At 41.6% G+C, this 60948-nt stretch overlaps 1 protein-coding gene across 3 annotated transcripts; it reads right to left on the minus strand.

Annotated features, from left to right (window-relative positions):
- Nucleotides 1-5786: 5786 nt before the first annotated feature.
- SUSD6 (sushi domain containing 6) lies at nt 5787-60680 on the minus strand. Of its 3 annotated transcripts, none has more exons than XM_033146839.1 (6): nt 60336-60680; nt 29001-29196; nt 14598-14795; nt 13192-13330; nt 9300-9724; nt 5787-7610 (listed from the first exon to the last, which is right to left on the minus strand). In XM_033146839.1, exons 2-6 carry the CDS (start codon nt 29119-29121, stop codon nt 7585-7587), a joined length of 909 nt encoding a protein of 302 aa, XP_033002730.1. In that variant the 5' UTR covers nt 29122-29196; nt 60336-60680; the 3' UTR covers nt 5787-7584. The 3 variants fall into 3 exon arrangements, with proteins under 3 accessions (XP_033002730.1, XP_033002739.1, XP_033002746.1); XM_033146848.1 differs by having other exon boundaries at nt 29001-29199; nt 60353-60379; XM_033146855.1 differs by lacking the exon at nt 60336-60680 and adding an exon at nt 35427-35802.
- Nucleotides 60681-60948: the final 268 nt, after the last annotated feature.

The raw sequence follows: 60948 nt of genomic DNA on the forward strand, positions 1-60948 counted from the left end.
CCCTTGGTCTTGTTTCCCAATTCTTTTCCTCTGCTAAGAGCAGAACACTGATATTCCATTGACCTAATGTTGCATCAGAATGTTACAATTGTGCATCTTAACCAAATTCTTCAGCTTATGGGAAGCTATGTTAAGAGTACATTCCTATGATGTTCAGCAACTTAAGTATTTGTGTTCCTGCGTGGATGGGAGAGCAAGAATGAGCATAAGGGTGCTGTGAATCCTTCACTATTTGTCTTTTGGTGTAGTAGTGAATTTATAAGCACCTAAACTGTGAAACCAAAGATGTTTTGAACCTAGAGACCAATCCAACATTTTAAGCTTCCAGTAAACACTAATGTTTTGTAAGACTAAATCTTTGACTTTATTAACCACAAGTACACAGGAAATCTCAGCTTGAGTAGAGTGTGAATTTAATTCTTGCCTTTCCCTCTCAGAAAAGGCCTAGCAGGGGTCCTTTCCGTTTTCCTTATCTCTGCCTCTCAGCAAATAAAGTGGATACCCCGGCTAGTTCCTGAACTTTCTTGTTTAGGTCCCTCCAAACCTGAGTGTCCAAATATATAATGTTTCCTTTCATAGCTCAGTTCTCAGCCATCTGGCTTCTCACCCGTGGCCACCCACTCTCCACCAAAATGGAAAGAACAATCAGTTTTTAAACTATCACCAAGTAGCATGGGTTGGGGGGGGGGGGAAGAGACTGATTACTCCCAAACCAAAGTGGGGCTGTTTCAGACAAGTTTGGAACTTGTCAGAACGAAAGTAGGATCTCCCTGATGCAGAATGAACTGGTGAGGGGTTTTTTTTGGCCACTTTTGACTATTCAGATGTTTGTTTGTTTTTAACTGCACCATGTCTCCCAAAATGGAAATACTTTGCCTCAAGCTTGCCATGTAAGAAAAATGCCAGCCTGGAGAAACACAAAAGATCCTTAGTAACAGAGCAATCCAAACAGCACTTATGCTGGGCTGTTTGGGGGTAAGGGGTTAGAGATTGAATGGGGGTGTCCCTCTGCCCAGCTGAGCCAGTTGCTGAACAGCTGCTGAATAGCTCATTTGGTACAGCATGAGACTCTTAATCTCAGAGTTATGGGTTTGAGTCCCACATTGGGCAAAAGATTCCTGCATTGCAGGTGGTTTGACTAGATGACTCTTGTGGTCCCGTACAACTCTACAATTCTCTGGTTCTATGAAGGAGGCATGCTAGCAATTTCTCTGCCAGCAGAGCAATTTGCTTTCCAAATTGATGAGCCTTCTGTTCTATGAGCTTGATAAACGGGCAATTGTTCAGCTGTATGGTATCAGGAAGGAAGGAAGCAGGATCACATCAAAATACTTCTTGTACAGACAAAAAAGACCCTTAAGCAATTAACTTCAAAAGATTTTTTTAATTTAGAAATGCAGTTATATACATAGAATAATTGAAATTAAATTAAACTTTGTACAAATATTAAAATACTATCTTCACACCCACTTCAATGTACAGGATACCAGAAAAATATATATATATAAAATAAAGCAAAATGAAAACTGATTGACATCCTGCACAGCGTTATGGTATATATCCCACATATATACGAGTACCATTCTGCAAATAATTTCATAGTGGTGCAACTCAGATTACAAACAAATAAAAAGCACTGAAGGCAACCAGGTTCTCCCTGTGTGTTTGCATCTCCAACTACCTGCAGCCTGCCCACTGGGTAACAGAAGGTATGCAAGTGCTTGTTCTGATGGAACATTTGGTCTGAACTGTGTGAGCTTCCATGTGAAAGCAAATGCAGCAGTGCTATCTCCAGTAGAAATGGACAACCATTATTAGCAGAAGCCAGTATCTCAAGATATATATTAACATAGAAGTGTTCACCATTCAACACACAGCTCCTCTGGTGCAAGCATTGAAATCTTAATAAAGTGACAGAGGTGGTCAACTCCAAAAGCAATTTTTTAAAAATCTGCAGGAAAGAAGCCCAGGACTGAAGCATGAGAGAGAGAGAGAGAGAGAGAGAGAGAGAGAGAGAGAGGAGCCAATGGAAGGTTGCCTACAAAAAAACCCACCCCATACTCAATCCCTGGTTTGTATGCTCACTAAGCTACTATAAAAGCAGTAAGGTAAACAGAGGGCTGATTCACACATCAAAACAGCAGTTCTTTCTGCTGTGGGCACAACATCTATTGTAGATGCAGGGGAGGGAACACTCATCAGCCCCAACCAGGATGGATAATGGTCAGGAATAATTGGAGATAGAGTCCCACAACATCTGGAGGTCCACAGGTTTTCCCATACCAATAATAGAGTGTGACAGAAATGCACGTATTGACGTGTTTACAGACACTAGACAGTAGTCACTCCACAGATGTGTAAATTGTGAAGTGATCTTAACTCGCGGCCAACTTTGTTTTTTTGAACGTGTATAGGGGGACCATATCTGGAAATGATGGTAGAGCTGTAATACAATGCATCCAGTGCTACTGAAACCATCTGAAAACAATGTAGTAGGAAACCTCTGGTGGGCAGCAGGTTGGTCAAGGATGTCACAGACTTCCTCACGAGGATTAAGAAACAGTACACTATCAGTTTCAGTTGTGCATATGCTATATTACCCTAGTGCAGGTACCACGAGCATCTTGATTTTGGAAATGCTCTCCCCATGCGCCACAGAAGCCAACTACTGTGGTATTTACTCATTTATTTGGTAGACATGACTATGCATTCTCATGTACAAAAAGCCCCTGGCAGCCCCTGTGGTACCCGAAAGAAAATCTCTCAATGAGAAAGTGGTAAAGATTAAGTATGGAGTGTACAAAGAAGCCCTTTCAATCTCTACTTACTTCTAAAAGGCAATGAGGAGCTGGGCAGCACCTTTCTCTCTCAGAGTTAGTAACATGCATTTAACACTCTGCCTAAAAATGCTGCAAGGAAATATCATACAAAAGTGCTCCAGTGAGAAAAATGTGTACCAGAAGTGGCCCTAGAAAGAGTTGATGCAAGAGAAGCCTGCACCCAAGTGTCCAGCCCCTCCAGTTCCCCTTCATCCATTGTCCTGCTTGCTTTTTCCCAATCTGTAGGGTGCATCAAAGCCTACTGTATTCATGCCATTAAAAATGGAAAACCAATCCAATGTCTTACTTCACTTCTTGCTCCAACTTATTTTACGTGAGAGTAAGTTTCAAAGCTAAGCACTTGAGAAACCTGAATGCACAATCCTACAAGTGTTTGCTTAAAAGTAAGCCTCACTAAGTTAAGTGGGACTTACTTCCAGGTAAATGTGTATGGCATTGCAACCTAAATGGTAATCCTATTTGCCGCAACTTGCACGGGCTCTCAGGTTTCAAATTTTCCTACAAGAGGAGTGACACTATGGCAAGGACACCAGGCTTCCTGTAAATGCTAAAGCTTCTTGGGTCATCAGTCGTTAATGGGCCTCATCATACCTCAAACAGACAATCTTGACTCTTGCCCTCTCTCCAGCAGGTCTCCAATGTCAGCAGCAGCCGTTTTAAGAGACACTTGCTGTATGTGCCATACATAAAGTGGATGCACAAATATCATGGCAGCTTACCACAGTATGTATCTAACCACTGGAGAATTGCTGCATTTTAGTTTAAACAAGTGTAATCTTGCTTTTAGCACTAGGTGCATGGAAGTATAAGGGAAGAGCTATTGCTCAGTGGTAGAGTACATGCAGTGTACACAAGAGGTCCCACATGCAATTCCTCAGATCTTCACACACACACACACACACACACACACACACCACTTCAGCTGGGAAAGACCTCTGCCAATCAGACTAGACTTTTCTGGGCCAGCATTAACTCAGTATAAGGCAGTTTCATACGATCAACCAGTATTCTAAATGGAGGGTGACATGGCATGGGAACCACTCATTTATCAGAGGTGTTATGCTCCAGCAGTCAAAGGGCAATATGAGCCTGCAGAATCAAATTCTAGATGCCTACAATTTTCAAAAGCAAACAAATACAACCTTAGATGAGTTTTATTCTTGCCAGGCACAAAGTGTGTCCTTGCAGCATCTGGCATTTCGTACACAAGACTGGAAGAAGTTAATTAAATTAGTTGACTTGTTAGGCACCTAACAGCCACACAGCACTGGGCCAGTGGTTATTTCAACTGATGTCTCAGAATTCTTAAAAAATGTGTCATGGTTTTAAAACAGAGGACCCCTTCATTTCCAGCCTGAGCATTAGAATAGATGCCCTGAGCATTATAGATAATAGCTATTGCTATTCTTGCCCTTCATAAATTTGTATTTAAGAACCTGAGAATAGAAAATCTTAAAAAGGGGGGGGCACCTACATTCTTAGCCTGAAGACCGTAACATTTGTATTTCATTTTTCATAAACCAAATTTTATGAAAGAGAAAAACTGCTCTTCTGTTGTCTCCCATAAGATTTCAACCATAAAGTTCTTTTGTGTCCCTCATTTAAATTACTCAGGTGAAATGCCTATTCCAGATTTAAGACCCAAGTTGATATCTGACTCTTCATGTATCTGCACAAAAAATATGAACCATCCACAGGTGAATGGGGGATGGAAATTAAGAGTGGTGTTATTGCTTCATTCTATTGTTAAACAAAAATGAAGAAACCAGATACTTTTCTTTGGGCTAGGTGTCACCCAAAATTCTGCCACTCTTTCACACTGTCCAAAACATTTAGCAAGAGTTCTGTCACTGCAACTCAAGATGATAGATATGGGCACAGCTAAATCCTTCTGCATAAATGGTGCTCTTTAATTGCTTGATATACCCTCCCCATGCAACAACGCCCCAAATATATCAGGCAGGGTAGTGTGTAGGGGCTTTCTTTTATAAACAGCAGAGGAATCTAAGCCACAGCCTGGCTGTGTTGGCTGGGGCTGATGGGAACTGTACTCCAAATCATCTGGAGGGCATCCAGTTAGTGAAGGCTGATCTAAACACCACATTGAAGAAGAGCAGCACTCTCTGAACAAGGTGAGAGAGCCTGCTCTACCACTGGGGGTCTCAAAGAGCAAGCCAGGAAAGCCTAAGGTTAGGGCCATATATGTATTCTGTGATAACAGTCAATATTGGGCATCAAGGCAATCCACATTTCTGTGGCTTGTATACATTATAAAAAGCAAACTAATTGCCATCCATTGGATTACTCTTGGGCAATTTAGTTTGCTTCTGCTAATCAGGATGAAGCATGAGGAACTATGCAGAGCCCTGAGACTTTATTCTCTCTTCTGCTTAATTTTAAACTGTTACGTTAGCATGTGTATATTGTTTTCCACAGCATTGTACATTTTGATTTTTTAAATTTCTAATTATTCTAATTATTTTTTCTTATGTTCTTTGAATTGTGGTTGCCAGTCCCTAGATATGCTGTGAACCAATCTGAGCAAAATCCTGTGAGAAAGCAGCATACAAATAAGCCGGTGATGAAAAGATGACGGTCTGATTTCAATCAGATACATCATCCACAGATTTGCAAGGCAATTTTCACAAAGGAGCTAAACAACTTTGAATTAAAGCTGCAACCTGTAATTATCTGAATGCTTGGGTCTATATTCAGTACCAAACTGTGTGCTTTTGTGTGGAATGTGCACAGTGTGCAATGCCCATCTGATGCTGGAGAACACGGATAGTGGCCCAGGGAATCGTGCTGCTTCTCATTCCATTTTTTTGGTGGTAGGCAGGTGGGGGGGGAGGCAAAGTGCTGCCTTTTGCCACAGCTGTCACCCACGTCAGTGCATTGTCATGAGGCAGTGAACGGGGTTGACCTCTGCCACTTCCATTTTTAAAAAAAGAATGGCCTTTCTACTTCCCTTGATATTTTAAAGCACACTGTGGTTCTGTGTGCTCACCCTGGTTTTAAGACGGGGGCAAGTGTGAGAACTGGCAACCAAGCCATTCCACTTTTGTTGTAGGAATCTTTAGGAAAGATCAAAGAACTGTTTGATTAAGGAAGGCTCACTGGAGAAAAATCTGGGAATTTATACTTCCAAGATGCCATCAAACTGCAATGCACTGACCACAGAGGGCTAGATAAACAAGAGCAATAAGTATATTTATATGGAAAGAGGTGGAGGTAAGCGAACATATTCCCTGCATAGAAAGAAGCAGTGTGCAATGGGAGTGGGTGGAGGAAGAAACTGGGGCGGGGGATCTTCCAAAAGGGTAAAGACAGCAGTATGGCTCTTTCCATTCTATTTTGTTTTAAGGCAGACTATTACTGTTATTCATTCAAGGCAAATAGGACATGCCAGATACAAAAAGCTAGGTACTTGCTAATGGTGATCCATATTCCAATGACTAGTTTCTAACAGAACCAGGAGGAAGACATAAGCAATGTAGGCTAAACACTAAAAGCCCTGGCATTGCTTTCGCAAGGATGGGACCCAACAACAGCAACAAAAATAAAGTGGTGAGGCCAAAATTGCTCTCTGATTAAAGTGGGTCAAAGTAAAGGCATAGGTGATGAACCCTACTCGGGGAACAGCAAAATGTGCACACACACCAATATCCTACAGTCATTCCACAGAAAACGAGCTCAACACACTCCAAGACGAAAGGCTTTGGATCAACTATGGTACAGCTGTCCTATTGCTGGCAGGCTGGCTGTTCTAGGAAGAGGGCAGTCATTTTCCATGTGGGCTTCTCAATGCAAGTGCTCTTAAATCTGGCCATAGATTGAATTGCTCTAAGCTGTTTGTCTCAATACAACCCTAGACTTCAGCTCACACCAAGTTTAGAGAATCACCCTTGATGAACAAAGGTAGAGGGGGGACAGTTTTGTTTTGTTTAAATGGAAACTTGCAGAGGTACAGACACTTCACCCCAGCAAGTGCTCACTTCCTCCCTCTCTTTGGGAAACAAAGAAAAGCAAGTAACAGCCTAAGCTTGCCATTAATGATCTTGCTTTTCTTTAAAACAAAAAGAAAAAAGAAAGGTCGACAAGTTGCAGGGGCCTTTAACATAGCCAACACTGCCCAAGTTAAAGTGCAGCTACGCTAAGTAGTCTATGTTGTTGAAAACTCTGAGGGCTGCAATATGTGTATGTCACTACAACTGGACTCTGACCCACTTCTTCTCACAGCCCATCCACAGGTGTTCTGACTTGCTTGCCTTCATAAGACAGTGAATAAATGGAAGGAAACTCTCTGCACCCAGCAAAGCAAGCTTGGTTGTTGTTTTTTTGGCCCTGCTTTCTGAGCAGAAATCCAGAAGCTAGTAAAGCCCACGAGAAGCTGCAACAAGCTAGTGTGAGAAGGAGCAAGGCACAAGTAAATAGCAGCTCTCCAGAGACCACACTCAAACATTTGGTGGGGAAGGGGAGAGGTATGAGGAGCTTAAGTCCACTGATGTCACTGAAGCCCCTCCTTAATGTGGATAAAATGTGGGGAGGAACGGCTGGCACCCTGTACACCCCACTGATGCATCGAGGAGGCATCCTGGCGGCATCCTTTGGATCTTCAGCTATGGGGTATGTGTCTGGAGGTATTCAGGGCACAGCGCATGAGGGTGGGGAAAGTCTGCGAGGAGTGCTCACCATCCCGGAAGAAGGAAAATGGAGAGAAAAGGCTAGACAAACGCAGCAAGCCTCATGCTTCTTTCAACAATGGAATATCTGGATTGGGAGAGAGGAAGAGAGAAAAAAGACAAGTTAAACAATCTTTTGTGTTTACGTTCCATATCTGAAATACCACACAGCACAGTCTTGATATAAGTCTCGGCTGTCCATAAAGCCTTTTCCGTTTATCAAGTTCTTATTTGACCATGTCAAGCTTCTATAAAAATGAGCCACCCTTTAAAACCCTTGTCAGTCATGCTTCTTCAAGGGCTTTCCCCTAGCAAAGCCCCAAAGTCTCTTAACTATTGAGGATTTTCTTGGGACGAGAGACTAAGGCTTACTGACTAAAGCTGCTTTCTTCAGCAGGTGTCAAAGGACTGCAAAATAATCACAGCAGAAAGGATCAACTTCCCTCTTCCCCTCCACACACAACATCCTGCACTTTCTGTCATCCACATTAAAATACAAAGTCCAGAGCTCAGCAGCTGGAACCAATTATGCACATTTAGAACACTTTACTAATTTGGTAGAGTTTATTCAGATTACAAGATAAGGATGTGCTTTTGTTGTTGTTCTTGGCTTGTTTCAAACGTGGACAATATTATTCGTGATGGGAAGCAAAAATTGGGTCTCATAGAAGGCTTTTTGGTGGGCACTAGTTTTTGAAAGTTACAAATAAATAAATGTTCTTATTTATACCCCACCCATCTGGCTTGGTTTTCCCAGCCACTCTGGGCAGCTCACAGCATACATCAGAACATACTAAAGCATCAAACATTAAAAACTTCCCGATACAGGGCTGCCTTCAGGTGTCTTCTAAAAGTCAGATAGTTGTTTATTTCCTTGACATCTGATGGGAGGGCATTCCACAGGGAGGGCGCCACTACCGAGAAGGCCCCTCTTGCCTGGTTCCCTGTAACCTCACTTCTCGCAGTGAAGAAACCAGCAGAAGACCCTCGGAGGAGGACCTCAGTGTCCGGGCTGAACGATGGGGAAGGAGACGCTCCTTCAGGTATACTGGGCTGAGGCTGTTTAGGGCTTTAAAGGTCAGCACCAACACTTTGAATTGTGCTTGGAAACACACTGGGAACCAATGAAGCACAGGCAGAGCAAGGTGGGTGCAGCCCACCTTGGGTGTCATCCCTGAGGGGGGGTGACATTGCTGCCCCCTTGGGATGCTTGTGGCGGGCGGCGCATCCCCCAGGATGCTCATCATGGGCAGCGCTCCCCTCAGACGCTTGCCCCACCCCCTCCGGGAGCATGCTGCTCCGGGGTGCCAGACCAGCTATCTCTGCCTCTGCAATGAAGATCCTTTAGGACCGGTGTTAAATGGTCCCAGCGGCCACTCCCAGTCACCAGTCTAGCTGCTGCAAGTTAGCAGCTATGATCCACTTCTTTCCATGCACAAAGAAAAGACTGTAATGTGCAGGGTTTCCCCCCCCCCCAGAATGTGCAGTACAATTGTGATTGCCAGCTTTTATGACCAATGAATAGCCACCATTGTAGATCCACACCAGAAGCAACATCATTACTCATTACTGAATGACTTATACCAGAACGTTGTTAGGGATTGTGTGTGCATGTTGGAGAAAGGGAGGAGAATCCTAGTACTTTTAATAAAGTATTTCTCCTTGTAAATGTTCCACTGTAAGGTGAAAGGCACTTTAGAAATACTAGGATGTATGAACTTTTAAAATTCCAATTAGCAGGAGTTTAGGTGAAAGACTTATTTTTCAGTTTGCTTACCATCAGTGTATTCCTCTGAGGAAGCAAGTGATAGAAGGCTTTGTACATCACTGCTTTCTGAGTCTGGAGCTTCTTTGTGCCCAGGTCTGCTACAAGATGCACCAGCAACCCAAGAGGAGGTGGTCGCCTGATGAACTAGAACAGCCTCCGAGTGGCGAGAGCTGCTAGCTTCACACAGTCCAGAGCGTCCAGGGATTTCATCCTCCCCAGCAAAGCAGTTGTGACCCACTTGGTCTGGTGGCTGCTGCATCTCCCTCACTCCACTTTGCCCAGCTCCCTCCGAAAGGACAATCTGTACCCGTGAATCCGAAGGAGGTATGCAGTTCCCAGCACTGCCATAGACAGCTTCTTCATAGGATGGCAGAGCCACCTGGACTCCATCCACCACGATGGAAACCTGGTCCCCAGAAACACCTTGATCACGCCTGCATTTGAATTTTAGAGAAAGAATCCACATTATGTTCTGTGATACCCAAAATACAAAAGCATTTATGCAATACTGTATCTGCAGAACTCCTAGATTCAGCTCTTCTTGACATGCTGTTTCATTACACTTTATACTTGAAATCAGCCAGCATAACTGGACTTTCACTGGCAATGGCAAGCAAGAAGCATGATTCCTGGCCTTGGAGGTGCAGGGGTGGGTGGTGGTAGGCAGGGTTCATCCCAGCAACTGTTTGGCAATCTAATCCCCATCCCAGTTCCAAGCCTGGGAGGAAAGGAGGGGACAATTTAGCAAGTGGAATGCTGGAGCAGGAAAAGGAAACAAGGGGCTTCCTAGCCAGTCATGGCACCCATGCGGCAGCCAGACTCCATGCTTCCCTTTTGGGTTGAAAAAGGAAATACTCTTAAGGTTTCTAAGCTCTTTACACCTCAGCCCTTACAAGCATGTAAGGTAGGCAATACGACCATCCATCTATGCATTGCAGATGGGCAGGGAAGAGACTAAGAAAAAATGTTAAGACCACCCTGTGTGTTCATGGTTGAACTGAGATTTGAACTTGGACACTCCCAGTTCATAACTCAGCACTGGGCAATACTAGCTCTGTAAGTTATACACTGGGGGGGGGGGACGACGAAGACTCTCACACATGAAATATTGGACACAAATGAATGCAGAAGCTACTGAAGAGTGTTGGGACATGGTGTGACGATACACCTCATCAGCAAACAGTATCATATGAGTGTTAAGCAACAGAAAGAAAACTGAGGTGAATTTATTAACTAACACCTTATACCATAACCCCATAATTAGGGCAAGGAGCCACAGCTCTGGAATCTGGAATCTGCGCCCTGATAAAAAAAAAGTATGGCATTTAACATTTAAGTATGGTATTGCAATATTGCTGGGCTTCTGTGGAACAGCTCTCTGCCTCTGAAGCCAGAGAAATGGTCTACACAGCAGCAGTCTGTCAGGAGGATTAACTGCTTGATGAGACTCCTCAACCAGGAATGCTTCAGCACTGAACCCTATATCCAGGTTAAGAACAGCTGGACTGACCGGGAATATTGTGACTAGGAACAGCATGTGTCAGACCATAGCAGGAGGGAAAATTCTCATCATTTTCAGTGAACTGTCTGGGCTTCCTCCCACCACGTGGGTGTTTGTTTGTTTTGACAAACTCTCATCAAAGCTCCAGAACTGAGTAAGATTTCGAATGTCCAATTCAAGCAAGGGCTTCAACTTCTGAGACAATGGAATTGATAGCTATCCCAAGCAATGTCAGAATTCCTAGTAGAAAACCAAAATCTAAAGAATTAGAGGTGGCTCTTTACTTGAGGCAGATGGAGCTGCACCCTTCTTGCACCCACCAGCCAAAGCACACTCTTTCCCTGCTCTCCACCACTTATAACACACTTTTTAATTGCCCCCAATGAGTCACATGGCCTGGCTTCAGCAGCAGTTTCCTCCCTTGTTCTGGCCAGCCAAGGGAAATGTGCATGCATCTCTTCCTTCTTACTGTGGCTTCTGTTCTTGCCCCCATAACTGAGCTTCAGTAGCAGCAGCCCATTTTTCTGAGGTTTTTTTAAATGCGTAACGAGGTGGTCTAGTGTGTATTGGTGGTGGTTAATAGAGAAACAGCTAACATCACCACTCTCCCTACTGTGAAATAGGCTTTTGCTGAGTTTTACAACTGTGAAATGGACAAATATTATTGGTCTTTGTTCGCCCGCCCCCTAAAATGGGTGTTCCATTTCACAGCTGCTGCTGCAAAGAACAGCACACCTTAAAGAAGAATGCACAAATGTTTTCTTCTTTTGGGGGGAAGGGGAGTGTCCATTATCCTAGAGAGTGGTATAGGAAAGACAACATGTCTATATGGTTTGAGACTAAGCTTCAGATCTGTTTCCATGCAAAATTGGAGAGTGTAAAAGCAGAACAGCAGACAGGGCTGCCGCGGAAATTAGCCATGAAGCAACAAAGCAGTGCCTGTTACTGTGGGCCTACATACATTGCAAAAGAGCACCACAGATGTTTCTGGTGCTCTCCTCAATGAATAATTTCTGTGTTGTGTGATTGCTGCCCTGAGTTCATTATCTTGTTAAGAGGCAGACTTTCTCTCCCCAACCACCAAGCCTCCTACTACTTCAGATACTGGGCTTAGAAAGGAAAATTATGCCTCATTCTGCATCTGAGAAGCTCGCTGTTTGCTCCAATATAAAAACTAGAAAGATGGAAAGTCCCTTCTATCTCTCAAAAGAACATGCCTTTTTTCCACCTCGCTGCAAAATATGCTCTGTGTGAATAAGCCTGGTTCAGTTGGTTAGAGCATGGTGCTGATAATGTCAAAGTTGCAAGTTCAATCCCTGTATGGGGCAGCTGCATATTCCTGCATTGTAGGGGGCTGGACTAGATGATCCTCAGAGTCCCTTCTGACTCTACAATTCTATATGACCCAGAACCCACATACTAATGCCTGTATTACAGCAATAGCTACTTAAATGCTGCCACTTAACAGCCTCTGCAGCAGAGACTTGGAAGGCTAACTAAGCCTCTATATACTAAGCCCTCCCCTATCCCTCTAAGTGAAGACCAAAGCAAAGCTTTCACTGAGCAAGTGCATTGCCACCATCAGGTGAGCATGAGCAGCCCCCAACCTTCGAACTATGGTGGTGGGCAAGTATTCTGGTAGTTGCACTGCAATCCGTCCCCACAGCTCCAAAAGTGGGAGGCTGGATAGGGGTTGTTTAGCTACTGTGTTACTGTTAGTGCCAAGAGCACCTCAGCTGCACAAAGGTCAAGTCTGCAAGCCCCCCACTCTCCTTTTTCCTGCAGGTAAGGGTGAGAAGGCTCTTTGGGCCATGCAGTGGCCAAACCAGCAAGAGAAATTGTAGGATCTTGGCAGCCACAGCTTTTAGCAGGCTGTTTTGGACCCCTGCCAAAATTCATCAGTAAAAGCTGTGCCTAAGGAATGCTTCCCAAGGAACTACCAAGGCTGAATCTTCTCTACAGATGATGAGACTGCAGTCATTAGAGGCCTGCACAACTTGAGAACCAGCAAGCCCAATGCAGTCTTCACAGCCTCCACCCCCCCTTTTTACAATCCCCTGGAGGCAATAAGAACAAGAGGCTTATCAAGCCTTTGCAGGTAGCAACATGGAGCTGCTAGACTGCATTAAGCTTAGTGATCAGTCTTAGTTGTGCAGACTTGCAGCAGGATCAGCAGCCTGATAGCAACTTTTTGCCAAAGAATGTAGACACTCTGCCTACTAGAACTCAACCTAGAGAAGAAATCCACAAGAGTGAAAATAACAGCAAAAGAATAAGCATGGTTGTAGGCAGGACAACAGCAGCAGCAAGAGAGACACAATTTCTCTTCTCTAAGAATCTGCATGCACAAACACCTGTCCTCTAGTTACAGGTCATCTCCACCAACTCCCAGAAGCTTACCTGCTGTGATGAAAGGACTTCAGCTTTGGCTGCAGCAAAACAAACAACACAACTAAGAGGAGGATGAGAGCTACAGAGCTTGCTGTGGAAGCCACTATGGACAGGGTGGGCACTCCGACACTTGGAGGTGAACCTTTATCTGTAGAGCAAAAGAAAAAGTTGTTTTTTAATGGTTTCTTCTTAGGAAGCAGCTGTTTCCCATCACCAAATAAGAGTCCTAATAAACTGGGCTAGGAGAGAAAGTAGGATTATAAGGATGCTCTGGTCTTCACAAGGCCAGGTTTTTCCTAAAATCAGTACCATGTGGAATTGTCCTGGGGAGAGACCTGTCCCAAATAAATTCATTGGGTTGTCAAGTGACACATACTCCAACACAATTCCCAAGCAACCTTAACCATTTGACAGCCAGGGCCCCTTTCAAGTGTTGAGGCTATTTGGTTACATGAATGCAAGCTAACCCTACAAGCTAGCACACACACACACCTACCTCTCATATGAATTGCATTTTATATCAAGGGAACAAGGAGTTGAAATTTTCTCCTTATTTATGTCTGGATGACTAAGTCAACATCTCATCGAGCATATTGGTGAACTGTGGGACTGCTGCATCTTATCTGTTTAATAGCCTGTCTTCCTGTCATGGGGAAAGCACCAATCCTTCCTCCACTCACCCCAACAATCTTTAAAAACATGCATGCTTTTGAGCACATCATCCAGCTTGCAGGGAATTTCTCCTTTCCACAACATTTTATTCAATTACACACACTCCTCTCTCCCTCTGCTCCAATACCTCATGGTCAATTAAATGACAAACATTTTCCTGCAGACTTCTTGGCTTTCTGTCATGGGAAAGGAATTCCTATCCAACTGGTAAAAATCTTGCAAGACACAACTGTCAAGTTACTTTGGGAGAGTTCTTTTATTTTTGAGACAGCCAGGACTAGGCAGAGAGAACATTCTGTGCTGCAGCAGGGTACAATCAAGCAGTATCCAAATTAGACCCCTCTCCCTCAACTTGACCAGGTTCGCTGAAGCTAATGGGATTTGAAATCAAACAACCTCCACAGGGCTGCTCTTAAACCATAAACTTGCTATTTTAAAAGAAGATCAAGGGAAATCATTCAGAGTTATGCATGAAACCTTTTTACCAACCAAAACTGGTGTTTGAGAATGTCGTGAATTTGGGTGGGAATGGGCTAGAGATTTTTGGCAGAATTGTCTCTCACACGGCGACTTACACTTCAGGAAAGACATGATTACAAGTTTGCAGTGGCAATGTGCCCTTAGATAATAAGGTTAACCCAATGCATTTTCTGAGGTCTAGACAGGCACTGATTTATGTGCTAGTACTTGAAAGGCATTCAACAAAATGAGAGAGAGTATATTCACAGTGAAGCATTACTGACCTTGGCTGAGCCTACAGGTAACTTCCATGTCTGGGTTCCACTTTCCATTCTTGCAAGTCAAATATTTGTAGTCTCCCTTCAGCAGATAGCCTTCCTCACATAAATACTCTATGACACTGTCAGATGTCAATGGCTCTTTGCAGGGGGACGGGTGGCATATGTAGCCTCCATTCTCAGGTTCGGGTGGCTGTGGACAGACTGAAAAGGGAGGGGAAAGAGCAGTTATGATAACAAACTGAACAAGGAGAGCAAGAAAAGCAGCAGGAAACAACAGGAAATAAACTGGATGCCCTCCCTCTACCAGCTTAATTCTTATAAGTGCTATTGAGACATATAACACAAAGATTTTCTGAATTTCAACTGTTAATGAAAAATGCTGCATAATAGTGTCCATTTTTCGCTCTTGGCAGGCGAGAGGAACACATGCAATGGATGATGACTGAGCACCTCAACCCCCCCACTAGCACTCTGCCGCTGCGACAGGCACCATATTCTGTTGCTTCTAGGTTGGCAGCTGAAAAGCTAGGCAGCATCCCTAAAAGTTCTTCAGTTGCTTCTGATCATCACTTCCATAATCTCAACCTATTTTAATTCCAACATGAGGGGAGAAAGATTCTGTGTTGGCCAGCAGGTAATGGCTTTTTCCACCTGCCTTGCCTCACCCCCCCCCAACCGCAGAAACCTTCATAAGGGAACTTTTTCCAGAAGAAGAACTGTGGGGAGAGGGGGAGGGGAGAGAGAAAGAGACCCTGTCTGCTATCAGGGGGAGGTTGGTTTCACCTGTGCTACCCCACCTTCAGCCCAAGTGAGTTGCTGCCACGGGTATTATGAGTCTGTGTATTTTAATGAGCTGTAAAGAGTGAAAGAATATGAGTCATGGGGGTGTGAAGAGTGTATGTATGAACTTAATGTTGTTTATTTTGTTTTATGTATTATAAATGTTGTATTGTTTTGCTAGTAATATAATATGCCTTTTGCTTTAATCGTGATTTTTAGCTTATTTTTAGTTGTTGCTTTGCTAACAGTGTTTTACAAATTGTAACTGTTTCACTGATGATTTGTTAATTATCCTATACTATGTATGCTGCATTTGTGATGTTCTATTATGTTCTTTTGACTTCAGCCCCAAAAGTGCACTCCTCCATTGCCTCCCGAGACAGATGGATGCCAACAACAACAAATTATGTACTATTTGTGATGTTCTATTATGTTCCGTCATGTTATTTTTATTTATTGTTTGCAAATAGTTTTGGGATTTGTTTGAATGAAAAGCGGCATAGAGATATAATAAATCAAATCAAATCATTTGTTCCAATTACAACTTTTCAGTTTAAGGACTGGGGAAAACAATTTAACTTAGAAAAGCACTAGAATAAGAACAAAAAAGCCTGCTGGATCAGGCCAATGGCCCATCTAGTCCAGCTTCCTGTTCTCAGTGGTCAACCAGATACCTGTGGGAAACCCGCAAGCAGGAGCCAAACAAGAGCTTCCTGTGGCTTCCAGCAACTGGTATTCAGAAGCACTGATGATTCTGACTATGGATAATCTATTCACACAATTGCACTACTGATGACTTTCAGTGGGGGGGGGGAGAGACTAGGTCTATAAAAACATGCAATAATGATTCATGAATAGATTACTTTATGAGTGTCAGATCTTTCACTTTTCCAGAAGTGCAGATACAACAGCCTCAAATACCGGTAAATAAAAGATGCATGCACTAGTCTTCTGTCTAGGCTTTCCTTGCTATTTCCCTTGTAAATGTGCTCATCAAGGTAACTTGGTACTGGGGTGTAGAAAATAGATGGTGCCACTCTGTGTTCAAAACCATCTGTTATAAATTAGTGAACTCTCATTTTATTTCCCACAATATGTAAAACGTTAGCTGAAGCTGAAGTTCAGCACAGGAATGCAAGTTCAACAGCCCAAACCTTGAACAACATGGACTTTTTCTGACTAGACATCTTCATTTTTCGTCTTTGTAGTGTTGAAGATCAGGCATCTTCAGCATGAGAGCAGATGGTTATGTCAAGAGAAGGGCAAGTTCCAGAATGAGCGTCTCACAAAATCTGCCACAATAGTTGGGAGTTGCAGCTGACATCAAGCTCAGACTATGTTAATGGCTGTTCAAAAACCTCTCTCTATATCACATAAGATGTAATGTATAATGCAATAGGCACACAGTGCAAGATTTTTAAAATGAACATTTTGGTGTACTTCATACTCCCATCTAATAGTTTATTTTACTATGAACTTTACTGAATTCATATCAGAAAAACTTGAACGTTTGTTGCTCCTGGTTTCTTCATATCAAATCATTATTGGGAAATTACTGTTTCCCTGTCAAGCCTGTATTTTGAAGAAGAGTATACTTTTGTACGCTAATGTTGATAAATGAGAGCACGCTCAAGAGAAGGGATTTCTGTGTAATCATAGCTGTGCATTTATGTAATTAGACACAAACACTTATACAGTGTAAAATATGCCCAGTCATTTCAGACTTCACCAAAGCTTTTTAATAAAAGATCCCCAAAAGAGAAATAAAGACTAATTACAGTCTTATACCAATGCAGTCACCAGCTGGTGATTCACAAGCAGCAGAGTTGAATTCTTAATTAACATGCGGCAACACTACAAATACCGCATCCTCATTAACCCTCTACCATGATTAGCAAACCAGGGAGGAAACCTGCCAGAGTACAGCTTTCTATTAAAAATATCGGGTGGACTTTAATGCCGTGCCATGACAAACGCTCCATCCACACAAGCATTTCCGCTTCCCAGATGGAATGACCCCCCACCCTCCCCCTTCTGCACGCTGTTCTGGGGGTTCTCTGGACACCTCCGCAAGCCAATTTTGAGGGTTCATGCTGATGGGACTCATTTCGTTAATCCTGCCCTATGTCGTGTAGCGTGCTCTAACTTTGCAGTTAAAACCATCTCATCAGTAGGCCATGTTCCTAAGAACACTTGAGAAATTTAATGAGTCAAATAATGGTTTATCAAGTCTTAGCTGATGATTATGGAATGTAGTAACTATTTGTATCCCATAAGCTGCCTTAATTTGGTTTCTGTGTTAATAAAAAATTGGGCTTTAAAAATATTACACACCAGCAAAAGCATTACTTATGAACCAGATTTAGAGTGTGTTTGCTTATGTTGACAGACCTTCAAAAACACACATATCCCATAGTTTTCCAGACATTTCACTGGGGAAAAGGTGTACTTTATTCTTGTGACACTAAACATGTCAAATCTATATTCTAATTTGTAATTTATTCGTAACAAAAACAGCAACAAATGTAACAGGGGAAAATTGCAAAAAAAAGAAAATCCATTCCCAGGGTTAGTATAATTCATTACAGCATTCCAGAAGCAAGCAAACAAAGGCCTTTTATCATTTATCTGCTTTCCTTCAACAGAAACAACAACAACAACAACAAACCAACATTGTATGCAGTCTGTATACTAAGTGTCTGCTGGCTCTCCAAGTACTTCTGTCACAATTAATACATTTGTGTCCACTAATAGGACACCTAAAAGCTTCAGTGTTCCAAGTCAATCACAAGCTGAAAAGTCACTAGCAGATAGTATGAAGGCTTCAATTTCAATCACCCACAAGGCGAGATAAGCATCACTAAAATAGAACTCTAACCAGAAGTGATAGGTAGCCAAATGTTTTAATGGGTCTCTTAATAAGGCAAACAACGACTAGAGCTACTGAAGGGGTCATGAAGCAAGTTGGAGTGGATATCACAACCTCTGAAACCGAAGACTCAGAAGTGAGAGATTTAAATGTTGATGATTACAATGAAGTTGTGATCTAATAAATCGATGAGGTAGCAGAAGGAGAATAAGCTCAGTGGAGAAGCTGGAGGAGATACGGAATTTCTCCATGGAGACAGCTGGAAGAACAGAATGAAGTGATGAGTCACAGGTGGAACCCCAATAGACATGGGATCCCTCAGACAGAGAAGTGAATAAAGGGTGCACACCCTGAAATATTATGTCAAATAGCTTCCAAAGCACATTTGCACATTAATAGATGGGAACTGTTGCACCTGAGGTTCCCTAGCTTTCTCTGTAAGCCTTGGGCAACATTTGCAGGTCTCAACAACCCCCACGAAGACAAATGAGGCCATGATTATGACAGTCATATTCAGGGGTTTTGCTGCAACAGTACAGCGTAACAATTCTCGAAAAGTGCTCTACTCACCAAAATAGAGTGAAAGTACAAATATGAAAGTTCTCAGGTGGAAAACCCCTCAGAGAGTTCTTAAAGAGAGGCCCCTTCCTGGTCCCGCTAGATGCCAGTCAGAAAGAAACTGAATAAAATAGCACTGGTTCGACCTTCTTGCCCCTCGTGTTGGAAGCCAACCAAACCTGGGGATGGGGTTCAAAAATTTCCCAAATGCTCTATGGCTGGATGCAGGTACATCCCCAATAACAGACTGCACAGAATCCCCCAACCGCCTTCCACTTCGAAATCATTTTAAGGTATATTACCAATTTATGCAACACTAACATCAGTATATCTTCCTCAAAATCTGTGATTTCCCCCTGAAACCTGTCCCCAAAGTGAGCTAAGCCACTGAACAAAAAGACAAAGCATATTGTGTTCCAATTCTCAAGATGACACAAGAAACGAACTTTACGAAACCAGATCAATGCTGATACACTGTAGAAATGGAAGGTTTATACAACCTTTGTGTAACTTCTGACATTTATGAGTAATGGTTATACTGAAGTTTTAGTCTTGACAGAGCTTTGAGTGGATTCCCTATGATGCAAAGCACTGCTGAACTCACAGATCCATCACATTAAATCATAGTTTCCCCAATCAATAGAAATTTGTCTCAGAGCATTCTTGTTTAAGATTCAGTGAACTTCTTCACACTTTATTTTATGCTGCTCTTTGCAGGCATAAGAACTGGATGCTTTTCTAACTTAAATCATAGCTCAGATTCTCAGGATTCCACAGGGGCATTTTTAGATCGTATTTATTCATTAAGGGATCCCCATAGACTCTTGGCACAATAGAAACACAGAGGTTTTCAAGGTTCATGTCCCGATATGACTCCTATGAACTCCAGAGTTTAACCTTTTCCATTACATGACGAAACATGCCAAAATTGCTGCATCTTGCAATATAACAGTATACACAACCTGGTAGATCACCTCGCACACACTGAACTCTAAAAAGTGTAAATTGTTTAAAACTACCATTTGAGAACAAAAGCCAAGATCAGAAGCCATGGCTTGATTGATCCTGGTTTGCTCTGACAAGCCATAAACATCCATAGTAATCCATCTTCTCCAATGGAAAAAATTCTTGAACATTAGGTTTTCAGAGTTCATTTGACCATGTTTAAATCTCTTTGGTTTATTAAACAGATGCAGTTCATATTTCATCCTCTCTCTACATCCACAAGAGCTATAGAAAATTGCTTTAAAATGAAAAGTACATTTGACTATGTGTGGTTCTCTGTGCTAGTCATTTAGGCTTCTAAAAAATCAATGCCACATGAAAGTTTAGTCAAACCTACATGAATCATGTAGATCACAGGAAATAGAAGCTCTACCATTCTTTGTACATACATGTGTACAACATATGTACATTAGCCTTACAAATTGCACACCTCTCAGAACCTACTTTTCTGACCCTCCATGTGTCAGAGCACAGGATATACACAATTAAACCAACCCATTTGAAAAAACCAGAGCACAACAGAGTGACTCAGATTCACTGGTATGACTCTGGAGAAGTTTCTTTGTAAGTGTTGGAAATAATGCTATGGTCTGCTGTGCACTGGAGCTCAGATATTTTGGAAAGGTGGTTTAAGTCAGTCCAAACTGAAAGCAGTCTCGGGTTTATTATAGTATCCTTAGTAGTCTTTGAATGGAAAAACCCAACAATCTGATCAAGTTTTTAGATAACATGGAATATGCAAATAAATCTTAACATAAATGTACATCTGGAATTTGTCTGAACGCAAGATAAATGCAAGCCAATCTAGGGGAGCACAGTTTGTTACTCTTAATGAAAGCCCAATTTTTAAGAACTGGTATATTTTAATAGTTATGACCTTCTTCTTCTTTGGTGATCACTCGTAGCCAAGTAAGATTGTCTTCCATGAACATGGTCTTCCATGAACATGGTCTTAACAGTGACTGTGGAGGCCAATTCTGGATCCACACATCCTCCCACAGTGGGGACATAGGTTTCCGGGCAGGAGTTGATCATGCTGTATTGTACTACAACCTTACTGTACACTTGTGAAACATGGACCACTTATAAATGCCATCTCCAACTCCTCAAAAGTTGTGACCTTATGCTACCCGAATCTCCTTTAAAATAGTTATTGGAAACTCTTCTTCTATTTAATGGTGCTCTTGACAGTACCAAGTATTATCATAAAAGCAAAAGGCTTAATTGTGAAGTTTTTAGAATCTTTTTTTTAATACATAGAAAACATCCATTATTTCAGTGTATTATAAATATAATCCAAATAGTAAAAAATAAAGACAAAGGAAGAGCACACCTAATATTCTTTAGAACACTGTGATCATGATTAGTTTTTCTCAGTCTCTCCAATGATCCTCTATAGCAGATCATTCCTGTAGTTACATGAGCTACTGTTAAAATCCCTTGGACACGTTAAAAAGGATAGAAGTAGTGCCATTTGTAGACCCTTGAAATGTTAAGGTTTGTGGCAACCTTCACTTTTAAAGCCTCTCCAAGTCTCACTTTTATTATCTGCTATGCATGCCAATCACAAGTACAATAGCTACAAAGCAGCTTTTCAATTAGGAGGCAAACCATCTACCTCTTAGAACCTGGGGTTATGGTAATTCCCCTTTTGAAATGCTAATATTATTACAAACACAGCACCAGAAGACAAGCGGCAGAGCCTGGATGACAAGCCATTTTGGCTGTGCCCTTTTACAGATGGTTTAATCAGGGTCTCTTGTAAGCTACCTAACCTCCTACTCTCAACAGCTATTCCCCTCCTCTGTGGAATATTTGACAGCTGTGGTCCAGATAAATAAAGTTTTGGTAACAAGTAATGGGGAACAGTGAAATGAGGAATAAGTGTGCCAACCGTCTGCAGTGTGAAGCTTCATTCTCAGCCATGCTTACAACTTGCCGAAGGCTACCTTACATTCAGTGGAGGCAACATTTGAAATGAGAATTTAGCTCAAACCACATCACGAATTGTTCTTCAAAAGTCTACTCTCAAATCAAGATGGAGCTTAGGATGCAGCTGCGTGTGCAACATCATGAAAGTACTCATTGACATTGTCCTTCCTTCAAAATGTAGGACAGAAGAATATGATTATTATTTTTTACATATCCCAAAGCCATGAATTCTTAAGTTAGAGAAATTTCAGAGAAGACATGCTTCAGGTTGTAACCTTTTCCCTGACCAAACACAAACAGGAACCACATTTTCAAATGGACGAAATTATTTACATACAAGGCAAGTTAGAATTTTAGCTGACCACCCAACAACCTGCAATAGGCAGAACTGTCACCAACCAACCCAGGACTACCAGAAGATAATATTTACATTGACATCAAGCAAGAACTCTTCATATGTTGCTGCTTCCCCACCTCCAATTTGTAGGGATTTCAATGAGTCTCTAAGCAGACCACACACAGAGCTTCAAGCTGAGCCTTCAGCCAAGTGGAAACTAGGCTAACATTTAAACAGGTGAAAAAACACATTAACTGGCAGCGTACACTGCTGATCAAGCTACTGTATCCAGTGAATGAATATTCCAGTGTTCAAAAATTGTTTCCATTCCACTGCTTGTTCCCTGGCTGGATTCAGAGATGATTGTTTTTAAGAAATCTTGCCAAAAGCAGAAGCAGTAAGCTGAAGATTCATATAAAGAAACCATTTTATCACAAGTCAACATTATAGGAATACTTGCTCACCTTGCACAAACTGCCACAGCAAGAGGGGGGAGGTAAAGAGGGAATAAAAAAACATTCAAGTAAAGTGTTAAGTAGAAACTGCCAGCAGACATGGTAACCAACCTGTTGGGATTATTTCAATAGTGCATTTGTGTGAAAGTGTGTTAGAATTACCATCTTGTCCAGCTTCATATATAACGTGTATGCCAGAATGGGACAATTCTAATCTTAAATGACAGACAAGCGTCACCATATTATGCCCATTGGTGAGTACAGTAATATTTCCAAAAGGAAATACGGATATGCAGGCACACAATGGACCCATGCCAGTGTGTGTGGCCATAATTCCTCAATATACAAAGAATTTCCAGGAATTCATTTACCTCTGACACATTACAGCATTCCAAGGGAGGCATAGTTATGAACCATGGGGAGACTTGCCATGTGAAATGTTTACCAGCCAGGAATGTATGGATGTGGGAATTTCAAGTTTGAATTCCCACTCGCCTACAAAGATCACCCTTGCCTGGAACATGCCAATTGCTCAGCCTAGCCCACGCACATCATTCCTCAGGGCTGTTGTAAAGCTAATACTGTTCTCAGCTCCTGGAAGGAATGACAATATACCATTCTATGCCATGCCATCCCACACTAATGATGTCAACATTGCTCTCGAGCTGCTCCAAGTTTTGTCTCTTCTTTGCTGTGCTCACCCTTAAAATCCATTCACTTTTGCCTGGAGGTAAGTCATTCATCATCATCATTATTATTATTATTATTAGTAGTAGTAGTAATATTAATATTAGTATTTTGCCAAAAAGGACTCTACACAGTGATCAAAAAGACAGGGTGCCCATCTAAGCTCCACAAGATTACTGTGCAATTCCACAAGAACATGCTCAGCACCACCCAGTATGACAGCTCATGCTCGGACACCTTCCCTATTAAAAGCAGTGTGAAACAGGGCTGTGTGCTCACCCCAACCCTCTTTGGCATATTCTTCTCCCTCGTGCTCTCCTATACCTTCAGTTCAACTGAAAACTGTGTGTACTTGTCTGCAAACAAGACATGAAGACTGAGAACATCAACCCTGCTGTGTAGGAATCCCTTGAAGAAAACCATAGTGCCTGGAGACAGGTTGTTTATCTATAGCAGTGACTAGAATAGGAATGACCACTGGGGTGAGTGCAGAGAGAAGAAATGCCATGGTGCATCTACAGCAGCGCAACCAGATGCCTTCATCTGCCCCAGTTGCAACAAAACATGCCTCTCCCATATCGGTCTCTATAGCCATGGCAGGCCCTGTAACTCTCCCAGAGGTTTGACTTCATCCCTAAAGGTGCACTCCTCCATTGTCTCCTGAGACAGATGGATGCCAACAACCAACAAGCTTTCCTCCTGCAATCAGTAAGCTAGTTTCCCTTTGTCAATGTTCCTCAGAACTCGTATCTACTGACTAAAACATATGTCTGTAGTCCTGTACAAGTGTGTACATTCTCACTGTCAATGCATAGGCACCTTTCATGGCTCTGGCCAATATTATATTTTTATGGCTAATGTTTATGAGATAGGGTTGGGAGTTTGGGGGATATTTCAAGCTTTGCTGGTTCTGAACATCTTTATAAAATGCATGTTTTGTGTGGGTAATTCAAGACACTACAAAAGTCATCCCATTTTATAAAGAATCAACTGTGTGATTATAAAGAATCAAATGTGCAGAAAAAACAAATTAGCCAATTTTCCTCTATCTATAAGTATTCATTATGTATATTACACAGACATATCTGGGAAAGTGCTGTTTCTTCCAACAATCCATATGGAAGAATCTATTTTATTTGCTCAAGTCAATAAAAGAAAGTCACAGCTTGACAAAATATTGACTTCAAACACAAAACATCATAAATGACCAATGCAGTCTCCCAAAAGACAGCTGAGACACTGTGCTTTTTCTTTCCCAAAATGGAAGAGAAGAATTTACCAATCAGAACTTTCAGCCATCTGCAATTCTAAACCAAGGAAGCATCCACAAATCCTCAGCTGGATGAACTAACAGACAGAAATGCAAATGCAAGGTCATAATTACATATTGGGATCAAATAAGCTGCTCCGTAGGGATGGACAGATAAGTCCATTTCCAGTCTGTATCAATTTCATATGTGTTCGTAAAATAGTTCATTTTTATGCAAACCACTTGGAGTTTATTATTTGACTGAGCAGTATAGAAATCTGGTAAATTAAATAATTCTGCCCCATCCTGTTTCTGGCATGAATCTGTGAAAAATATCTGAATGAAAATTCATTTTTAAGTATTTATTTTATCAAAATATGTGCATTTCTAAATGCATTTTTTTTCTTAAAACATGTGTTTAAATTTTATTTTGGTGCTTTCTCTGAGCAGAGAACTATATTCTAAGTTTTGGAGAAACACAAAATCTGAAGGATTGCATTCCAATTCTGTTTCGTCTGTGGGACATGGGATCTTTTGAACCATTTAAGTGTTTAGAAATCCTTTTGCATATAAATGTGCATCCATTTTTTAATGCAGAAACAATAGCAAATCCAGTGGCTTGCCTTTTGAGTAACTCAAACATTGCCCATGTTTTAAAATTACTAGGTACTATACATTATAGCATGAATGCATGGACAAGCCTTCAAGAAAAAGGTTTTTTCCCCAGCCAGAACTCACAGGAACTGAGTTCCGGCATATCTTTGTTGCACTGCAGAGGCGGGGGGTGGCAGGGCGATTGTGGAGGCAGAGGTGGGTGGTGAAAGTTGAAGTTTGGGTGCTCCCTCCCAAAAAAGCTCAACAAGTTCCGACACCTCTTTTTCTAGAAAGAAGTCCTACATAAACCTAAATGTGGTGTCATGAAATAGCCCACTAGAGAGCAATGGAAAAGAAAGTGGTCATACACAATGGAAAATGCTTCCAACAAGAAACCAGGGAAGTAGGAGTGGAGAAGAAATACCTCAAGTTCTTACCAAAGCTTTTCCCCACAGCCCTTTCTCTGAACAACCCTGTATTAATTAAACAGCAGACACTGGAACATGTCAATGCTTGCTGTTACGATAGCAGATCAGCATTCTGAATGAATATACTATTACAAGCACAAAGTCAGTGATTTGCTTGCTACAGTTCAGCAGGAATAAGGTTTTACAGCATCAGCAGTTTAAACCAGTGTGTTCTCTGCTGAATGGATGTCAGCTCACTGCAGGGCCCCTTCCACACCATGATGAGCACTCAAAGCTGCTAGAGCACAACCACCAGCCTCATCTGGTGCTACATCAGGGGAACCTCCATGCCTGCACCAAAGATGTGTAACAGGGCTGCTCCCGACAGCAGGTTGATACTGAAATCCTTACAACTGAGCTGGAAACTGCACCAGAACTCATGCATGCAAAGATCTTCTGGGTGAGAGCAAGGGCCTAAAATTATTAGTAAACTGCCTTATGCCAGGTCAGGCTGCTTGTGCATATAGCAAAGTATTGTCTAGTTTGCCTGGCAGCAGCTATCCTAAACCCAGGCAGAGGTCTTTCACACAAACCACTACCTGATTCTTTTAAACTATAGATTACTAAAGACTGAACCCAGGACTTTTTGCATACAGAAAATCTTACCTACAACCAAAGACTTGTTAAACGTTGTGATTTATAAAGTGGTTTGGTGTGGTGACCATCCCTAAAATGTGCAACGTTAAAAGTTCTCATAGGAAGTGCTCAGTTACACTTCCAAGATCTGTTTACACATTTGTCTGGCTCTCCTGACCCTCTACCTTTATCTTACCCATTTAAAGGACACATAGTCACTTAAATGTTCTACTAAGAAAGTAAGAACTATTATTCATCTTCCAAATCATATTCAAACAAATCAGTTTCCCTTATCAGGACAGTGGTCTTGATAAGTTCTTAAATTCTAGTAAGTGATAGAGTTAGCCAGAAGCAGATTAAATTAAAAATTCTCATGTCACCTTTATTTTTTGCTAGATACTGCTGCCAGGAAATGGGCCATGGGGATCTTTTGGCAATATTTGAAATCCTAAGCTTTGAACCTAGCTGCACATCATTTAGGACCGTTATATACAATTAAAGTTAATATTGTTATTCAAGATATATATTCCATATGCTTCAGATTGTGTGTTCCATTATACTTACTTCATTTCTTAGAAAAATCAGTCAGTATCAGTGCACTTGTTCACAGTATCAAGTGACTTGGCTATCTCAAAATGAATTTGGTGCTATAGGCAACTAACCCTATGCAGTACATAGATTTCTATTTCCTCACATATTATATAGTTTCCCCCTCTCTTCAGGAGCTACATCTGCTTTACCATGGATGGTAAAATTAGAGGAAATTCTTCTTTTACAATATTCATGCCTGCTTTATGAGACTTTAGCCCTCACAGAGGAACATACTCAGTGTGGGGTAGGAATAATATAAATTGATGTGTGTCAGCTTCATCTGGGGGACACCTGCTGTCAAACTTTTAGCATTTCCACATCACTTTGCATCAGTATCAAATTTTAGGAATGAAGGCAATTAAGGAACTTTACCTTTTCCAATACCAAGTGCACTCGTGTTATGACCTTTGCATTCTTTTGTATAAATGTTTAAATAGCAAGGAATCCCAGAAAGCAAGGAGAGGACTAAACTGCTAAAAAATAGGTAGGCATGCCTACTGAAAGCAGAGCCGAGTACTTATCAATATATCAAATCCTTAGTGGACTTTAGGTTACAGTACACACAAAAGACCTAACTCTGCTGCAAGTGAACTTTGTTGCATGTCTACAATCTTCCACCTCTCCCTGAAGCTATCAGCTAACCTGCAACTAACACAAAATAGCTATATTTGGAAACAGTAACATCCTTAAGGAGAAGGCTCTAGTGCAGGCATAGGCAAACTCAGCCCTCCAGATGTTTTGGGACTACAATTCCCATCATCCCTAGCTAACAGGACCAGTGGTCAGGGATGATGGGAGATGTAGTCCCAAAACATCTGGAGGGCAGAGTTTGCCTCTGCCTGCTCTAGTGTGTCAAGGAATACTCTTAAACTAAAACCTTACTTCCACAAATACTTTTAAATACTGTGGTCCAACCACCTGCTTGCATGATATAATCTCTTTACCCATTTAAACCCCAAAGAAAGGAATTAATGTGATGTACTGTAGGAGGCAAGCAGCCCATTTCTAACACAAGGCACAAACCTTTGAACCGAGGCAAGCTACAGCTGCTTCAGGCAACTTTCTGCATTTTAAAAACAGGCCTTCCCCATTCTCTAGTTATTATAATCTGTTTTATTAGATAAAATTCAGCCATAATCTACCTGACCATCCACACCAAGGGGGGGGGACTAATATTGCCCATTAGCCACACCTGGACAACAGCTAGTGAGTCTCTCCGTTCCAACCTCTATTCTGCCCTCCAGAACCATACTTAATGTTTTGCTAAGTTTTTATTACAAGTACTGTATATTGCATGGATGTACTTACCCTATCAGGGTTCCCTTCTCAATGGGAGCTAGAATTAAGGGGTGCACTCAAAATAAAGACCAAGCCAGTGTCCTCAACAACAGTGATTACCTTTACTGAATGCTAGCAATTCACATATAAGAAATTGTCCCCTAGACATGGCGAGAAATAGAATATTTCCTGTCTAACATGTATTTCCTATAATAAAATTTACTTGCTTATTTTCCATACTCAGTGTCTCAGTGTGATTATACCAATGATAAAGTGTGCTCCTCCAAAGAGGGGTTTCAGTGCACAGTGCTATCCAAGGCAGGGGGAAGGGCAGGTATTACCTCTCCACAATTATTATTTATTATTTTTATTCCCCACCATTTTTCTCCAAGGACTCAAGGTGGTCTACATGGTTGTCCCCATCCTCAATTAATCCCCGCAAGAACCCTGTGGGGTAGGTTAGGCTGAGAGGCAGTGACTGGCCTAAGGTCACCCAGTGAGCTTTGGTTATGCTGAGTGGGATCCCCCAGGTCCTAGTCCGACACACTAACCACTGCACCACACAACTGCAGTCCATTGGTTCTATCTACACAAGTTGGTTCTAGGTTTTAACTCACAGTTAAACTAAAAAGTACAATGGAGAAAACCACAAGCTGCCTTTAATATATACAGTAACCTGTCATTTAGACAACAGGACGTAACTAATGTAACTCTCACAAGATTACGCCCTTGTATCTGCACTAACCAGCCAAAATAGTTCTCTTTATCAGTTCCATACTTCATGCGGTGAGATTAGAATCTCCACTTCATTCACAAGCATGCACTGGAGGCAAAACCCCCTACCTAGCTCCTACCAAGATCCTTAAAGGATAAGGAAGCTGCCTTAAAGCCATTTTTGTTCTCTGTTCTGTTTCTGAATTTTTAAGTGACAAGAGGCCATTTTTTAATGCATTTATTGTTACTTGCTTTGAGCCATCGCAGAGAGAGCTAGAAACCTAACAAAGTTAAGTAGGGAGAGCTTTACTTACATGAGTCCAGTCCTTCCACCGTGAGGGTACTGAAGAGAGCCAATGGAAAAAATATCCCATGACTGATCAAGGTAAGCAGCGATGTGGTGGTGCTCGTTGTTGATACCATTCCATGGCACATCTTTTAGACGCCAACTGCTTTTGATTATTTCCCCCCTCCAACGTTTAATGTTTTCTTGGCAGAGGTCAATTCTACCTACAAAAAAAGGGGGGGAGAAGGTCAGCTAAACATCTAAATTGGAAAAAGAATATTAGACATCTCCAAATAAATACACTCCTGACTAAATTGACTTCCATATGGGCACATGCGCGTGTGTGTATGAAACAAAATTCAAGAAGCCTTTTGAAAAAATCCAGGAAATATAAAGATGCCAGGAGTCTATTAAAAAGGGACACCTTTCTTGACTATTGTTAAGGCAGATGATATATGTTGCGAGGGTGACTTGTTTTTGTTTTAAAGATACAAGTCACCTGGCAAACTGCCTCATCTGAAGATATCACTCTAGAGACCTCAGGTAAACCAGTTTTACTAGACAGAGGCATCAGTCTTTAAAAGGAACCACTCACACAGAAATGACAGTCAGACTAGACAGCTACGATAAATAAACCAAAATCCTTCATTAGCCACCTGGAAGGAGACAGAAACCAAACCCCCAAGGGAGAAAAATAGTCAGAATACATACACTACCAGAAAGGAACTGCCGTATAAGTGGAAGCCAGTGAGAAAAACAAGCTCCTGAGCAGAAATGTCAGACCTCTGAATTACAAAAGAGTGTAGCTATTTAAATTCAGGGAAGTGACATCATTCCTACCTGTGGACCTATTAGATTCAAGCCAATGGTGTATGTCACCTTCTATATTCAGAACGGAAGTCAAATGAATAAACAAACACCTGTCCTCTGGCAAGTAGCTTCAGGGGGTTAATAATGTATTCAAATACAGTTTACAGCTGTTGTAACTCTCAAACATTCAATCCCAAATCAGTACAAAAATTTCCTGGAACTGGATTTCAAAATATCTGCATTGCAGGGGGTTGGACAAGATGACTCTCGGGGTCCCTTCCAACTCTACAATTCTCTGATTCTATGAAACCCTTCAATGAATATGCACTTGCATACAGGAACTACTAAACTTATGCTATTTATTCATCAGGGTGGGAGGAGGGAGAAGACACACCTTTGATATTCAGTACCAGTGATATCATGGCCTTCAAATCAACACTATTTGCCAATTAAACCGAGTTATTGGCTGGAGCTGAAGTACTTGATTCTCAACCCCACCCCAAGTTCACGGGGTGAAATATGTAACTGAAAAGTTACTTAAGAGTCATATTGGCAGAATTTATATCCTGAAAGGGGGGGGCAGTATAAATAACTGTAATAAAAAATATAGCATGCCTACACCTTTTGAAGTTCCCTCCCAAAAGGGCTCTTTTTCCCACTGACTTCTCATTTATTCATCTCAGCAGCTCACATAAGCCGAACTCAAAGATTCCAGTCAAGCAGAACCTCCCAGATCTTAGACATTTGTGAGAATTCTGTACACAGATATTTACAATTTAGGTACTGTATCACCTAATGCAAACAAGAATTCCAAGGGCAAGGGCTATAGTATTCACTTCCATGTCAGAAAGGCTTCACTCAGCACTCAAACTCTTAAGTTAACTGAATTTAAGAGGTTGGTGTCCATGGTACTTGATCAAAAATGCAAATGTGTCCCTGGGGCTAAAAAGGTTGGCAACCCTTATTTGTCCAGGAAGGCATTCAATAAATATTTTAATAAAATTAATACCAAACTTTGGATTGAGTGAACTAAGTCAAATTAATTTAAAAAGAACTCATCCCAAACAGGGTTTTTTAAAAAAACAAACAAACCCTGTAATCTCAGGGGGGAAGTCTTTTTTTAAAATCCCTTTGTAAGCCAATAGGAAAAATACTGGTTTAAAGTCTAGTCTGTAGAAATTCCATCTGTCTTTTTGTGGTTTATTTTCAGTGGTTTTAAGTTAAGTTCAAAGCTTTTTGAGAACACAGTTGTTTCAGAACTTATGCTTTTAATTGTTAACTCTTTAATTTATGTGGATAATTTAAGAAATGCCTATGAAATATAGTGGTACCTCGGTTTAAGAATAGCCCTGTTTACGAACTATTCGGGTTTACAAACTCCGCAAAACCGGAAGTAGTGTCCTGGTTTGCGAACTTTACCTTGGTTTAAGAATGGAAGCCAAAGGGTGGAAAGTCACAGGCAGCAGGAGGCCTCATTAGGGAAAGCGCACCTTGGTTTAAGAACAGTTTCGGTTTAAGAACGGACTTCCGGAACAGATTAAGTTCATAAACTGAGGTACCACTGTAGCTGTATCTCTCCTCTCATACGTTCCTACAGAGGGCAGTACCTCTCAAACCACTGGAAGGAGTTACAGGGGAAATGAGAAAATGAAAGAGAACCAATGTAAAAGGGTCTGCTTAAACATCTCAACTCAGCCAGCATTCATCAACCATTAAGTGGGGACAAGTGTGACTCCTATTGGCTGCTGGAAGGATGAATAGCTTAAGGATGGTGAAAACCTTTGCACACCCAAAACACTATAACAATGGAACAGAAGCCCATATATTTCCTAGTCCTATGAAGCACTAGTGACTAGGCACATGACACTTTAATGCTATGTCTAGGTCTACACCTCCTGTGGACAATTCCCAACCCTTACCCTGATCTTCTAATGGTCACTAAGCAACAAAAGCCAAGCAGCTAGGGTTGGTTGGTTATGGAGAGATGTTTCCTAGCCCCAGGAGTTTCAGGTTCTAAGTATTTTAATATTTACCTCCTATCAAACCAATACACATAAGACAGGCACTATTCGAAGCTTTTGTTATTGTTCTCTCTTATTATGCAGCCAGGAAAAGTTACTTTGAAGCTGCTGCCTTTGTGAATTAATCCACAGACCACTCCAGTCATTCCATCATTGCCTTTTGAAGTAGCAAGAGATCAACACATTCCTTTGTTTGAAAATACTGAAGCTTTCTACTCTCAAATGGATGTGAGCATGCCTCCTTAAGCAGCTATTGTTACTCAAATTTTCCTTCTTACTCAATAATGTACAATATCTCAGTTTCTTGACAGTAAATAACCCTTGTAGATGCACACTCATCATAACTATACAGAGATAAATTGTTTACAAAAGGACCTTTACTTTGCTGGATAATGTTTGCCCAGGCTGTATTTTTAGGGAGGGGAGAAAGAAAAGGGGCTCTTCAAATTAAATTTAAGGCTCACACGCTTCCTACCTACAGGCAATAAAATTCTGCTGAAGAGTCAAAGCAGGTCTAGGTTTGAAAAAGCTGCTGGGAACAATTTCAAGTGTCAAATATTCAGCCACCAGCTGCATAAATCTCAGCAGCAGCTTGAAGGCAAATTCTACCTGGGCTGATTTCAAAAGCTAGGGTGGAAGCCTACCTTTGATCAACAAGTCACAAGATAGGCTGTATTTAATTGCCTGTATTTAATTGCCTTTGACCTAAAGGGCTGATACTCGTTTTTTTTCTCTTTCATTCTTCATGTCTCTCAAAGCAAGGTGTTAGAAGCTTGTAAAGTGCTCAGCAACTCGATTCCACATAATTACTGCTCACTCTCACTTCTGCATAGCTTGTTTGCTTGCACTAATTCTCAAACAGATTGCATTTTGAATTAGTCAAGAGTTTATCTACAAAAGAGGACTGCTTCCCTAAATCTAAGCACCTACCAGGAAGCACCCTTTTTTAGTAAGGCCTCAAATCAGTTTCAATAGACATGAAGCTCTGGCCAAACATTTGTGCACCAAGGGTTTTTTGTCACTCTAAAGCCAAGAGGGGCACATGCCATGAAAGGGGAGGAAGGGGAGAGCAGCAGGAGACCAAGTTCAAAAGGTAAAAGCCCATCTTTAACAAGACCTCTAATCTACATTTGAAAGGAAAACTGAACAATTTTATGCTGGATTCCCCGCCCTTCATCTGCTTAAAAGGATCACATTATACAGATTTTATAAAGGAAACCCCTGCAGACAACATTCTGTGGGAAATGTAATTGCCATGTCAGTGGGTGGAAGATTTCTGAATGAACACATAGATACTTATAAACCACAGCAGAAAACTAGCTTGAAACAAACCTGAGTTTAGCTATTAACAGGAATGGGAAAGAACACAGAGAGAGTAGTTTGCACCACTAACTCAAACACCCAATGTTCTTCTCTATAAAATATCAGGAAACCTCCTGGCCCCAATAAAAGAGTCCAAGCAAAAGCATGCAAGGTAGGAAATACCCTATTTTCATACATTCCAAGCATCAGGAAAACAATCAAATATATGACAATGTGTTCAATTGACACCCTTTCTGGGGGAGCTATTATAATTGTAGCTTTGTCCCTTTTTTTGTTCCTGCTTGCCAGAAAGAATGAGCTTCCTTATCCTCCTTCTGTGCATTGTTCTGGGGTTTTTCCTGGCCATCCAGAGTGGATTTGGTGGTGGCGTGGGGCAGGGGCACTAGTGGAAGCCCTTGCACTGACTTTCACTAATTTGCTGAACAGGTGGAATTGGGACCAAAATATCATTTTTCTGTGTCTAAGAGAAAAAACCTGAGTTTACAAATTGCTTTTCTTGGGAAGGAAAGGGGACCCTGGAACAAGAAAGAGGAATAAAGTAGTGAAAATCTGAGAACCAGTGTACCAACAAGTATCAGTTTTAAAGAGTAACTTTTGTTTGCCATGGATAATCAGTTTTAATCCTTGAAATAAACTAATCAGAAGAGCATGACACTGAATTCCTCCTCATTGATTTCCCTCTCATCAAGTGATCTGATGTGAAACTGAAGTCTGGACTATGAGCATGTACACCCTTTGATTCAAACCAACCCCATGGTCCTTGAGATAACAATAGATGCAAACTGTGCATCTGACTGTATCATTCTGTTAATTTATGTGCACAATCTGTAGCTGGGGTTCTTAATGATGCAAATGCGGGGACCATGGCACCCTCAGACACCCTCCATAGCACCTGCCAAGAGCACCTGCCTTTCGTTTATTAATTTTTAAACTGATGTTCTTTGACTTTGGGGGGATGTTTTGCTGGTGGGAGATTGCCTGGTTTGGGAGTGATGGTATCTGCTTTTTTGATTTGGTGTGTGCAAGTGGTTTGCCTATTGTTCTTTGGAGGTCTCAGCATCACCAGTTTTACTTATTATCTTGTGCTGCCCACAGCAGTTTTAGTTTTCCAAATGAACCACCCAGGCCAAAAAGGGTAAGGGATCCCTGACCTATAGCATAGTATTCTACGCTTATTGAATGAAGATACTTTGTTTTTTCTCTGAATTTCCTGTATGACTACTCCTTATATTCATTTATTTGTACCCACAGAATTGTGCCCAATACTACAATTACTAGACTTTTTACATAATTACTTCTTATTGGTCAAATGCAGCTGTGAGCCAAGAAGCAGAAACTCTGTGCATATAAATAAAATAATGAAGTTGGTAGTTGCATTGAAACAAAGGAAGTCCACAACACAGCTACCCATTTAAATAAAATATCATGCTGCAAATTATAGATGTTTCAGTAAACTGGCATCCAAGAGCAAAAAAACCATCAATACTCTGTTTTAACTACCTGTGGGTGGGGAAAGTTTTGGAGAAGGATATAAGCTCCCCAAGATGTTATAAGTCTCAGTTTCCAGCATGTGCTCAGTCTTTGGGGCTCAGCACCACATTGCCATTTTACCCCATTTGCTGTTGTGTTTATTCTAGGAAGCACACTATTTTTTTGTAAAAATGTTAATTTTTGGTAAAAATGTTAATTTTCTACATGTGAAAATCTATGCAGGGGAGTAATTGCAGCCTGCCTCTATTACAGTATAGGGGCAGATGACAACATTGAAGGATACTGTTTTGCCCTGCGAAAATGACAGAAACTAAAACCAAATATTTGATACAGTACGTCCAAATGCAACACATGGTATGTGAATTTGCAAGCATCTAAAGATGTCTAGAGTTCCCTTTGTTCACAGCAGTTTAAATGTTATATGAATTTCAGTTAGTACATAATCAGCTTAAGAACATAACAGCTATTCAAGAAACCCATTTCAGAGAACAATGGCTCTCTCAGCCTCTATGATTTATTCCCTGTTAGTTGTGGGAGAAGTTGCTCCATATATATGGATATTTGCAAATACTTCTTCAGAACAGCCTATTGTATGGCAAGCTTTTTTCTTCTACACTTACAACAGGAATCCAACAGCACCTCTTCAGTACATACAAGTCAGTCTTCAGTACATACAAGTCAGTCAATGGGACTGGCAGAAAAAACCCACACAATTTATTCTTACATAGATTCTTCTCTCTCTCTCTCTCTCTCTCTCACACACACACACACAAGCAGTGAAAAGCTGTATAGAGGGTAGGCTCACTCACCACAAATGCAAGCCACTGAACAAATTCAGCTTTATATTAAATTGGCTCTGAACAGCAGCAGGCACAACACAAAGGAGAGGATATTCAGTAAAGATGATGACCGAGAAGCCAGGATCCAGTTACTGAACTCTTTGAAAAGACAGGCTTTATTTCTAACATGGTGAGCAGCTCCTTTGTCCACGAATTTTTGTATTATAAAATCCACACCAATAACTTGACACACAGCAACAATTGCTGCCTGCGTTACTGCTGACGGCCCTCTGCAGACAGGACATGTGGGAACAAAAGAAGAGATCAGGCAGCAACCGAGGAAAAGGACACAGTGAGAGAAACATCTGTTGGTTTCACTAGAAATGCCATATGGCCTGTATCGGATACAGAATACTGAGAGCCTGCCTAAACTCATTTAGAGCAAACACAAACCCCATCTTTTATTTAGATTTTTTTTTTATTAAAAAAAACAGTTCTTTCCTCAACTCACACTGACCATATGACGTCTGAAAGTATGCGAAGTAGCTTTCAGAAATGAGAACTGCTGCTCAGAACCAAGACTGTGGTATCTAAAAATACTTTTCTCTATAAAGGCAGACTCATTCTGTTGGCTCCACCTTTGGCAAACAAGTATGGGATTGACTGGCAGACCCATCCAGGAAGCAACTCTTTCCACAGTTGCAAATTCTTTAAGAGGTCAAGAGAACAGTTCAGAGCAGAAAGTGTTACCAAACTTGGGCAGAATTTGAAACATCGAAGATTTTCCCCATTTGCTAAAATGAAGAAATAAAGCCACCATTTTCATGTGACAATGTATATTCCAAACTAGTCCACTCTTTAGGGAGTAACAACAAGAATTCTGAGTTCTTGTCCTTTGGGGAGAAGGAAGGTCTTCCAAAGGGAGAAGCATATCTGCTCAGGGTTCAAAATTAGCATGGCTCCAGGCACATTTCGTACCTAAAGATTCCCCATTTGTGAGCACCTCAAAAGGTCTGGGTGTCATTTTTTGCACCTGGCTGACACTCAAGAATTGCTGAAATGTATATGCTTTGAAGACAGGAGTGCCTGGCGTGCTCTGGTCCATGGGGTCACAAAGAGTCGGACACGACTAAACGACTAAACAACAACAACATGTGCTTTGAAGCCTCGAAGTATATGGTAAGGACAGACAGTATGTTAAGGAGTTTACAATAAAGAGTAGCGTGTTTTGAAAATTGAAGTATGGTACCAATATTTTTATTGTAAACACCAAATTAAAAATGTATTAACAATTTTTTTAAAAAAACAACAACATGATATTAACAATGAGTCACTTATGTGAATTGCATACGAGTTCATACTCATCAAAATAATAAATAAAAAGTGTTGCTGACTAAATGGCGACTAGACATTACCCACAACACAGATCCCAGGAGCCATTTAGTTCCTAGCTTTTCTATCCCAGTTTATAATGCTGTATCTGCTGTCCCACCACCCAATAATGTCCATCTTTGTGTGCGTAATGAGCTCTTCTCTTCCACCCACCACCTTTCCTTTCATCTACTATGCCAGAAACTGTGAGCTTTACTGCAGTCCTGGCAAGTGCATTTAGCCTCTTTACAAGCTTTTTAACTTGTTGGGTTGATTGATGGCACACAGAGCCAATCAGTTTGCAGTTCATTACCAACATTCCTTGGGGGCCCTTAAAGTATGCTAAGGGCCCATAAATTTTTGAGATTGGCTTCACAGGCTCTCTTGTTACTACTAACTATAACACCCTTCTCTATCCTTTTTTTAAACCACTCATACAAACCTTCAGTACAGACTGGAAGCTTATCATCTGCATCACCAGTACAATTAGATACCATGCAGTTATTCAGAATAAGCTAGAGAGATGACTCAAGAAAAACAAAGCTATTTTTCCTCTTTCAAATCAGACTGTGGCTCCTATAGAAATTCAGAACTCTAGCAACTGTGCAGTAGAGTTCAATGATTTGAGTTTGCAGTGTTTTGCATCCAAATTTGGAACACCAGACTACCCCTGAAGCCTGTACTTTAAACAGCTGCATTTTAAAAAATGGACCCATTACTAAATACAGCTTGCTTGGGAAAAACAACCTCTTTCTTACTAATATAGACCTACAGCAAACACATTAAAAAATTAGTTAATCCCTTTTAGCCATTTTACAATGGGCTGGACCCAGGCTAAATTAGCTGAACTTAAGTTAGATGGGAATCAATCAATGTCAACAGCAGCAAGTGAGCTATGACCCAAGACAAAGGTTCTCAAACTTTTTGCAGTGGTGGAACCCTTTACTTTAAACAAAACTTCAGTGGAACCCATACATAAAATATTTTTAAATGCTTTTTTAAAAGGGTTGATTATTGAGACAGCAAGCAAGGGGAGAGCCAGTCAGAATGTCAACCTTTAAAAGCAGCAACTTTGAAACTTTGCATGCAACCATGTGCCCCCTTGAGCTTTGTACCCCCCTAGATTATTAAATCTAGCAGGAGCGGGGCTGACTGGTTAGGTCCAGAATGAGGTTAACACTTCACTGCATGAGGGGATGGTCCCTGTTGCACTGAAAGAGGCAGTGGTGCAACTACTCCTAAAGAAACAAGATCCGGATCCTTTAGACCAGTTGCAAATACCCACTTTGGGCAAAGTTGATGGAGAGGGCCATGGTAGGACAGCTGCAAGGATAAAGATTATTTAGCTCCATTCCAATCTGGGCTCAGACCTGGCCACAGAACTGAGTTGGCCTTGGTCACTGTGATGAATGACTTATGTAGAGAGCAGGAAAAGGGGAGTGCAACCTTGCTCCTGCTTGCTCATGACTATTGGGTATTTTACACTTTTATTTATTATCAGCTTGTAATTTTGAGCAAAGAGTGGTATATAAATGGAAACCATCTATTAATAATATATTAAAACCATCCTGCAATGAAACTAGACCTATCTGTATTGCTTCAACTTATGACAAGTGTGTGGGCTATATAGGTTCTTCCATTCAAAAGGCAGATAGTTAATCAATCCAGCTATTAAGATATTTGTCTCTAAAATCATTGAACAAATGCTCTATGGGGCTAAGATATGGGGAATTCATGTCAAATCTGGAATAGAGGTCCAACAAATAAATTTATGAGGCAGGTTTTGGAGTTTCCGTGTGGGACACCGGCAGCCCACCTCAGGGCCGAGTTGGGCCTTCCCTCGCTAGCAAGCAGAATTGATCTACCCTATCTGAGATACTGGCACAGGCTAAATGCCTTTGAAGATCATACTCTTACTAAGCTCTGCTGGTTAGAGCAACTAAGGACAGGGGCTGGGCACAAAAGTGCCAAGATAAGCTTAGGGCTTATAATCTCCAAATGGAGAATTACTTAGCCCACATGACCTTAGAAACTGGATTTTCGATCAGGATGCCAACCAAGACAGAGCATCCATCTTTGCTGCCTGCTACTCTAGTTGTTGTTGTTCAGTCGTTCAGTCGTGTCCGACTCATCGTGACCCCATGGACCAGAGCACACCAGGCACGCCTGTCTTTCACTGCCTCCCGCAGTTTGGCCAAACTCATGCTAGTCGCTTCGAGAACACTGTCCAACCATCTCATCCTCTGTCGTCCCCTTCTCCTTGTGCCCTCCATCTTTCCCAACATCAGGGTCTTTTCTAGGGAGTCTTCTTTTCTCATGAGGTGGCCAAAGTACTGGAACCTCAACTTCAGGATCTGTCCTTCCAGTGAGCACTCTACTTGGTACCCCCACATTAAGACCAATCACTCAAGGCCCCGTTACCTTGAGAGTCTGACCTTCCCACAACTATGCAGGGTCTTTGTAGAACTAAGATTTCAACAGATGCCCTAGGCATATTTAGACCTGTTGACTTGTCCCCCTGTATACAACACCCAGAGGAAAATTTATATCACCAATTCTTAATTGGCTTCCAGGTAGTCAAATTTGCGCTGGCAGCCAAGAAGCTGCATTCCAGCTATGGGAATGCACTCCCATCTTAAGTCTTAATGTTGTAAATTCCTTTTATGTTGTAAACTGCTATAGGTTATGTACATGATTTTAGATGAAAGGTTCATTTAATTCTCTTTCGTCCACTGTAAAGGCCTTTGGTTATATACAATAAAAGTTAATTGATATTGCCAGTATGAGATTCTTTAGGATTCTCCAAATCTTGATTCACCTGCTATTGGCATGCCTTTAAAACAAAAGCAATTTACTCTTCTGCAAATGGTACATACATAACTAAAGACACTGGGCAACCAGGTCTAAAACCAGAAAGTCCACCAGTAGTCTCATACACGTGCATCTGCACCAATAGTTTAAAGTGAACCAGTCTCTTCCAGACCTAGAAATAGCACTATCTTTGATAGTATCAGTGTATGAACTATCCAATGAAGTGCCTACAACATTATATTCTAAAATAAACTGTGGGTTGGGAACTAAGCAAGAGTGTAACTTCTTTCTAAATATACCATTAATTGCAGCAGAAATGAATACTAAGGGCCAAAGAGAAATGGACTAATGCTGTAAACCCAACCATCTCCATGAATCTTCAGATTGTTACTGACAGTAGTAGCCTTTATGTTCTAGAAGACAACAGAGGCATTCATTCCTTACAGTCACATCCACCCAATGGCCAGACTTTTAAGAGAACAGTACACATAAACCAAGCACCCTCAGGAAAAAAATACTCATGCTTTTGAGAAGGCCAACTTGACACCACTCAGTTAACTGATGTCTAGGAAAAAGTAGCACAGCAACATGAATATGGAATGCCTTGTTACTTGAGCCAGACAACAAAGCTGGCAAGGAAGTATTGTGCCCTGTACCCAAAGACATATAGATTTTCCACTTTGGAAGGAAGAAGGGAGAAAAGGGAATCTATCACAAAGATCATTGCTAGTCAAGGAAGCACTAAGTGGATAAGACCACGGCAGTCTCAAGTGTCCACTGAGCTGTAATAAAATACCAGCAGATCATGATCACCACTCATCTGTTTCTTATAAGACATTTCTGCTTTCTGCAAACCCTGACATGATAAGGGCATGATAAGGGCACTGCTTTGAAGGAATTGTCCAAAAACATCATCATGGTACAGCTGGACATCATGCCCTTAGGTAAAAAACATGATGTATTTAGCTACAGGATGCTGAAGAGCATAGGGTTGTACAGGTAGCTGTGGAAGAGAAAACTTGGCAACTGACAGCTTGCAAATCAAAAGGGACAACAATCAACAAATTTCAGTCACACCAATTTGAGTTTTCAGTTCAACAAAACTGTTAGAACACCTCTACATACACATGCAAGGCAGAGGGAGCTAACAAAGGTTACTCTATAGCAGCTACACCCAGTGAGAGACTGCAACAGAAATCAGAGGTCTCCTGTAGCACAGTGCACATATGCCCCTGGGATTATTACCTACCTTCTAATCAGCTCACCAGATCCACCTTTGCCTCCTATCTCTTCAGATTTTGAGGGCACATGGAAAACCATGCAGAACAGTTTCAACCTTTCAGAACAGTTTCATGCCCACAGCTGCCAAGTTTCGGATTTGAAAATAAGGGATCAGCAGTCTCGCCTATCCCGGGGACAGTCACATGTCAGTGGTGGGCGGAGTCAGAAGCAAAAGTGGGTGGAGCAGCAATGTAAACTCCAAGTGGGCTCGGGCTTGGAGCGGAGCAAATAGGAGGGCAGCCATGTGCTCCGTGCGATGGAGCCCCATCGTCTTCTTGTCTGATCCCATCAAAACAGGACAGGAAGCAGCAGCTGCTCAAAGGCAGCCATGCTCCGACCACCAGCTGACCCTATTGGCGGCTGAGGGGCTCGGCGGCAACGGATAGGGGCTGATGCAGGGGGAGGAATACACCCCCCTGTAAGCATGGGAAACGGCTCCCACTTGCTTTGAGGGTTGAGGCTTTTCTCTCCAAGTAGGCGAGGTCTTCCCACCTAGTCCCTGGCCAGCAGGGGAGGAGCTGCTTCCATTAAAAACGGGAAATTTAAGGGAAATAAAAAATAAGGGAGAGCAGCGGGAAACTGCTTAAAATAAGGGAGAATCCCGGGAAAAACGGGATACTTGACAGCACTGTTCATGCCTCCCCCCCCCCCCGAAAGTAGGGAGGTTGTTGTTGTTCAGTCGTTCAGCCGTGTCCGACTCTTCGTGACCCCATGGACCAGAGCACGCCAGGCACGCCTATCCTTCACTGCCTCTGGCAGTTTGGCCAAACTCAATCACGCAACTACCAGGATTCTGCATATTTCTTCAAGGAAGAAAGCAAATCCATTATACTTACTATGAAAAGTATTTCTGGATCCTGTAAAAACTGTTGCCAGATTGGGATTTAGGTTTGGCACCACCCAGCGGTCAGTAGGCAACATTGCAAGCTTGCAAAAAAAAAAAAATTCAAACAGGAAGTTGCTGTTTTAGCTCCTCCCCCCTCCCTTCTTCAGTTTTTAAATAACAAGCCAGAAAGCAAGGAGATTTGATACCAGTATAGCATGGAAGACAGCTTTAAACAGAAAGGTTGCCTTTAAAATTCACTGAGACTCTGGTAGGAAAGGTAGAGATGTATGATGGAGGAACTATGGGGGGGGGGGGAATTGATGGGGTGCAATGGAATAAACAGCTGCCGACAGCCTGGGTGGGCTCTGGCGGCAGCTTTTATGGGATCCAGAAAAACCTTTCACAGAAACACATGCGGCCAGATTGGGATGTACAAAAGCCTACAGACCCATGAAGGTCTGCAACACCCTCCTTCCAAAGACAGCTTTAGCTGACCATGCGACCACTCTGCAAAACTCTTGTATGTAGATGGGCATTTAGGGAGAAGGCCGCAAGGGTGCTGCTGTCCTAGTCGAGTAGGTGGAGGCAGGTTGAGAGAGACGCAAGCCAACAAAATGCATTGTTTCTGCCATCCAGCTACAGTAGTGGATTAGACTCTTTTCCTCATCAGGAGAGGGTGAAAGGAGCTGAAGAGCGAGCTGGTCTGTTGTATGGACCATGTACGATGAATGTATAGGAGTATAGCATCTCGTTCAAGGGAAGTAACAGTACCACTGTATTCCGCTCTGGTCAGACCTCACCTGGTGTACTGTGTCCAGTTCTGGACACCACAGTTCAAGAAGGATACTGACAAGCTGGAACGTGTCCAGAAGAGGGCAACCAAAATGGTCAAAGGCCTGGAAACTATGCCTTATGAGGAACGGCTTAGGGAGCTGGGTATGTTTAGCCTGGAGAAGAGAAGGTTAATGGGTGATCTGATAGCCATGTTCAAATATATAAAAAGATGTCATATAGAGGAGGGAGAAAGGTTGTTTTCTGCTGCTCCAGAGAAGCGGACACGGAGCAATGGATTCAAACTAAAGAAGATTCCACCTAAACATTAGGAAGAACTTCCTGACAGTAAGAGCTGTCCGACAATGGAATTTGCTGCCAAGGAGTGTGGTGGAGTCTCCTTCTTTGGAGGTCTTTAAGTAGAGGCTTGACAGCCATCTGTCAGGAATGCTTTGATGGTGTTTCCTGCTTGGCAGGGGGTTGGACTGGATGGCCCTTGTGGTCTCTTCCAACTCTATGATTCTATGATTCACTTCTCAACGAACATCAAGGGAGTGCCCTGCCTTTTCTGACAGATGTACCAGAAAATGGCAGAATGATGAAAGAATCAGGTCTTGTTGGCAGTGGAATTGTGAAAGTACCTTTGGAAGGAATTACCATCTCTCTCTATGGAAAACACAACAATCTCACTCAACTGGCAATGCATTTGGTTCTGAAATGCCTCTTAGTGGAGGTAGTGGCTATGAGGCACAGGACTTTATGAAGGATAGTAGGGGGGACCAACTTGAGTAGCTCAAAAGGAGGACATTATAGAGACGATAGGACAGTATGCAGATTCCAGGTGGGGAACCTATGTTGCACAGACAGGGAGAGAAGTGCTACTCCTTGAAGCAACAGGAGGAATGAGTGAGCTGACACAGGACAATCTGGGTCTTTAGAGAGGATAAATGAAAGTGTTGAGGTCCAACAACACAACAGGCACTGTAACTCTTCAACTGTTTGACTTTACCTCCAAAGACACCCTCTTCCATTGTCTCCTGAGACAGAGATGCCAACTAAGGTTGTGGGCCTGGCTTGAATGCAGCATTTTAACCCTTTAAATATAAACAAGAGAGTCTTTTTGTCCCTCCTTCTGCAGTGGTTTAAAAAAATAATTCAGCAACACAAGACAAACTGCCAAAACAAGAGTTCAAATTTTAAGATATTTCACTGAGAAGGAGAAATCAAACTCAACAGTGCTGAATTGCTACAGTTCACTACACAAAACAGTTAAATCAAATTAACCAACAGAGTTGGCCAGAGATCAAAACTAACCCAATAAAGATTCAAATGCTAAGTCAACTATCACAAACAAGAAGTGGAAACGGTGAATGCAAAAACTCAATTCAAGCGAAAATGAAACTACTGTATGTTTAAGATCCTGTTGTTACATATACAGTTTTTATGAACAGAAAAAATAGACTCCTGGCTTACACACCTCAGTCAAACTCAGTTTTTCAAGGATGGCAGGCCTCCTAAATCACAAACAAAAGTCAACTAACAGCCTTGCACTAGGTAAATGAAGAAAATTGGGCCTAAACATAATACAACTGAATCTAGAAGTCTACACTTAATGTAAAACACTGAATGGCCAGAAACTCCAAATATGGGAACTACACAGATATTTGGGTGTGTAAGATAGAGGTTATTAACATAATTCCTGCAAATTTGGGGATTTGTTTGGGACTTGGATAGAACAGGATGGGACACTTTTACAGAATGCTTCTAAGAGTATCATTTGAAATCCCTAAACAAGTTACACAAGTCTGCAGAGCAGTGTTAGAAACTCAGATATATTAGCTAATTGCCAAGTGGCACCTTAAACCTAGGTTACAGTTGCCACAACAGAATTTCTAGGCACACAACAGAGGTGGGTTGTTGTTTTTTCAGTGGAATTCATTATTACCTGTATTTTCATTTCTACACTGCTTTATATTTAAATAAAAAAATTCTCAAAGCGCTTTTGTTGTTGTTCAGTCGTTCAGTCGTGTCCGACTCTTCGTGACCCCATGGACCAGAGTACGCCAGGCACGCCTATCCTTCACTGCCTCTCGCAGTTTGGCCAAACTCATGTTAGTAGCTTCAAGAACACTGTCCAACCATCTCACCCTCTGTCGTCCCCTTCTCCTTGTGCCCTCAATCTTTCCCAACATCAGGGTCTTTTCCAGGGAGTCTTCTCTTCTCATGAGGTGGCCAAAGTACTGGAGCCTCAACTTCAGGATCTGTCCTTCTAGTGAGTACTCAGGGCTGATTTCTTTGAGAATGGATAGGTTTGATCTTCTTGCAGTCCACGGGACTCTCAAGAGTCTCCTCCAGCACCATAATTCAAAAGCATCAATTCTACGGCGATCAGCCTTCTTTATGGTCCAGCTCTCACTTCCGTACATTACTACTGGGAAAACCATAGCTTTAACTATACGGACCTTTGTCGGCAAGGTGATGTCTTTGCTTTTTAAGATGCTGTCTAGGTTTGTCATTGCTTTTCTCCCAAGAAGCAGGCGTCTTCTGATTTCGTGACTGCTGTCACCATCTGCAGTGATCATGGAACCCAAGAAAGTGAAATCTCTCACTGCCTCCATTTCTTCCCCTTCTATTTGCCAGGAGGTGATGGGACCAGTGGCCATGATCTTAGTTTTTTTGATGTTGAGCTTCAGACCATATTTTGCGCTCTCTTCTTTCACCCTCATTAAAAGGTTCTTCAATTCTTCCTCACTTTCTGCCATCAAGGTAGTATCATCAGCATATCTGAGGTTGTTGATATTTTTTCCGGCAATCTTAATTCCGGTTGGGGATTCATCCAGTCCAGCCTTTCGCATGATGTATTCTGCATATAAGTTAAATAAGCAGGGAGACAATATACAGCCTTGTCGTACTCCTTTCCCAATTTTGAACCAATCAGTTGTTCCATATCCAGTTCTAACTGTAGCTTCTTGTCCCACATAGAGATTTCTCAGGAGGCAAATGAGGTGATCCGGCACTCCCATTTCTTTAAGAACTTGCCATAGTTTGCTGTGGTTGACACAGTCAAATGCTTTTGCATAATCAATGAAGCAGAAGTAGATGTTTTTCTAGAACTCTCTGGCTTTCTCCATAATCCAGCGCATGTTTGCAATTTGGTCTCTGGTTCCTCTGCCCCTTCGAAATCCAGCTTGCACTTCTGGGAGTTCTCGGTCCACATACTGCTTAAGCCTGCCTTGTAGAATTTTAAGCATAACCTTGCTAGCGTGTGAAATGAGTGCAATTGTGCGGTAGTTGGAGCATTCTTTGGCACTGCCCTTCTTTGGGATTGGGATGTAGACTGATCTTCTCCAATCCTCTGGCCACTGCTGAGTTTTCCAAACTTGCTGGCATATTGAGTGCAGCACCTTAACAGCATCCTCTTTTAAAATTTTAAATAGTTCAGCTGGAATATCATCACTTCCACTGGCCTTGTTGTTAACAAGGCTTTCTAAGGCCCATTTGACTTCACTCTCCAGGATGTCTGGCTCAAGGTCAGCAACCACATTTCCTGGGGTGTATGAGACCTCCATATCTTTCTGGTATAATTCCTCTGTGTATTCTTGCCACCTCTTCTTGATGTCTTCTGCTTCTGTTAGGTCCTTTCCACTTTTGTCCTTAATTGTGGTAATCTTTGTACGAAATGTTCCTTTCATATCTCCAATTTTCTTGAATAAATCTCTGGTTTTTCCCATTCTGTTATTTTCCTCTATTTCTTTGCATTGCTCGTTTAGAAAGGCCCTCTTGTCTCTCCTTGCTATTCTTTGGAAATCTGCATTCAATTTCCTGTATCTTTCACGATCTCCTTCGCATTTTGCTTGTCTTCTCTCCCCCGCTATTTGTAAGGCCTCATTGGTCAGCCACTTTGCTTTCTTGCATTTCTTTTTCATTGGGATGGTTTTCGTTGCTGTCTCCTGTATAATGTTACGAGCCTCCATCCACAGTTCTTCAGGTACTCTACCCATCAAATCTAAATCCTTTACAGCACATTACAGCACATTAAAACATCAAATAAAACAATCCAGAATAAGACAAATTCAAGCTTCAAGGAAAATATTTCAGATTCTTCTCTAAGGGACATTTTGCTTTCGTCACATTTATTTACCTACTTAATTTATATAGGTGCCCCATAGCAGAAGTACTCTAGGAAGCCAGTGTGGTGTAGTGGTTAGTGTGTTGGATTAGGACCTGGGAAATCACAGTTCAAATCCCCACTCAAACATGAAGCTCACTGGGTGAGCCTGGGCCAGTCACAGCCCCTTAGTCTAACTCACAAGGTCATTGTAGGGATTAACTGAGGGGGGCCGAACTTATTGAAGGTGGGCTATAAATACAACAAATAAGCTTTCTGCATGACGGCTTAAAAAAGCTGAAGGGGCCAGCCAGATGGAGATGTCAGTTGCCAACCTGGCATCCAGAGATCTCCACATGGTCACAACTGGACCCACACCAGTTGCAAAACGTGCCTGGGACTTGGGGAATTTCTAACAGTGTTACAGAGTGAGAAGGTCCTAGTTTCTGATCAATGGAACCCATACTCTTGTTTTCTTTTCCCCCTGCCCTATGTGTTTGCAGAAAATTATTGGCAATATTTTTTTATTTTTCACAGTTTGGAGTCTCAAGCTTCTAGCTGAACTGAAAGCGCAGCTCACAGCCTATATTCTGCATTCAGCCTTCTCCTATTCCACTGCCTGGCATCTATTGCAAAATTATGGAACAGTGCATGAAAAGTAAACTGGAAAAATTCCAGTCGCCTGAAATTCTTATGCTGCCTCTTAGAAGTTTGAAATTTTTATTCCTACACAATAATGTCTAAAAGAAAATTATGATTGGAGTCTACAGAGTCAGTTTTTACTGCCGTTGTGTTACAGCTACAAAATTAAGGTTTTCCCAGAAAGCATCCCTCAACCCATGTTTGTACAGAGCTTGCTTTAGAGATATCCAACATAGCCACTTGCAGCAATGCTGGATTTTAAGGGCACTGTCCTTATTAGCAACATGTTTCTGAAACCCGCATTCCAAACATTGTAGAAGACTTACACAAACATTAACTGCAGAAATACACGCAATCTCATTTTCAGTGGTTCCCAAGGGATAATTCTTTTAAAAACATTATCAGGAGCCTGAAGATAAATAACTATGACTATGTCTTTACACATATTTGATAAGTAATGGCCCTATAAATTATAGGACACACAACACTGATAGCTCTTTTTGCTGATGAAAAAGCAGACACATACACAGTCTCACTAGGCACAGCCTACTTAGAACTAAACTAAATGCTGCATGAAAAAAATGTGCACTATCACCTGCTCCTCAGAATGCTGATATGGCAGAATGCAATTACAATGTTTTACACCTATCAGCAAGGAAAAGGTTGAACAGCCTCCCATTCAAAGTATCCTCCCACAAATTTCCAAATGGATGCTTGTTCTTCAACATGTCTCTATAACTCCAGAAAGCGGGAATAGGGGATTCAGTAATTTAAAGCAGAAAACAACAGGTAAGGAAAGGGTTTCTCTCCCCCCCCACACACACCATTTCTCCATTCCAAATTGCCCCTTCTTTACATTAATTTAAAAAACACTCCAAAAACAAAAGTAATGTTGCAAGGAGGGAGGGGCTTTATTTTACCTAATTTGGGACTATATTTTTTTTTATCAAACTGGTAGCCTGTGCAATACAGAACCATTTCAATGCTCAGAAGCCACTTCAAAAACTGCAAATACTGAGGCTTAAAAGCATACGATTTAAAAGCAGCCCATATTAAAACACTGCCTTGCATCGAAAGCAGCCCTGGCCATTTCTTATCCACAGCCTGCATCAGCACTTTTATCTTAAAGCATCTTATAGTGCCAAGAAAAACAAAAGGCCTATACATTTGAGAAGAGTAACAGAATTTGCCCTAAAATAAAGTCTGTCATTTTCTAATTTAAGCAGATGTGGTTACAGAAGACTGACAAATAACACACTACTGAATGTGACTTTAGAATGTGTAAGAGCATCATCTGAACGATCATATATAGTCTCTCCCTGCCCCCAAAAAACTTCAGGCTATTATTTCTACCTGAAGAATTCAGGCTTTTATGCCATAGGATTTCTGGTGAAGAAGTCTTCCTCCCCACATGTCTCTGCCTATTGTTTCTTATTTAAGCCTACCTCATAATTATATACAGAAAAGCCAAGTAAAAGAACAGTTTCCAATTATAAAAGCATACAGTAACATTGAGAAACTTACACTGAAACACCTGGATTCAAGGACATTAATTTACTAGTAGCGGCATGCTGCATAATTCCCAGTTGACATCTGAAAAGATAATTCATCGCTATACCTAGAATACTCTTCGTTTCTGTGATCAGGAACAATGACTTCTCTTAGTATGGGCATTTGTTAATCACCACCCAAGTTGATGATCTGAGGTGAAGGCTGTAAAATGTAGTCTACAATTAATCAATATTAAATGCAATGGTCTTCTGTGATTAGCAACAGAGTAACAAACAGGAACTAGTGAGGTGTCAGCCAAGGCTAAGATGAAAATAAATGTGAGTTAACATGCTCTTTTTAGCATTGCTCTTAAGTTCCCACCTCCTCACCATAAGCTAGCTTTGTTGGCTGAACCATATTAGGAAACCTTTCCAGGGTACACAAGCTCACTTACAAACATAGCACAGGAAGAGGCACTCTGACCAAATTATTCAGGAACAAGTAACCAAACGCACATACTGAAATACCATTAGACACTCAGGAAACAAACACAAATTATTGCTGCTTAACTCCCTCCAATCTTTGCTCTTGCATTTATTATATTGTGAACAAACAGAAGCAGTCTTAAATATAATCTACATAAGCCTTTTACGTTGTGCTTCATTTAAAATACAGTGGTACCTCTGGTTAAGTACTTAATTCGTTCCGGAGGTCCGTTCTTAACCTGAAACTGTTCTTAACCTGAAGCCCCACTTTAGCTAATGGGGCCTCCCGCTGCTGCTGCGCCGCCACAGCACGATTTCTGTTCTTATCCTGAAGCAAAGTTCTTAACCTGAAGCATTATTTCTGGGTTAACGGAGTTCTTAACCTGAAGCGTATGTAACCTGAAGCGTATGTAACCTGAGGTACCACTGTAAAACTCTTGCACGACCATTTCACAAAGACAGGAGTGAATTTTAGCTGAAGCAATATGTTGGATTTCAAATACAATCAGCAACAGCAAATCTAGAGGCCAATTCAGATAACAGAAATATTAGCAGACAGCAGATGGGAAATTAGCCTGCTCCTCTCCTTCCAAACTACTCATTCACCTGCAGTCACATCCATATTCCACCAATATGACCAAAGATTACATTTGTGTGTCACGCAGCTCATTACATTACATTAGCAGTAGGATAACAGGCACACATCATCCACCATTTGTACTTCAAGCCACTGTGCTCCTTTTGGTTTCCATTAACTCAACAATTTACATAACTTCACACTTTACAAGAAAACTGGGTACTCATTTGTATACTGAAATTGTGAATAGTGTTCCCTGTAATGCCCAAGACAAATTCATCATCTCTTACACCCCACAAGCATGCTTGGAAACACACAGCCCAGATCCCCTCCGTAATACACATAATGAGAAAAGAACTTACTCCATATCTGCTATGAAAAACTCTGAAAGGTACACATAGCATATAGAATATACTCAAAATGTGAAACAGCTATCAGAAAAGCAATGGTTAAAGGGAATCTCAGACTTCCTTTGAAGTATCACCTCTCGCTGCTCAAGTTTATCTTCTTTCTTCATTTTTAGCAGGATTTATGCATCTGTTACCCCATGTAGGGAAGAAAATGCTTGGAGTGCCATGTGAAGCCAAGAAACAGCAAGTAGGAAGAGAATTATGTACCTCCTTCCCTGTCACTTTGCTTTCTTCTGAAGCTGCTTTTCAGAATCACAGCTCTGTTATATGCATCTGTGTAGTTAGCCCCCAAGAGATTTGCTTTAGGGAACTAACTTGAAAACCAAAACCTTGTAATTAACATTTTCCTCATTACACCTTTTGCCTGTAGGTTTCTCTGTCCTCACTGATTTTTGTCATTCAACCACAGCAGGAACTTCTAAATCCCTTCTGTGGTGTCCACTGTCCAAAGAACTATCTTGGATGTGCCAAAAGAACTAAGCCTAGTGAAAGATAACACATAAATCTGAACAGCCACATTGCTGTTCTTTATGGCTAGGAAAAAGAAAGGAGGAAGTTGCCTTTGTTTTGTTCTATCACCTTACACACATTCTTCATGGTTACATGCTGCAGCATGCTAGAGGCACCAAAGTTTCAGAGTTATGTGTCCAGTTTGTCTTTATAACTTGTAATCATATGCACTGAGCTGTGCTTCAGTATTCCAGGCAAAAGCCCCATGGATCTTCAGTAGCCAGTTGCATAATTATTTTAGGTCTCCTGTACAATTTCACTGTTCCTAAGATCCAGTACAGTGCCAGAAGTGCAAGGCTGAATGTTGCAAACACAGGTTCAAAATTCCCATTCAGCCATCAAGCTTCCTGATTTTTCTAATGCTAGCTTAGTTTTAGATACCTGTAATTGTATTTAGGATCAGACATCCAAGACACATACAATATATGTAAGTATACATTAATTACTAAGAAAAAAAGTTGCAACACCCTGATTAATAAGTTTTGAAAAGAGGATTTTCTAAATATTAAAACAGCTTTCAGCCTGTGTTCCATTCATCAGTTTAAAAAGCGGTACAGGCGGAGAGTTAAACAACAGAATTTTCATGCTTGAGTATTTGTAGAAACCGATTTTGCTTCCTCTTGTGCTTCATTAGCTACTGAAGCATTACAATAAAGCTAAAACAACATAAACATTGAAGTAGCTTAAGATTGCCAAGAAAGAATACCACTACATTCCACTCTGGGTGTGTGAAGCAAATTTAAAGGAAGATTGGGTTGTTTCCAAGACTGCTAATTCCTTACAGGTATTTTTGTGACAGGAGACAAAACGATCCTTTCTTCAGTGAAGATGGATCTTAATATGTACATCTGATTTTAGAGTACCGGTATATCTGCCTCCTACTCCAATCTTCCATTTTTGTGAACCTTTAAGGTCCCAATGTGATATTAATGAAGGTGTTGCAATTGACATTCTTCCATTGTTCAGTTTTGTCACTCATCCCTAGCTCTCTATTGGTGAATGCTGAACTGACTCAATTCAAATGAGGAAAGAGAAGCACTCATGTGCCCCTTTCCAGTAAAAGCAGGGCAAGTACCACAAAAAAATCAATAAAATTTGGCATGAGGAATTACAAGTAATACTTGGTAAAAATATCATGACTTTACAGAAAAACATTTTTTATTATCTCTCTTAGGTTATACTTGAGCTATGTTTGTTCTGTGAAAATATCCTGTTTGCAAACTTCACCACAGAACAAGTTTCCTGTTTTCACTTTCTCTTTGTGCTGCAATCAATGTTGAAAGTTAAATGCCGTCCTTCTATTTTTTGATATGAATTCACTTCAGGAAGAATGAGACTTTCAGTATAGTTTCTAAGTTGGAACTGTAGTCACTATGACTATATTCCATATGATTTGTGCACAGATCTTCAACAATAATTTTAAAAAACTCAGCGTAGTAACAGTGACATTTTCCTTCCTCTCTCTGAAAACTGACATTAACAAAAGAATATATAAGTGGCAAGAATCTTGATATCAAATTAAATGTTATAGACTTCAAAAGGGCAGTGTTCTCCAAAGTCCCTGCCAAATAATCAGTCTCATGTTTACCACTTCTTTGAAACTTTTCCCTAACACAGTGAAATCACCTTAAAATAGTAATTAATGCAAATCATTAAACCATTGCAGCAGAAGCATTGTGACCTCCACCAGTGCCCCCCCTGCAAATGTCAGTCCTCATCTCAATATGGAGAACATTCAAGTGAAAGAGTTAATGCTGATACTTAAATGTTAGGCGCGTGGGGTTTTTTCAGCCCTGGATCTAATAATGAATTAACGAAGCAGAGTATTGACACTCATAAATGTTCCGGTATCATTATACTACTAGAAAACAAGGGATATTCAAGGTAACTGGAAAGTGCACAAAAGCACAACCAACACTCCTTACTTCAACTTTCTCATGTCTAATCTAACTCATGACAATCCCTGACCTGCTAACAAATTAGGAAACATTTTGTCACTTTTTTTGTATGCTCCCCTGGTAGTAAAGCAGATGTCAAATCAGTCTTGACAATGTAGCTTAAGTAAAGGGGGCTAATTTTTTAGTCTGATCAGGTCTGCACGTGGGCCATTCTTAACCTTTGCTGGGGTTTATATATTTTTAAAACTCTTCCTTTAATTGCTTCACTAGAAGCACTTGGAAAAGGTAATGGAAAGAAAACGTTTTCTTCTTCTGCAGTTTACTTAATACTGTCTAGATTAGAAGCCAAAGCCTTGAGCAATTTTAACATCAAAGTCATTGGGTAGCTAGAACAGCAGCAGCACAGGGAAGCAGCTGCAGTGATTCATGCTCTGGTAACCTCTTCTTTGTATTACTGAAACACATAATACATGGGGAAGTCTTTGAAAACCTTGCAGAAATTTCAGTTGATCCAAAATAGGGAGGGAGATGGTCAACTGGGACTGGACATTATGACCATAATACCCCAGTGCTTGCTTCCCTCCCTCCCTCCCTCCCTCTCTTTCTTTTGCACTAGTTTCAAGTCTTGTTTTGGGCCCAATTCAAAGTTCCAATATTAAGCTTTTAAAGCCCTAAAAGTTTACAGACAGGTTATCTGAACAATAGTCTCCTTCCACGTAACACCTGCCACATTAAGGCATAGCTGTCAATTTTCCCTTTTTTGCGGGAAATTCCCTTATTCCAGCACCATTTCCCATTGCAAAAAAATGGAAAGGGAAAGCTATGGCCATTTCCCAATGCAAAAAAAGGAAGGCTGACAGCTCTGCATTAAGGACATCAAGGACCTTTTTCAGGTTTTCCACCAAACGAGATCCAGCAGGTAGCTACTGATTGAAGTTTTTATTGGTTGTGTTTGCTATAATTGGTTTTAGTGTTTATATTGTGTTTGGGTCACTTTTGAATGGAAAGCTCCTTATTAATAGCAATAGTATCAATAATAAGACTTTTCAGTGGTGGCACCCTAGTTGTACAATGTCTTATTAGACACCCTGACACCCACACTTAGGACTGACTGGGACAGATTTGAAAAAGACTTAGACTTCCGGCGGCGACGCCATTGCGGGTGGTCGTGGGCTGCTTCGGCTGCGAAGCACCCAGTCCATCCCGGGGGTTAGGAGCCCTGCTACCGCAAAGCGGGGCTCCGGTTGGGGTGCGGGAAGAGCGTCCCGCACCCTGGGCTCCCCGGCTGTGCCTGTTGTGGCTCCGAACCCTTCCCCCGCTCCCCCTGTAAAGGGGGAGTGGGGGTGAAGGTACGACGGAGCCGGGCTATAGGGGACATGCCCCAACCGGGATGTAAATGCGGCGACAAAGCCTGTGATGAGCGTCTAAGTTCTACCTGTCTTTAACGAGCTGATAAGAACCCAGTGGCTGTGAGTATTTGATTGACTCTTTGTATTCTTGGAACGATCTGGGGGAAAGAAGAAAGGCAGCCCGCCTCCCTCCCTTCGGGAGTTGAAAGAAATTAACCGTTTAAGTGACTGCTGCTACAACAATCGATAGAAAGTATCTGGAATTTGAAAACTGAGACTGCTGAGATTTCCCTTCGGGGGTTAACTGGGGAAAAAATATCTCCATTTGAAGTTTTGGTCTTTATACTCCGGCTTCGGAGAAATGGCGACGACTTGGACTGTCGTGGGAAAAAATTGAAACAAAGGAAGGAAGAGACAGGAACTGAAATCTGACACTCACCCTCCCTTCTAAAATGCTGGACTTTGTGTTTGCACTGGTATTGAACTCTGGTTTAAAGGATGAGGAAATGCTCACTGTCTTGAAGCTGGAACTGCTTAATCGGAAACTGCAAGTTTTGAGTGGAATTATAAATAAAAAGGACTCACTTTCCACAGAGGAGGCTTTCCAAAAGTTTTATACAATGGAATTAAACCTTGGCAAAGAGCTGGGAGGGGTGCTTGAAGGATGGTTTGAAATGGCTGGGCAACTCCGGGAAAAGGAACCGATTTCTGGGGGTGGCAGCCCTGGAACGGGAAAATTTATAATATCCAGACTCCGAGGTGGCAGCTCGGGGGCAAGGGACATGGAATTAAGATTTCTACAAGAAGAAGTATGGTACAAAGGTACGGAGGAGCCCAGAAAGGAAGTGATGAACACCCTGAAGCTCGATGCTAGGTTTGTTGTGAATGCCTGGATCTGTGGACACTCAGAAGAAGATAATTGGAGATCCGGTTCTGGTGAAAGACAGAAAAAGACAATGGACAGAGGGGGAGTGGGTTGAAGTATTAAATGTATAATCCAAATGGTCTGTCATGGTATCCGAGATCGGAGTGTGAAGTCTGTTAATTATAAGTTTATTTTAAATAAGTAAGGAGATATTGAATCTTAAGTCAAAAGCAGCATGATAAAGGATAGAAGAAATAAGTTTAGTTATAAGAGTATATGGTTAAGATTTAGGTTATAATAAAAAGATTAAGATAATTGTGTTATTTTTAAGTAAAGTTAAAATTTTTTATAGAGAAAAGTTGTTAAGGAAATAGTATACTGATTTAAAACCGAAGGTGAAAAGGCGGGGGAAGTCAAACGTCAAGATTCAGAAGTAGATTTTTTTTTTGTAAGATATACAAATAAGAAGAAGAATCCTGACATTATGTGTATTTGTATTTGTTTTTGTATTTGTAGGTGTGGGGTTGGGTTTGTGTTATATTACGAAAATGCTAATAAATTCTGTTTTAAAAAAAAAACAAATTTGAAAAAGACTTAGTTGTCAAAATATATTTATAACTGCTTGTTCCAAAGTATTATTGTCCTAATTGTGTTATTGTCCATTGTCCTTTTTATGCTTTGGAGTACACATAAAGTAATTTTCATATTTGTGGGTCTTTATACTGACTGTGCTCAATACACTTTTATTGCATATTATACTGTATCCTTGAATTGTTTTTATTATGCATGTTGTGTTTTTATTTTGTATTTTTATGCTGTGAACCACCCTGAAATCTATGGATGAAGGTCAGTATACAAATTTAATAAATACTACTACTACTACTACTAATACTACTACTACTACTAATAATAATAATACTAACCCAGACACAATTTTAGTTTACTCATTGAAGTAATTTTATTATCGTTTGTTGGACACTGCCTGGGGTGATACTAAAGAACGGTGATTCATAAACAACAACAAGAAGAAGAGTTTGGATTTGATATCCCACTTTATCACTACCTTAGGGAGTCTCAAAGCGGCTAACATTCTCCTTTCCCTTCCTCCCCCACAACAAACACTCTGTGAGGTGAGTGAGGCTGAGAGACTTCAAAGAAGTGTGACTAGCCCAAGGTCACCCAGCAGCTGCATGTGGAGAAGCGGAGACGTGAACCCGGTTCACCAGATTACAAGTCTACTGCTCTTAACCACTACACCATACTGGTTCCAACAACAACAACACATGCAATAGAGTTTGGCTTACCTGACAACAAATGTATTTCTGAGCCTTAACCAGAAACTGAAAATTAAACCAAACTCAGTTATTTATGAGGGGAGAAACTGGTTTTCAGAACTTTCAACTGCCAATCCAAAACCAATGTACTATGCAAAGGATTCTGGAACATGTTCTTGGGTACCATTCATATGAGGCATGCACCAGCCCTGTTGGGTTTCACTGTTGCCCCCCGCCCCCCAAAAAAAACATAATGTGACTCAGGACACAGCCAATACTCTCCTTCAACTACTCACTGTTTTTGAAGAGTCTAAGTTTTTTTGCTCTTTCTGATTTCTCACTGAAAACCCCTCATAAGATTCTAAGGATCAAGGTTCCCCAGAATACATTGTAAATAAAACATATACAATGACATAGGTTTTCCTCCTTGCAGACAGGCACACAGACTGAGCAGCCAGCTCTTGCTACAGAGACCACTTATGGAGCTGCTGCTTTGCACTTGCTGCTGCTACCTGCAAGAGAAAAAAACTGCCCAGTTACCTATATGGCACTGTGGGCATGCAGTTCAATCCAATGCATGTTTGACTTTGTAAGTCAATCAAATTACATTCACTGAGTCAGAGGGCTCCTCCGGATGTTATCTTTGTAGAGTGGGAGCAAGAACACTGCAGTTCAAGTCTAGACTTCTTATATTATGCAAGTGGCATGGGAAGAAGCTGCACAGTTTGCAGCAGTTCCCATGCAGTGAAGTCAGCTAAGAGGGTGCCCCAAGTATGACTGCAAAGTATGCTCTCTTTTGCTCCTGCAAGCATAAGACCTAGCCAATAACTCAGATAACGCTAAATACAAATATCCGTGTTATTTTTCACAACTTGTATAAACAATGCCAAGCCATTAGTTAACAAAAAAAATATGGAAAATATATTATGCCTCCAACTCTGTTTTTTAGATAAAGGTAAAAAGAATTTAAGAAATTTCAGTTGCTAACATATCTTGAATTTAATGTGCAGGCATAACTTGAAAGAGAACTGCTGTTTTTATATGTTGTGAAGAAGTACAGGGGGTGGGGGGGTGGATGTGCCATTTTAGCCCTAGTTGCCAGGTATAAGTTATCCACACATTGCCCATAAATCCACATAAATGGGCTTCAATGTTTAGCATTCAAAAAAGAACATCACTCACACCACTGTTCTGTCTTTCTTTGGTGGGGACAGCAGAGCCTGCCCGAAAATTTTTTTAGGCCTATGCAAGCATTTCCGTTTCTCTCTTGCCCTAGTTCTGCGATAGGCAAGTACATTTAATTACAGAAGGAGACAAAGTGGCATCTTCCTCCTGCTTCCGCACTCAAGTATCAGGCTTTAGCTACTATAGTTCCAAGACTATTTCAACAACCCTGAGCAGAGTTTAGAAAAATCTTGACTTGTATTAGGAAAACAACATTCTCTTTTGTTAAAAACACTTCTTCTTTCCTTAAGAAACTCACTTTATTAAAAAAAAAAAAAACCTGAATATCTACCATGATAGAAGAGAGCATGCCAAGTGAAGCCTTGCTACACAATAGCATTTACAGGAACATAAAGCACAATAAAATAAATTGGCAGTACTTGAGATACAAACAACTTCAAGCATCATCAAGACATTTCAACATCTTTGCTTCCTTCCCAGTTCAGACAAATGTATGACACAAGGTTACAATAAATTGTGATGACATTCAAAAACTTCCAAAAAAAACCCCACACATTTCCTAAGAACTACAGTAAAGCTTGCCAAAATAGTGTCTCTTAAAGTATTCCTCAGCAGGGACCCACAAATTCGTCTACCACACTTTCTGATGAGACCATCAGCCGGTGTCTTCCTCTGAACCTGTCAGATGGGGCAGTGATCTTTACTGTGGTTGCACTATACTTTCGGGACACCAGAGTGCCTCAGAAATGTGGCCTAATTCAGGGAAGATCCTCACTCCACTCTCTAGCTCCAAGGTGGAGCAGGCAGCTATGGTTGAAGGAAAGACTGATCCCTTCCCTATTTCTACACTATGAGCTGGGGAAAGGAGCAGAAGGTTATGACTGTACAGCACACAAAGAGAATCCTAGCAGTTTCAAAACGTTTTTGGTTAGCTAAGGCTTGCAAATTTGGGGATCCAAATGTGTGGAGCTCTGCTCATCACTGTCACATTTTTAATTATACTGTAAGTTGAGTATAGCCATTCGGGAAGAATCTAAAGACCAACATATCTCAACAATTTTTGCTTTGTTCAGCCCTTGGACTTTTGATACTAGAGTGGTGACTCTTGATTACAGGCCTAGAACCAAAATGTTATTTCAAATAACAAATAGGTATAGGTATAGGTATACCGATACTGAAAAGCGGGATTTAGTAAACAAAAAAGCTAACTACTAAATAAATTAAATTGTTTGTATTATCTGTATAGTAGCAGAGCTTACAAAATTCTACAAAGCCAATGGGGTGGGACACCTAACATAGACAGGTGTACATTCACACACATGTACCCCAAAAGTTAATGTCAACTCTATGATGCAATTCTTCAGCATAGGACAACAATTAAAAATTGAGACTCTCATCAATCCCCCACTCTTTATTATGATTTTTTAAAAAAGTATGTCCAAATATTGAACAAAAGTTAAACCAGACAGAGGCCTTGTACAAAAATTCAGCTCCACAGCACCAATATGCTAATATTCAGGGGAAAACCACCACTTAGAATGAAATATTCAATAGAAAGTGTCAATGTACCGGTACCACTCAAGCTGATCTTGCATATACATTTTATAGGAAAGGAGAACTAATACATGAGAAGACCTTTTGTCAGCAGAAGGCTGTGCTGTTTTTTTCTACTTTAAGTTTATTATAGAACACATCCTAGCAGCTAACATTAGGATCAAACAGGATCAGCACACCAGCCACGATTATATACGATTAGCAATTCTTACGTAAAGTTTCGTGGAAGAGGAGCACATTACTGGAAAGCAATGCATTCACTCTCTCTTAAATCCAATAATGGACTTTTATTCTTTTTCACAGGCACAACCATTTTCTCATTACACCTCACAACTTATTTTAAAACAGAGATAAGCATATTAATGCAATATTTCATCTTCTAAAGCCCAAAAGGTTTTTGTAAAATAGCACGACTTTCTAAAGAGATACAGATTTTTATTATTTTTTCCAAAGAGTCTTCTTTCTTCCCCTATTCCTCTTTTTTAAAAGAGTCCTCACTCTAGTTACCTACAGCCACGCAACTTTCCCCAGGAAATTCAGCATTCGTAGAGCAGCACTCAAAGTACAGATTCAGACACAAAGAAACTAGACATTACCAGTGCCTAAGAGAGTCATTTCACCACCCACACCACCCGCTAAAAGAAGGTTTCAGAGACATGGCATAAATAAAGATTGTGTTCCGTTATGTCATCAAGCCCCAGAATTCTCTTTAGTTGCTGCCCCCAATGCAGACACAGGACATGCACATCTACATTTGAGAATCCATGTCCCCCACTGGTCTTCAACTAGTGGCTTGGGACATGGCCTGGGCTAAGACAAGTTAGCACAGCAGTGCAATGGTTACAGAAACAGAAGGTAAAATAATAATAATAATAATTGGGTCGCTGAATGCTTGTGTGGGTTAAAAGAGGATCACAGATCACAAAAAACTGCTGCATCTAACTAGCCCATCCTCCAGCAACTTTGAGGGTTCTGGCATCTCCACCACAGCTTTGTCTTGACAAGTTTCCCAGGCGATGATGCGATTTCTTCCCAGGATTTCTCTCCCCCCCCCCACCGTCACCCTTGAGAATCTAATCCTCTGAAGGAATTTTTTTCTTTGGTGGTGGGGAGGAGACGAAGAGAACGGCTGTCAGTCTCCATCCACAGATGCTCCCACAGAAAACAGGGCTCAAGCATCTTCGCCCTCCGCCCTTTTGCCTCAAATCCACCCAAACCGTCGCCGTCTGTACTCGGCGGCTCTTTTATTATTTTCCAGAAGCCGCCCCCTACAAAACCCCCCCGGGGCTCCGCAGAGCAGGTGTGCGTGCCTGGAAAGGGGAAAGCCCAGGAACTCTTGACAGCCCCCCCCCCCCAATGCCTGCCTGCCTGCCTTCCGCGCTTGGCTAACAAAGAACCAAAGGAGGTGGGGAGAATGGAGAGTAGGACGCGCCTTCAGCCCCACCGCCACCCCCCCTCCCCACACACCCCACTTTCCTCGCCCGCCCGCCCCGCCCCTCCTCACCCACTTTCCCGGCAGCGGCTCGCTCACCCAGCAGCAGGACCGCCGCCGCGGCTGGTTCCGGGAAGAAGGCGGCCCCTTCTCCTGCTACCTCCTCCTCCTCCTCTTCGCTCCAAGGCACTGAGAGGCTGGGCTGCCGCCGCTGTTGCTGCTGCAAGGCCCGCGTGCCCTTGTCTGCCTGGCCCTGGTTACGGCAGGGGAGAGACCCGTCTCCTCTTGGCGCAGGGCTCGGCCAATGCAACATTCGCGGCCGCCAGGGGAAATAAACAAACAAGCGAGGGGTTTTAAATAAGATAGAAATGCCAACGCAAAAGTAGCTCCGGGGCAACGTCGCGAGGGCGGCGACGAAGGCGAGGGCACTCCCCCCCCCCTTCCTTCTCTTCTCCTCTCGTCAGTCCGGCCGTTCTTCGCTCCAACTCCGCCGCGTCCCGCTTCCTCCTTCGCCGCCGCCACAAGCAACAGCCGCTCTCGGTCGTTGCTCCGCCTGCGCTCTATCGCGAGCTCGCCTCACGCGCCGGGCCTGGCGAGTGGGAGGGGAGGGAGGCGGGGGGAAAGAGGGCGGCCTTCCCTCACTCCCTCCCTCCCTCCCTCGGCGACGGTTTAAAGGGGCAGAGGCAGAACTCGCGGAGGAGCAGCTGCCTGC

The sequence above is a fragment of the Lacerta agilis genome, chromosome 1 (genome assembly GCF_009819535.1).
Source record: "Lacerta agilis isolate rLacAgi1 chromosome 1, rLacAgi1.pri, whole genome shotgun sequence".
Taxonomy (NCBI): domain Eukaryota; kingdom Metazoa; phylum Chordata; class Lepidosauria; order Squamata; family Lacertidae; genus Lacerta; species Lacerta agilis.

What these genes read in the sequence shown, in the direction of transcription:
- SUSD6 (XM_033146839.1), bottom strand. Translation starts at nt 29,121, where the DNA reads ATGTGCCATGGAATGGTATCAACAACGAGCACCACCACATCGCTGCTT. An exon ending in GGTGGAAGGACTGGACTCAT is followed by an intron (nt 14,796 to 29,000) that starts GTAAGTAAAGCT and finishes CTCCCTTTTCAG; the next exon opens with TCTGTCCACAGCCACCCGAA. An exon ending in AAGTCCTTTCATCACAGCAG is followed by an intron (nt 9,725 to 13,191) that starts GTAAGCTTCTGG and finishes ATTCAAATGCAG; the next exon opens with GCGTGATCAAGGTGTTTCTG.